At 32.3% G+C, this 72,089-nt stretch overlaps 3 protein-coding genes across 3 annotated transcripts; all 3 read left to right on the top strand.

The window, feature by feature from the left end:
- The first annotated feature begins 15,286 nt into the window (after nt 1-15,286).
- LOC125068312 (nose resistant to fluoxetine protein 6-like) lies at nt 15,287-26,790 on the top strand. Its single transcript, XM_047677418.1, has 12 exons — nt 15,287-15,423; nt 16,288-16,585; nt 16,867-17,052; nt 17,140-17,219; nt 18,421-18,620; nt 19,881-19,995; nt 22,942-23,156; nt 23,713-23,903; nt 24,369-24,504; nt 24,998-25,184; nt 25,916-26,058; nt 26,692-26,790. Exons 1-12 carry the CDS (start codon nt 15,300-15,302, stop codon nt 26,788-26,790), a joined length of 1,974 nt encoding a protein of 657 aa, XP_047533374.1. The 5' UTR covers nt 15,287-15,299.
- An 11,069-nt stretch (nt 26,791-37,859) lies between these two features.
- On the top strand, nt 37,860-50,805 carry LOC125068388 (putative inorganic phosphate cotransporter). Its single transcript, XM_047677486.1, has 11 exons — nt 37,860-37,979; nt 41,968-42,107; nt 42,256-42,435; nt 43,214-43,352; nt 46,866-47,083; nt 47,250-47,399; nt 48,102-48,234; nt 48,895-49,019; nt 49,685-49,807; nt 49,988-50,132; nt 50,668-50,805. The coding sequence occupies exons 1-11, from the start codon at nt 37,949-37,951 to the stop codon at nt 50,727-50,729; spliced, it is 1,446 nt and encodes a 481-aa protein (XP_047533442.1). The 5' UTR covers nt 37,860-37,948; the 3' UTR covers nt 50,730-50,805.
- A 3,133-nt stretch (nt 50,806-53,938) lies between these two features.
- LOC125068387 (putative inorganic phosphate cotransporter) lies at nt 53,939-67,475 on the top strand. Its single transcript, XM_047677485.1, has 11 exons — nt 53,939-54,088; nt 54,963-55,102; nt 55,316-55,495; nt 55,867-56,005; nt 56,236-56,450; nt 57,230-57,379; nt 58,289-58,433; nt 59,051-59,175; nt 59,561-59,683; nt 65,516-65,657; nt 67,339-67,475. The coding sequence occupies exons 1-11, from the start codon at nt 54,025-54,027 to the stop codon at nt 67,416-67,418; spliced, it is 1,503 nt and encodes a 500-aa protein (XP_047533441.1). The 5' UTR covers nt 53,939-54,024; the 3' UTR covers nt 67,419-67,475.
- The last annotated feature ends 4,614 nt before the right edge of the window (nt 67,476-72,089 follow it).

The following is a 72,089-nucleotide window of genomic DNA, read 5'->3' as shown; positions in this document are numbered from 1 at the left end:
ATTCATTATTCTTTATAAATAGCTCTTGTTATGTCTGCTACTAAAATATATAATGTTTATGCGTCTTAATTGACAAAATAAATATATATTGTGAATTTCTCCTCAATTACTGTTGACCAAGTTATGCAGTTACAAGATAACTTTCAAACTCAACACAATGAATGATACGAGATACTTAAGAAGTGTCCAGTTGCTATATTTCGTGATGTATATGTTACTGTAAAAGCTCGAACTACGGTAAATCTTAAGATTTTCCAGTAAAACCTAAGATTTACCGATTATGAATGGTAAATGTCCATATAACTTTGGGATTCGAACTTTTACCATCATTCACTTGGTAAATCTTAGAATTTACATGTTAGGTTAGGTTGGAATGGTAACAGTCCGAAAAACTCGTCCCTTTATAATAAATTTACCAACTCATGTCGGTAAATCTTAGGTTTTACTGGAAATCTTAAGATTTACCTTTGTCGAGCTTTTACAGTAACATATATACTTAACTGAGTTATTTGATTAATTAATGCCCTATTACATATACCCACATTCAACCGTCAGTAATCTGGATAACCAAACCTCACATACAAAATGTATGAGCTTCGAATGCCACCAATAATGAACAGCTGATTATGTACATAACTTATACCGATGGATACGTTTCATGAGGAGTATTATTACAGCAATTACCTGGTTTCTTTCAATTACGACATTTCTTAAAATACTTTAAATAGATGTGCCTCGATTAAACGAATATAAATAATTTTACTTACGGTTTAGTAACATGAACCTCTCAAACATGGAAATACAAGTCGACATAGGTATATAATTTGATATAATGGATAACAAATGATTTTATCGTTTTTAACTGACAAGTGTCAGTGGATGATCGGCGACGCAGTGCTGCCATCCCACAAAACGAACAGATAATAAATACTAAGGCAACGATTCAAAAATCGAAGTTTTTTTTAATAAAGCGATAAGTGCTCATAACGATAAATACAATATTTTTATTAAAATCTAAATATTGCAAAAAATTAATTTATAGTGTTACAACATCAGACATAAGGCTTACCGAGGCACGGGAGTATTGTTATAGTCAACTTTTATCTCCGGACTGCTCCTAAAAATTCTCAGTTAACGGAACAACCTATTACCTCTAACCAAGTCCAAAATGGGATTTGAACCCAGTATAGCTAGCAGCTAGATCATCTAGTCAGCGAATGAAACCAAAAATAATACTTAGCACATACAAAACTTTTACCGGAATTTAATATTATCTTCCAGATTATAAATAATATCGTAAATGAAAGAATACTTTATCCGCAACGGATGCTTAAATGTGAATATCCAATCGAGGGATTATTGATAAGATCACAGATAAAGGAATCTTGTTTCCCTAGAGTTTTAAGGGACGAATACACGAATTAATCTATTTTAAAATATTATATTTTTATTAAATGATTTTATTTTAACTTTTTATTTATTAATTTTGTAAATGTGAAGTAATAGATCAAATAATTAATCTTGAACACAGTACAGCTATTTGATAGTATAAAAACCGTCGAGTCTTCACAACCTGCAACAGTGCGAAGGTTTTCGCTTAAATGGTAAATAAACCAAAATTATCATGAGCAATTTACAGAGTTTATATTACGCAATATCCTGGAGTTTTTGATTTAAAAAAAAAAAATGCATACCTGTTTAAGAGTTTTAGTAATTAATCTATCACTACAATTATTTATGGTATAGGTAGGCGGACGGCTAAATGAGTCACATTTTTTTAGAATTCATCAAGAATAAAAATTAGTGCTTTGAGAAATGTATCATTCCTGACATCGTCAATGTCACGAACCTCACCAACTTCGGGAACGATAACGATAACTATGAAATAGAAACTATCATACTTCAAATTTTTACTCATCTAAGTTAGCGCATATAATATGTATGTATGTATATGTTTTACAACTTTCTTCAAGTCATGCAGATGTTCGCTCACATTTCGCTTTTCAGTTCAACAAGACGAATTGCAATCACAGATGTTTGAACAGATCTGAGACTGTAAGATTTGGTGACATTTATGCCATCTGTATATTTTGGGTCAACCTCAAACGAAATGAGTTAAATAGTAACATTTTTTTCTCTAAAATGTTACTCTTATGATAGTTGGAGTATTTTTGAAAATCTTCGTCTCCTTTTGACTGAAGTGTGAATTTAATTAACCAAGTTGACATTGTTTAAGCAGCATTTCATTTAATTGGTTTGATTAACAAAATTTAACCACTCTTTTTTAAATATATTAACGAACATGTAAGAAAAATTTACGCTTACCTTGCCAAATACTCAACTAAATCCTTAAACCTAAAAACACTTGAAGTTCGTGTACTTTATATAATCGTCATTACTAAACGTATGTACTGAAAGTACCTTCAAAATGTCTACTTACTTATAAAATATGCTTGCCTCTAAGTTTGATATACAAAAAAAAAAGTCTGTATTTGTACTCTTAATTCCATAACAGAAATTATTGAAAAATAATTGTAAATAACATAATTGTAAATCTGTTTATTTTAGTAGAGCAACTATGCTATAAATAAATCGTATCACCGTCTTCTCTCGCTAGAGGCTTCTTTCCGAAACGCTGGCAGTGTTTAAATATTGACGATTCAAAAAGGCTTTATTGTAAAGTTTATTTGATTTTAATAGTCACAACCTAAAGGTTAGAAATTTGCAATGAAATACAGAAGCAAGTGATGTATTAAAACTATGAAGACAGCAGTAATAACAAGTTGTATGCTACTAGATATTGTGGTTGTCAAACATTAACTAAATCCACATAACGAACATATCTACCCTAAAAAACAATTCACTAAGCCGGCCTTCAACAGCACCTATTAAAACCTATTAAATGTTGCAGCTTGATTACTTTCCTTACGAAAAGGCACTAAATTCAAGTTTAGCTTCACTGAAGCAACCAGAAATGTGTCCAAGGGCTTAGCGTCGTTTCAGTAATTTGACGACAGACCCACTCGGCTGGCGTTTGATTAGAATTTTATGAGAGTTCACTGCGTTCCTTGATATTCTAATCGACCGAGATGATTGTATTAACTATATTTATGATGCTCTAAAACTGATGTACTTACTAGGAAATAATTCAAATATTACTAAAGGTCAGGCTAATATTTGTTTTAATTGAAATCAAAAACATTTACGTATATCTAGGTTTTTAGGATATATTAAAGTGTCAATAGCGCAATCGTTTAAGGGCCACCTAGCGGTGTACAAAGTCGCAGGATCGAACCCAACCATTTTGGCTATTTTCATCCCCACTCCTAACACTTTAAAGTTAATTTTAGGGGTAAAAAGGAATATTAGTAATTCCTTAATCCAATGAAATCTACTTTCCAAGGCAGTGGTAGTATATTTAATACACTGGTGCATGCCGATTCAAAAGTGCTTTAATGAGCCTACTTTAATATAGAATATTTTGATTTTGATTTTTGAAGTAAACACAATCAAATTCTTAAAATAATCTTCTTCATCTAATAACTAGATCTAAATACAATATTCCAGTACATTGGCAGAATCAAGACTCAATTAGCAATAATTTTATTAACATTAGATGATTTTGTTCTTGATATTCAGATTCCCAATTTCAACTTTGACAAAAATAAATTCTTCTAAATCAACAATATTCATGTAAAGATTGGTGCGAAATAGATTATCCAAACAATAGCCTTTGGAAAACGAAAACAAAAAAAAAATCGTAAAATGGACATGAAAATGGAACAAACAAAGAACGACTCGTCAATATGAGTCCGTACAAAATTGATGAAGAGCGGCGATTGATGACGTCACGAGAATAACTGGCAGCTACCAAATACTGTTCCATCAATCGTCGGAGGAATTTTTTTTTCATTTACTCGAGGATTATATTTAAAGTGAAGTTTATGAAAAATGTTTAAAATAAAGTTAAATGATAGTCTGCTTCTGTTACACTGTTGGACAGATGACGTTTTAAATAGATTTTAGCCTTATTCCACCAGGCCACTCCAATGCTGTTGAAGGCGGATTTCCTTACGGTATATGCTTCAAGCTGGATAGTAGAAAAACTACGTGTAAACAAACATCAAGCACATGACAACTCAGTCGTGTTTGTCGGAATTTTCTTTTTAATGTTACATTTATAGTTTTTTCTTTCTTCAGACTTCTATCTAATATTCCTTTTCGTTTGATTGTTTAATTGATCTTTTATTGCTTCGATACATTTTCATTGGCAATCAATTTTTTTTTTCTGTAAAGACGTTTATTAACATAAAAATTATTAGCATTAAGTCTGAGCTTGTGGAATTAGTCGTGATGATGGTAAGAGACCGATGAGACCGGGAGCCGAGATGGCCCAGTGGATAGAACGCGTGCATCTTAACCGATGATTTCGGGTTCAAACCCAGGCAAGCACCACTGAATTTTCATGTGCTTAATGTGTGTTTATATTTCATCTCGTGCTCAGCGGTGAAGGAAAACATTGTGAGGAAACCTGCATGTGTCTAATTTCAACGAAATTCTGCCACATATGTATTCCACCAACCCGCATTGGAGCAGCGTGGAGCAATATTAGATAGAGGATGCCTTAGCCCAGCAGTGGGAAATTTACAGGCTGCTAATGTAATGTAATGATGGTAAGAGACCTGAGGACTGACATTGGTTCCCTGGGAACGAGGACGGGCTCTTGCGTGGGACGCTACATGCGTTGACACGTTGGCCGGCCTATGCGAGAAACAATGTTAAGAGCCGGTGCCCCTGTGGAAAAAGCTGATGCAAAAAAACGGTCTCAATATTCGATTCTTATGTTTACTTTGTCCCATTTGCTGTCGAAGCACATGATCTTAGAAGTAGTGGTACAAAAGGGTTTATTAAAAGTATAACACCTCGCCTTATTGCCTCCACTGGTGACAGGAGCGCTGGTTCATTTTTTGCCCAGAGGATCGGAATTGCGATTCAACGGGAAAATGCTGCTAGCATTCTTGCCACCATTCCACGAGGTCAACATTTATACACTAACTATTTTTAAATCATATTTGTACATATTCAAAGACTTAATGTTAAGTAATATATATATATCCATTTATATATTTGAAAAGTCGAGTTAGAACCAATCTTTAGTTATAATCCAAGTATTTTATCCACTAGGCCACTTCGACTGTTAGTTTTATTTATAATTATTTATTTATCAAAACAATGAACTCGTCAATGTTATTTGAACTCGACAGTGCCTCTCAAGTGTTGTTCAGTTGGAAAACATGATAAGAAAGTGGAGTAAATGATTCAGTTTAAGTTGTATTATATGTAATATTCTTATTAAATTGATTTCAGTGAGATGGTCCAGTGGGTAGCACATCTACATTTTAAGGAAATAATTATTATTTAAAGCAAAGATTAACCAAAAACAAATACTCTGAATAATTACAAAAAAAATCACGCATGCAAATATTAAGAGACATCGAAATTACAGGGTATTAAAATAATTTATGATTAAAGACAATCAATGAATAATTATGAAGTATAAAATAAATAAAAACGAATGTGTATTCTAAACGAAATATATATTTCCTATTGTTATAATAATAGTATATAAAAAAGAAGTATAATTATGCGTACGCACGCAAGAGAGTAGAGAGCGGCGGCGGAGAGATTTCCCCTCTTTCTGTCATCATTGACATTTAGAAGATGGAGACAAAGCATTGTATTACTTATGATTACTAACCCCCTTTATAACATTTGTAGTTAAAGCCGATATTGTTCGATATTAAATACTAAAACTTACTATTTATTTTATATAATAAAATCTGAAGAAACATTCTACGGCTTACTCGTGTAGAATTTATAAAACTTTACCTATATCATACAAACCGTCACTCCAAGTTCACTTTAAGGGTGAATTAAAAAAAAAATCCGTGACTCAAACTATCTCCACAGCAAATTTCATCAAAATCGGTTCAATGGTTAAAGCTTGAAGAGATAACACACAGAGTCACTTTGCCATATATAATATAAGTGCATGTTATGTTACAAGCCTTAAGAAATTGAGTTCAGTTTTGAAATACAATTAATATTATTTGCTCAATATAACAGAACAATATCGGAGGACAATATTTCCAATAATATCTTGTTAGTTTTATAAACAACGGTAACGAAATTGCGTTCGCTGCATATTACGTATTAGTTTAAATGAAAAGAAATAACATGGTTATTATTATCATATTGTAAGAAGCGCAGTCTATATAAGGCGTCGACGAGATGCACTCGGGGGTATTCGGTCGTTTATTCAAAATCAAAATCAAATTATACCTCATTCAAATAGGTTTGAATCGCCATTTAACAATTAAGTGAAGCTACCACCGGTTCGGAATGTACATTCTACCGAGAAGAACCGGCGAGTAACTCAGTATTTACTCTTTTTCAACATTTAGTCGACTACTCGATAGGACTCGATTACTCGGATCGGATCACTTGATTTTCGGATTGGTAATCGTAACGATTATTATATCTACCTACACCGTTTTGTTAAAGCTATACATCTATATGTAATGAGGATCAAAGGTCTTATTGTGAATATTTTTTTAATTAATTCCTTTTCTGATCGCTTAGAATATCTAAAACCGTGGCACTATAAGGGGTCTTACCTGGGGTTTAAAGAAATTAGGCCACTGCGTTACTTAAATATATATAAAATGTAGAACTTTTGGTTTTATTTTACTAGCAGTAACGTTAAATGCTAATTTTATTAATGCTAAAATATGCAGTAAACTTAAATAAGGCGTTCCACGCAACATTTAAAGATAACTTATGCTATATCACAGCACGTTTCATACTTTGGCCTATATTTAACTGTATATCAAATATACACATAGATTTTACGGAACAGCTGATGCTTCTCACGGAATTAAATATTTAACAGCAAATAGATAGTGTTTTTGCTAATGTGATATCTTTCTGTAAACGTTTAAAACAATGTTTTCACATTTACTTACTGCCTACAATATCATTAAAATGGGATAATGCAACCATTATTTTTATTAAGAGAAAAAAAGCTATTCCGTCGCACTTAATCTATGCACTCGTGACTAACATCTAACCGGACAACATTAATTGCGTGTATAGTGTGATATTATGACATGTACATGCATTTATGAAAGGTACAAACATAATTTAAAGTTAAAATATAAGTTAAATGTATAACATACAATACCATAATAACATTTTTATTTTATTTTATTTTCGTATTAAAAAATCTCATAAAAACACTTTTGTTATGTTAGAGTGTTGAATTAAATTGAAACCGGTTACCACCGGTTCGGAATATAGGTTCGACCGAGAAGAAATTCAGTTGTTTCTCTTTTTCATCATTTAAATTACAGAGTTAGTAAAGTATATCCATGTTATTTGTTAGTTAGATGGTTAGTTATTTTGATTCTATGAGTTATATTCGACACCGACCGTTTTGGCTTCGACAAATGCTGCTCAAATTTTAAACGTTAGTAAATCACATATTTTGTTTTGTTATGTTAGTAGATTGAAGATAATATCTTGTATCTGATGATCTACTAATTACATTCTTTCGACACATCCTCTCACACTTACACGTACATACACACACATCACATCACTCACACAGAAACACACAAATATATGCTTTCATCCATTGCGCTATTTTGCTATTTCGCTTTTATAAAAATAAGTTCTGTTTTTGTTTTTTATTTCATCTTTAAATTTGTTTTTACTTCTTCAAATGACTCTGCTATGCATGTGTTTAATGTTAGTTTTAATTTTCCATTAGGGGATGGGCTACTTATACTTAACACTGGTTATGTAAATAACCCATAAAGAATATTTTTCACTCTTTGTAAAGTGCCAAACCTCATGTAAATAGAGTACTTAGCTAATTGTAATATTTAATTATAGTTAATAGTAGCTTCATTTTGTAATATTTTCTTTTGGTGCCAATAAATAATTATTATTATTTAAAAAAATGTATATTATTTTCATGAGATGAAATGACTGATTTCGGTGCTGGCATCCATTCTCAAGGGAGATTAGTTAACTGCGCAGTTCATGTTATAGTGGTCAAATGTGTACAAACACAGATGCACTCTCTCTAATCATATAAGACGGAAGATTTAACATAATCTGAACGAGTGACTAAGGCTTTTTGTACTTTCTAAGGCACATAAGCTTGCAACATCCAGATTCTAGTACCTACGCGAGCAAAAAAAAATTAATAACTTTCTATTAGATTGCTTAATAAGGTAATAAAATTAGTTCTAAGATCCCCCGTCAACAACATCAACATTAGCAGCCTGGAAAATTCACACTGCAAGGCTATGCCCTCCTTTTCCTTTTTGAGGAGAAGGTTTGGAGCATATTCCACCATTGAAAAATTTCGTTGAAATTAGACACATGCATTAGGTTTCCTCACGATGATTTCCTTCACCGCCGAGCACGAGGTGAAGGAATTCAGTGGTGCTTGCATGGGATTGAACCCGCAATCATCGGTTAAGATGCACGCGTTCTAATCACTGGGCCATCTCGGCTGTCATGTCCCATGCACCTTTAATTACACTGATTGGCGCAAATCAATGCTTCGGTTTTATATTGGATATTTTTAATAGTATATTTATTATTTTACCAGCAATTAAAAGAAAAATACTTTCTGTCACTTGATCTTAGTAATATAAGTATTTGATATATCATCAATGAAATGGCAAAAGTACTTCTGATGTAGAGAAAATGACGAGATGTACGAGAAAATGTTTCATATCTCCATAAATTATCCAAGTGTGCTAGTGGGCCATGATTTACAAATGTTTGACAATTTCCTTATCGCGTATGTGAGGGCATTAGGGCTGTAGCCTTGTCTTTGCGGATATACGGGTAATTTATTTTACTATACAAGTCTACTATCCATAAAGTTTACTTTGGAAGAAATGATAGGATTGTATGAGCAGGATCATTTATTTTGTATTGATGGTACCAATTTATACCACCCTACAATAGCTTAAATATACATTCATACATTTTTATTCAATTAAATTTAAGGGATACGTAAACAGATGTTGAGATCTCTGAAATTTCCAAAAACTGAGCTACAGAAATAAAGGTCAATTTAATCCTCTCATTAGTAAGTAGTTAGGCAAACTTTAATAGATTAACTTACATTATGGTGTCCTCTGACATTTTTCAAGTTGTTAAGTGGTCACCACTGCCCATAGATAATACCGCTGTAAGAATATTAAACATTTCTTACATTGCTAATGCGCCACCAACCTTGGGAACTAAGATGTTATGTCCCTTGTACCTGTAGTTCAGGCTCACTCACCCTTAAAACCGGAACACAACAATATTCAAGTAGTATCTGCCCAGACGGGCTTACACAAAGACCTACCACCAAGTACCAGATCGACTCTTATCGTAACCAATGTAAAGCATAATCTTTATTATTATGTGGTTGCGCCCATGCAACTAAAGTAAAAAACAAAAATGGAGTTTAGTTTGAGCTGCCATCTTCCTCATAGAAACGTTTCTTTAAGAAAAAAAGTTGATTAGTTTCCTTTCTATTTCGGTGATTGAGTCAGTGGAGTAAGCACATGGGATAAAACAACTTAGATGACATCGTTTATAGCAAAATGTATTTTATCATACGTACGTAAATGCATTTAACATACGCTAAAATCATAAATAGCTAAACTATCACTAACCCTCTGTTCGACTTTGGGTGGATCGCACGCGAAGACAGTCGTCAACCGTCCATGACATCGTATGAAAACTACGTATAAACCTCACCTCTATAAGTTTGTTGCATCTCTGCAGAAGAGCCATAATTCTTGCACCACACCGCCGTATAGCCGCCAGTATGGTGATTCAATTTACATATTTATTGTATAAGATACATACATATTATCACAATTAAGTTAATCTTCTTCACACCTTCAGCTTTACTAACGTTAAGTTGAAACAAATACAGTTAATTTAAAAATATTTTTTTCTTCTCTGAGCAATATGACCGTAATAAACATGAGAAAAATGCTTTCAGGCTTGGAAGTTAAGAAAACTTACGTAAAGGTGGAGGCAAAGACTAATGACCTAATCCGGATGACCCTAAAATACAAGCTAAGGTCTCAAATAATTTACACAAGGCAATTTTTTATAGTGACAGTTTTTTACGAATATAGTTACGAGTATAGAGAGGTATAAATCATTATGGAAAAAAAAACAAAGTAGCTTTTTAGTACATAAAATATACATAGAATTTGATTTTGGAGAGAATAGATTGACCTATTCACTTTATAGTAGGGCTTTATCTGTCCGAGTAGATACCACTCACTCATCAGATATTCAAATTAAACAGAAATACTGGGAAATATTGTGTCCCAGTTTGAAAACGAGTCAGTGTAACCACAGGCACAAGGGATATAACATCTTAGTTCCCAAGGTTGGTGGCGCATTGGTGATGTTAGGACTGGTTAATATTTCAAGGTGAACATTTTCCATCAGGTGGCCCAATTAAGCATCCGCCTACTTATGTTTAATGAAAAATATTTAAAACCATATAAGGTATTATATAAGGTATAGTTTATGAACTAAAAAAAATGAATAAATATTTAAAATAGTTTGGCGAGATAGGTTTTCTCGAGATAAAACATATAATACTAGAAAAAAGTAGGATATTGAAAAGAAAGCCAAGTTTTTTTTCGATTTGATCACGAGTAATATCGAAGGAAAGATTTCCAACGTTACGAAATTGTCTCTGAATAAATTCTTGACCCATTCGTCAGCGTCTTTCTTTATTATCTTCCTACATGAAAACCAAAAGGTAGCTCGTGGATTCAATTACACGAAATGTCTGCAGTTTGACACAAAGTCAGAAATAATATTAAATCTATAAATTGACCTCGATAGAGAATGGTCTGTGGAAGCAGACTAATAATTCAAACCGAATCAAAATATATTTTATTCAAGTAGGCCTAAGCGACCACTTCTAAGTCGTTATTTTACAAAACTGCACTAATGGTAAAGTATTTCACGTAAAGTAATCAGTAGTTACTCTTTTCTAAGATTTTAAATAGAAAGTTATGTCAGTTAAAGGTTATATAATTATAATGTATCGTTTCCGAAAGTCAACAAGTATTAATTACAAAAGTAACTGTATCTTTTCATGTATATTTTCTTTTGATATTCTTTGTTCTTCCCAAACTATTATGTTATATCACTGTCTCGAGTATTTATCTTTATTACGTACCGTTTATTGCAAATTTGTATTTTTATATAAAATAATTACGTCTTTTATTATTTATACTCTTAAATTCTGTTACAAAATTTAACGTTTTTTTTTTTTCATTTTTCTCGAAGCTCTGACTAACTGATAGGAGATAGAAAAATTAAATTTATGGGTGATGTCGAAGTGAACAGCTTGTGGTAAATTTCCTATCTTATATTAAGAGAATAGACAGTTTTCTTTTTATCTAGTCTTTTTTATTATTATTGGACACATATAAATAACATAAGCCTGATCGAAATGTCTGGAATATTTATATAAAAAAGGAAAAGTTAAAACGATTATGACTGAACTTGTACGTCCAAGAATGTACAGGTTTTTCGGTATGTTCTAAAAACTGGAAGCTAAGGCGAACGAAGGAGTTGGTTTTCGCGTAAAATCAATCTCAGAAAGTTAGATTTGTAATCTTTATTTTTTTATCCGTTTATATGAAAATAAACTATTTCTGCGACACTTAACCGATTTTTTTAACTCTTCCGTTTTATTCGATCTTCTTGAAGAAATGGCTAATAAGCTATAAGACCGTTTAAGCATTTTTGTACTATTTTCATTTGATAATTAAAAAAGGCTATTAATGTAAAGATTAGATTACAAAAATAACGTTTCCTATAAATAAATTTATAATATCACATCATGTTATGTCATATCACCTTTGTAAGCGTCCAATATACAGCAATTGAACTTTGCGTTCTCAATATTATCACTACGTATACAATTTATAGCTCGTATAAAGTGTAAAGGGGAGCGCAATATAGAAGTCAGCCCGTTATCGAGGCCAGCATGGTTACTAGTCCTCTGGGAACTTAGTCAGGCCATAACGAGCCTAATTGAGTTGAGATGTGTATTTTATCCATTAAAGATTAATGCGAGACTATAAATGTTATTAAATTGACATTATATTTTTACTCATTTATTAACTATTTAAATTCATGTATGAACCAGATTTATTTCTATAATGAAAATAAAAATGTACAATGAAATTGGAAAAAGTTACTTTTAGTTACCAAGACAAACTAAAAAATACTTAAAAATAAATAAATTCCTACTAATGTTTTAGATGTGAGTTTGTATGTTTATGATATTTGTTAATCAACCGCTAAAAATGTCTGGACAGATTTGCATGAAATTTGGAATAAAAATAGCTTATATGCTCCCTTAACATGTAGAATATCAAAAGCCTGTCGAAAACGCCGATGATAATTTAACGTGGTTTGGCACGCTTTCGTGATTTAATATATCTAAAATACACAATGAGTCCAGATAACCTAGTAGAAATTACACGTGGTTTTTATCTTTGACGGAATAGTTGAATTACCCATTTTAATTAATTGCTAATACTTCTACAATTAAGCTTAAAGCTAGAGCTAGGAGTGGGGAAAACAATAGGCGTCAGGATCAAATCTGCGAATTTTTACATTACTGGGCCGTAAACCATTTCGCTATGTATGCTTTGATATTTACCTAAGATCGCAGGTTCAATTCACCGTTTCCAAAAAAAGCTTGAGATCAGAGGAAGATTAACACACAGAAAAATCTAAACTAGACCGTAAATGAAACAAATAAAAAAAACAGTACTTTCATACAATTTTAGAACAACACGTTTACCGAAGTCAAACTTTATGTTGTATATAATGTAATTTAACATAAATTTAGGAATTTAACATAAATTTAGGAACGTTTTATCCGCAACGGACGCTTATAATATATTATATTCAAGGGATTATTGATAAGATCACAAATAAAGGAGTCCTATTTCCCAAGAGTTTTAAGGGGTGAATACATGAATAGATCTCTTCAATTCGAATTATAGAGGAACAATTAAGGATTACTCAAAAGGTTTAAATAAATGAATAAATATAGACAACATCACATACCTTTCTCTGATCCCAATGTAAGTAGCTAAAGCACTTGTGTTATGGAAATCAGAAGTAACGAACGGTACCACAAACACCCAGACCCAAGACAACATAGCAAACTAATTAACTTTTTCTACATCGACTCGGCCGGGAATCGAATCCGGGACCTCGGAGTGGAGTACCCATAAAAACCGGTGTACATACTTGTCGACCACGGGGTCGTCAATTTCCACGTAGGCTTATTAACTTTATATTATTTCGTTGCTTAATTTCAGAATCCCAATTGAAATGGGATCGGGATTCTGAAATTGACCAAAAATATTTTCAAGCCCCCAAAATTATTGTAAAGATTCGTTGCGAAATAGATTATCCAACCTTTGGAAAACGAAAAAAAAAAAAAATTCGTAAAATGGACATGAAAATGGAACAAACAAAGAACGATTCGTCAATATGAGTCCGTACAAAATTGATGAAGAGCGGCGATTGATGACGTCACGAGAATAACTGACAGCTACCAAATATTGTTCCATCAATCGTTGGAGGAATTGTTTTTCATTTACTCGAGGAAATTGTAATTTAAGTAAAGTTTATGAAAAATTGTTAAATGTTTGTGGAAATGAAAAAAGATAGAATAAAGTTTAATAATATACTATGTTGACGCAGAGGCTATAACTCTGACTATTCTTTTCTCGCTGGAAAAACGCGTTACGAGTTTCCCTCACATGGAAGTGGGGGGAATGTGGAAAACCGTCTTTTCGTCGGGCTGACCTAACCGAATGATTATTATATGCATATATCGAATTTTAATACGTTTCCAATTAAATATATAAATCTTCGATAGTTTTATCACGGCCTTATACTTTATTATTTTGTCTTTACAATTTTACAGTTACATTACTGTAAAATTGTAAAGACAAATTTAATTGTTTATTCATATTTTTATTTATTTCTCCACGAACTTCTATGTTTGCACCTTATTGCGATTTTATTATTGTATTTTTATTGACTTACTTACTTTTATGGCTTCGTTACATTTTGATGATTAATAAAATTCATCAAATGTATTTTTACCGTTATAATTTGTATAATATGACGTATTCATATAATTTAACTGACTGCAATACTAATAAATAATTTTATTGTCTGGATTAAAATACTCAATCTTTGGTTAATACCCAAGTGTTATACGACCGTCTCGACTCTTAGTTTCATTTATAATAGTTTATTCACTTATCAAATCGATGAACGCGTTATTTTTCTATGAACTAAATAGCGTCATTCAAGTTTTAGTCAAGTGTTCGATCGGAAAACACGATAAGAAAATGAATTAAATGACTCAGTTTAATCTATATTATATATAACGTATCTTAATATTATTAAAATAGATTTTAACGAGATGACCCAGCGGTTCTTATGTTTAAAAATAATAATTCCTATTATGATGGTCCTGACTCCTGATGGTGATTTTAACCATTCTTTATCTCGACAATGCGTCACCAACCTTAAGAACAAAGATGTCATGTCCTTTCGGCTACACTGGTTCAATCACCCTTTAAACAAACTGAAGTAGCAGTGGCCTGGTCACGTATGTTAAGCCGATACCGAATAGACCGATACCTGACAGCGTGTAATGCCCTTAGATAGACCTATGATGATATGGAAGATGGAAAACCTTCCGGTTCTTCGGCGGATATGTAGCGCCTTGGAATTGGTCTATGTCTCATAGTGGATGACGATAAAAATAATCTACTGAAGATGATGACATCATTGATTTGTCATTTGAAAGAAGAACACAAAGCATTGTTATCTAATCAGACCCCTCCTTTCCCCCTTAAGGACATTTATCACCTATAAGGCCGATATTGCTTAATGTGTAGTACTAAAACTTGCTATTTATCTCATAATAGAAACCTTAAGATATTCCAGAGAAATCCTTCAGTTTTTAAGTAGAAATATGTTTGCTCAAGATAACAGAACAATATCGGGGGACAATATTTCCAATAATATCTTGTTAGTTTTATTAGCACCAATAATTAGGACGTTGCGTTATTAAAATGTATTATAAAAAATATATTTTTTTCGTTTTAAATTTTCTTGCAATGGTAAATGCAAATTTTATGGACGAAACGTTAAAATACACAAGTGCATTCGACCAAGAACTCTACGAAAGTGTGTTAAATCCCAAGAAATGTGAAGAACAATTAGATATTTTGATAAATAACACATATTTGGGAATGCAATGTAAGTAGAAAAAAGTGTAGTAAGTACCTAGTTAATTTATATTCAAACGCCAGCTGAAATATACTTATGCTTAGAACATGTGAATTGCGTTGTCAGGTTAAGGATTTAAAACTAAAAAATCGAATATCAAGTGCAATCGTGTGCTCTTTTTGTATTTATAATTTATCTTGTATTCTTTGATGAAAAACAATGTATAATATTTAAGTGATATAATAAGTTTATATCATCATAGTTACCAAAATGCCAATTTATCCACGCTCAATACCTATTAAACTGTACACACACATTCATACACCTTACAATATAATATACTTTATACATTGAGATTACATTTTTGTTTAATACCAGTTTTATTTTATTCATTTATATTCTAAATAAACACTTAACTAGTATGAAATGCCTGAAGCTACTTCTAAATTAAATATAATGAAATAATAATTGTCCTTTGTCAATTCGTTTTTTTTTTTTGCTGTAAGTGATTTTTTTTATATCTCCAAAATTATTGTACAATACGTGTAGGATTTAATATGGAATATGACTTGGGAAGCTTCAATAAAAGAGCCGTGTCAACAATCGCTGCCGAATAGACATTTTTAGGAATATAAGCGTAGAGTGCAAGTGATAACCTGACATAGAGATGCAATTAATCACTTTCACTACTATTACAATTTTAATTAATTGTATCGTCTTCGATTATTGTCACTTTTTACTGTTTTAATTGTCGAACATCTGGTTTACTTCACGAAATTATAATGGATATACAATTATAGATTATAAATGGTACATCATTTTAAATTAAATCATTCCAATATGGAAGTCAACGGCGAGCGTAATCATCTTATTAATTATTTTTACTTTTTACAGTTATAGACGCTAGTGGAAAAATTCCAAGTGGAATTCTGATAGGAAATTTGGCTGATCTTGGAAGTTATCATCAATGTCTAAGCATCCAATATTTAGCAGATGAGTTAGAAATCGCAGGAAAATATTGTTTAATCCATGTACCTCTAAACCAAAACACAATTGAAAACTCACGAACACTGGATTTAGACAAAAAATGGCCAAGATTAGAAAACTATACCAGTAAACATATTGAACGAAATTTAAATCTAAAACAACTAGCTCACTTAATATCAGGGACTGAAAACTCTATGACTTCTAGGTAACGGTCAACATACTAACGCTAAAGAACATCTAAGATTCTAGCTAAAGAATGTCTTCTAGAGAAATATTAGCTGGAAGAATTATTTCAAAGATAAAGCTAAGCGTTATTCTGTGACGCAATTTTAGTTCATTTTAATAAATTCCAAGGAAATGATTAGTGTATGAATAATAAAAAAGGTGCAAGAGTATCTTGTCTTCTTTTAAGGACTTATTAATTGGCACCAAAATTTTTTTATCATCTAATGAAACTCCCTACATATTTTAAAATATTTTTTTCAGAGCAATAACGTCTAACATGCAATCTACAATGACCTTGACTTTGGCTATTTGCGTTCCAAAAGTATGCACACCGAAACAAGTTATTAATTTAATTGGTTCATTATATAACATAAATTTAACCTTTGACGAGTATATCTGTCGGCTACCAAATGACAAACCTGTGAGCATAGCAGATTATTTGAGCATGTGAGTACAAAATATAATATAACCTTAGAATAAGTTAATAGCAATGATTTTGATAAATTATATAAAGTGTCTACTCCTGTGTTTCAGTTCAATCTTCTCTTTGATATTATTGATAACGATAATAAGTACTTCATACGATTTGTATCAAACATATGTTTTAAAAAAAGGTAAGAGTGTAATTGTAAGTTCACAAAATATGTTAAGACATATTTGTAATGCTTTGGAAAAATAGGAGGTCAATTTTTTTTAAATTAAAACGATGAAATTGTTTGATACGTTTAGGTATGGGTTTTATTTATTTGAGCCGAGATGGCCCAGTGGTTAGAACGCGTGCATCTTAACCGATGATTTCGGGTTCAAACCCAGGCAGGCACCACTGAATTTTCATGTGCTTAATTTGTGTTTATAATTCATATCGTGCTCGGCGGTGAAGGAAAACATTGTGAGGAAACCTGCATGTATTGTCTAATTTCAACGAAATTCTGCCACATGTGTATTCCGCCAACCCGCATTGGAGCAGCGTGGTGGAATATGCTCCAAACCTTCTCCTCAAAGGGAGGGGAGGCCTTTAGCCCAGCAGGGGGAAAATTTACAGACTGCTAATGCTTTATTTATTTATTCGTTTAATTTTTTTAATAACTGTCGCTTATACCAAAAAAAAAACATATTCAACTTAAATGATTCAAAAAGTGGAAAACAATAAAAAATTAAAAAAAAATCAGAATCAGATAATCATTTAAATTAAAACAAGATTCTATTGACAAAATAATATCAATGGTGGCTTACCTTTCATTTATAACAGGAAAAAGTTTTTCTTACTAACTTCTTCGTGAAGGATTCGTAGGTAGGACATCAGAATGAGTGCGTAATAAGGAACCAAATGGTGTTTAAGGAAAAATAACTCTTAATGATTATTAAATATAATATACAATATAAGATTTTAAATGAACATCGTTATTTTTATCACTTTAAGCCAATTACCATGTTTTTTATTTTTATTTGGTGGAACTCGATATTTCGACATTATCTACGAATGTCTTGTTCACGAGACTGAAGTTTGCGGGTAGATGTCGACGGCGTTAGAAGTGTCCATATCGGACTACCTCCTTTCTCATACGTTTGCTGCGTAAACACTGGTCACCACTACCATTGTCACTTTCACCCCTACTACTTGTTTTATGTTTATATGTTTTATTTTTTACAAACTAAACTCACCATTTTGAATTGTGTAATTTCAATATAAAACAATAACAATAACTAATCTGCTCATTAAAATAATAGTATGAAATTATTTTTTCTTAGCAGCCTTATAATTTTTAAGCAGCATTTTACTTTCTATTGAATTTAATATTTTCTTTACTTTTTCAGAAAATTCCGAAATTGATAGACTTTATAGAAGTTTTTCCATACATACTAATACGAAGAGGTTACTTTCATTCAACTATGGTCCTGGTGCTTTGGAATGCGTTGATGGCATCCGAGCCATTTCGATGCTGTGGGTTATATTCGGTCACACATACTGCTTGACCCCTTTGAGTTTCGTTTCAAACGCTGCTCATATTTTAAACGTAAGTAAAATCTTCTTTTTATTGTTATGTTGGTAGATTTAAGACAATTTCAACTTTGCCCAAATATATTGGATGTTACCGTTGAAGTTCGAAAGAGCGAGAAGCTTAACATAATTTGTAACTTACAAAGCTACAGATATTTTAGCTATTATTAGATTTTACGCTAAATTTAAGTAAAACGTATTATACTACATGTAATTTTTATATTTACTTTTATGGCAGCTGTTCGTGTGTGTCGTTTTAAAATGTAACCTCATAAGCATGTTATACCCTGTTCAAGTTAACTTGATCTTTTTGACAGACGCTCTAGTTTTGAGAAACAGAAAATATAACATATATACAGTCGATGGAACGATGGAATGCGTAATTCAAATTAGAATTCAATTTTTTTTTACTTATTTTTCTAAAAAGAGTTGTACCAGCTAATGAGACCCCAACCACTAGCAATAGAGACCCCAACCCCGTTCGTAACAATAACTTAATAAGGATTTTTGTACGATTACAAACATGCAGACAGTAACTGCTACAAATATCGATGATATTTGTAGCAGCTACTGCCTGTTATTCGCGTCACATGTAACATTGTACAAGCGTGTATATTATATTTCAGTGTTTCTATTTAAATTTTACTTTGAAGCAATAATGAAATTTTCGGATAACACTAAATGAATCTTCGGGAACTTTTGTATATAAATTTCTTTTGTATAATATATTTTTACAATTTTTAAATTCATTAAATTAAGAAAATAATATGTTTTTATATTGCAAAGTTATGTCGATCAGAAAAAATTACATCTGTCTGTCATCTGAAAAAATATCAAGCTATCTTGTACAGGGTATTATATTATATCGTCATATACATATGTTTTTTTAGTTTTGTAATATATATACGTCATATTCAACGAATTGTTTAAAATAAAACAATTGTATCAATGCTTATTTATATCCTTACTAATCCAAATAAATATTATTATTGAGAGAGTTTGTATGTTATGAGTTTACGTATTAACCGATTATGTAATGTTGTATGGACATTTTCAGTGAAAGGGCACAGATAACCTTGCAACTAGCCTTCCCCCTTGGAAGCGATTTTTTTTTAATAAAGTTTTGAAAAAAACTAATATTCATTCAAATACTCCGAAATTTATCTATAAACTATAATTATAAAGTAGGATCCTTTCATTCAGTCATTAGCACATCTTAATGTTTTTTTTCTTTTGTATCTTAAGTGCAATGAAGTGACTTTCTTTTGTTTTTCAGTGGTTAACATCATTTAGGAGTATTTGGGTGAATTCCGCGCCAATCTCTGTTGATACATTTTTTATGCTCAGTGGTATTCTCTGTGTTTATACCGTCATCGGGAAGATAAGTAGATGTGAGTAATCGAATTTTTTAATAATGTTATAATTGTTTTAGTCTTTTTTAATAATCATAAATAATAATCCTCAGATAGGTACATAGGGTTTTGTGCAAGCCCGTCTGTGTAGGTACCACCCCTTGTCATATATTCTATCACCAAGCAGTAATATTAGTATTCTCCTGTTTTTAAGGGGAGTGAACCAGTGTGGCTGAAGGCACAAGGGACATAATATCTTGATTCCCAAGGTCAGTGGCGTAATTGCGATTTATAGAATGGTTATTTTATTTACGGCTACGGTATTGGTGACTTACCCGTCTCGGTAAATGGGCTACCGGATAACCTGACAAAAGATTACGAAACAAAAGGCAGATAGAGCGCGCTGAAGATAATAGTGAAGCGACAAAATCAAATACAAAATAAAAATAAAAAGCATTTCCCGGTAGTGCGACGCTTCTTTATGTTCACACGTCAAAAGTGCTGTCACTTTATTTACTAAAGGTTAGGTTAGATTGTGTATTCGTTTTTGCCGTTTCACTTCAATGTTCGTCGCACTCCACTTCGTTTTGTTTTATAATTTGACGTCAAACAATAATGATTAATCACAGAAATATATATTTTTGTGCTTTGCCCATAATTTTACTGGTTTACTTATTATTCAAACCAAAACACAACAATGTTATATGGCGATAGGCACAAACATAGACACATTAACAGCCCTTAAATTTCTTACTGTTGGGCTAAGGCCTATTCTTCCTTTGATGAGAAGGCTTGGAACATATTCCATCACGCTGCTCCAATGCGAGTTAGTGGATACACATGTTGTAGAATTTCGTTAGAATTAGACACATGCAGGTTTCTTCACGATGTTTTCCTTCACCGCCGAGCACGAGATGAATTATAAACACAAATTAAGGACATGAAAATTCTGTGGTGCTTGGCTGGGTTTGAATCCTCAATCATCGATTAAGATGCAAGCATTCTAACCTCTGGGCCATCTCGGCTTTCTTGGTGATAGAATATGTGCCAACAGAGAGAACCTACCGCTAAAACGCCACCAAATAATAAATTTATTTCTTTATTGTAAATCCACATGGAAATCAAATTTGTCACGTCAATAGTATAAAAAAGCGTATGAAACTGTGCAACATGCAACAAGTGCGTCTATTTATGTACTACTATTATATAATTCAAATGCTTCTTGTATATAAGTATTATAGATATTGAAGTCGGTTTTTTTGCAGGCATTATAAAATACGTCTATTGATTTATTAGTATAGATTTTATTTGTTTCTATGTAATAGTTAGGCGGGCAGGCAAATGGACCACCTGAAGGTAATATTTCACCATCGCCCTTAGAAATTGGCCAATTAATGCCAATTCCTTACATTACACCAATGCGCCACCTAAACTGAGAGCAAAGATGTTATGTCCCGTGTATCTGTAGTTACACTGGCTCACTGACCCTTTAAACTGGAACACAACAATACTGAGTGCTGTTTGGCGGTAGAATATTTGATGAGCGGTTGGTACCACCCACGATGGGCATAAAGCCCGAACAACAAGTATCAAATGGTTCCATTATACTCTGCTATATAATAGTATAAAAAGAGTCTCGTAAGGTACGCCGCGCCGTCTGTCTGACCTAAGAATAATCATAAAAGCCATTTATAAGTCTCAGGATAGGGAGTTTAATTTTTTACAAAATACATGTAAATATGGATGATATCTTATCAAATACTAACAATGACAAATATTTTTATCCTACATCGATAAAATAGCCAGGCGTGATATGATACTTTAATTGTTTCAAACAGATTATTGTGGTTATATAATTGGTCCATATAACTTTCACGTTTAATTTGGTGTACATTGTTTTGTTCATGTCATTTTGAATTAACATACTTGCCAATACTTATTAAAAGTTTAATTTTGCTACATACTACTAATATATATTTAGCGTACAGAACTGAAAAAGAATAAAAAAAAACGACAAGAAGATAAATTACTTTAAACTATTTACTAAAAAAAAAACAATAATTTCGTTCGAATTTATCTTAACATAAATAAAGCACCAATTCATACATATTTAATTAATTACTTACTCAGTTGAGCTTACAAATCCAAAAATATTCACAAATAACACTTTTAACAAATTACAAGTCGCGCCAATGTTGACCTTACTGTTCGCGCCCAAAAAGCAAAAATAATGACGGCTTGATACGGTTTCGCGCGCTTTTGTTTTTTTTATTCGTTGCAGCCAGTTGTATAGTTAAAGGAATCTCCTAAATATATAATAATTATTTTACTATTGTTATTATAATATTATTAACAAGTTTGTTAATATATCTGAAAATTGGCAAAAAGAAAAATTTAAGCCAAATTAAGCTTTCGCTGAAGATAACGTTGATATTAGTTCTATGTATCTATGTATAGATAAAAGGAACAATTAATTGTTCTTTAAACTTTATTGAAGTAACATATATGCGTCGCTTATTTAATAAGACAGGGGCCTGACTCTTCTAGATGTAAATCTTCAGTCTCACGGCCTTTTATTCCAAGGCTGTACCGGTGATCGTTCAAAACAAAATCGCACCTCAATTACATAAAATATATTAAAAAAAGTCAATTTTAAAATGTAATCAAAAAAATTGTATAAATAACCATCGATATTGAATTAACTGTGTATGGTATTTAAATAAAATAACCATTTCAATAATTCATACTTGTAATAGAAAGTCGGAAAGTTAGTTTGTATAGATCATATTTTATTAAAAAAGGTTATACTATCATCGCTCAAAAGAATGAAAGGCCAAAGCACCAAAATAGTACTTTTGGAAACTGTGATGTAAAGTAAAAACTTTAAACCTCATTTTCCAACAGCGAGAACCTTTCCACTGACAATATAAAATCACACTTCGTTAGAAGAAACTACTAGATATTTTACATTGATACTCATTATAGGGAAATTCATCAAATCTCTACACCTTTTTTATTTGTACCGTCTTCTGCGAATATTTCCACTGTTGGCTGCTGTGATTCTGCTCCAAGCTTCTTTACTCCATCGAGTATCTGATGGCCCGGTATGGACGGATGTGGGTTATTCGACGGAATCATGCAGACGGCGATGGTGGTCAGCGTTGCTGCATGTGCAGAATTATGTGAAACCTCTTAATTTGGTAAATGTTTTTGTTTAATTTAATATTTTTAATAAGAGCTAGTTCGACAATTTCATGAGCATGAAATTACGACCTTTTATATTACTAGACATCCTGAAATATTACTTTTTTTGTGGGACCGTAAATTTTTTAATCCTTAACATTTTCACTGGAAACATATAATAATCGTAACATCGGAGAAGTATACGTAAGATGGTTCTGTACAAATATAAAGATAGATCATATCGATTTGTTTGTACGTAGGGGAAAATATCGAAAACTAATCCCTAGAACCTGACTGATTTAAAAAAATATTTTTCTGAAATAAAGTAATACTAACCATGATTAATAAAACTTATATTTGAATCTATCATAATATTATAAATTCGACAAGCAATCTGTCTGTCTGTCTATTATTATTTCACGAAAAACAATTGAACCAAATTTGATGGAACTTGGTATAAGGCGAGTTGGAACCTCAAGGATAGACTCGTATAATGCGAGCGAAGCTCCAAGGGTGAACTAGTATGAAACGGCAGTTGAAATCGACAAGTCCAATATTTTTGTTTTTTTTCAGTGCTTACAACATACTTGGTACCTATCTGTAGATGTGCAACTCTATATTATCAGCCCTGTAGTCATAGTGTGGTTGTTTGGAAGTGCCATGGTCGCTTGGTGTTCGCTCGTGGCAGGCGTTATTATAACCTTAGCCATATCTAGTGTTTATAGCTTCATGTATAATTACTCCGCCGCTATTGCTAATCCAAGGTAATTTTATGCGTATTTCGAATTAACTCCTTTCAAGCGGTTTACAGTAGAGTGGAAGAACAGAAACCGTCACCTAGGAAAAACACGTTATCCTCTCTCCAGGTGATGAGAGAGAGATGAGATTCCGTCTCTTTCCTCAGCCAAAGCAACTTCGTTCCAACCAGGTGTCCTACGATATATCCGTTTTATTATAAATTTATATAACAATGACTTCATTGTTGGGACCAGTAGCTAGAAAATGTGAATCTAAGACCGAAATTTACTAAATTTTCATATTTTTAATTTTTGTTTGTGATTGACATCGTGTTAGACGGTATTGGAAAACATTGTAAGAAAATCTGTGTGTCCATTTAAATATACAGCCTCACTTATACTTATCAACTTTTTGACAAATGTTTTACCCAATTTTTCAATCACGATATTGGAATTTCTATACTCGTATCAATTGGATAATATTTGTTGTAGACGTTTAGATGAAATGAGAGATTATTTCGTGTATTATTACATGAACACATTGCCTCGAGCGTCGCCATTTTTCATCGGAATGCTGTATGGATACTTGTTACACAAATTTAAAGGAAAAAACCTTCGCATGCAAAAGGTATGTAGTTTTTTTATAACATTATACATATATATGTATAAAACTGTACTTTATTATGTAGATACCAACTTACTTGAAGTAATTAAGTATTTAGATATGATGGAATTATTTTCTTAAATAGAAGTATGTTCTTTTATGTTATAGGAGTTTTTTTTAACATATTATGCAGGTAGATTGGTAAATTGATCACGAGACAGCACTGTAAGGAATACTAACCATCCATCAATATGTAACCTATCCAGACGGGCTTAGGACTTTTTTATCTTCACCCTTACAAACAAAAATTAATATCTTCAGGACAAATGGATTAAACATAGAACTCGAATGAGTACCGTCGAATAGAAAAGTTTTCAAGTCCATGAAATATATGTGATGATTAATCTGTGAACTGCTGTACTATGGTTATACATGTATATGAAGCCTTTAACTACTCCTACCTACCTCTAACTATTTTTATCTTTTACAGATAATTTATGAAAATTATTTATTACAGAGTCTCGTAGCAACGTTTTGGACGTTATCAATTGCGTTGATGGCTTTCTGTATATTCAGTATATACCCCATTATGCAAGTGGACCACGATAAACAAATGTTCGACAATTTCCTCAACGCGTACATGAGAGGTATCTGGGCAATGACCTTGGGTTGGCTGATCTTTGCCTGTGTTCACGGTTATGGAGGTAATTAATTGTACTTTTCAAATCCATATTCAATCTTCTTGAAGCTCAAAAAAATATTTTATCGTACGATAAAGATTATTTTTTGAGCTACCCAATAGTTTGTGTTAGCTTTCAAGAACTGAATGATTTTTTTTTGTGTGAAATTTTTATGTGCGCGCCTTGTGGATAGGACCGACTAGTGCGCCGTTACGGCAAACGATATGACGCTATTTGCGTCATTGTGTGCGTGACACGTATTCTACTTTGTCTGTAAATATATAATTTTTTTTAACGTCCAACACACAAAATCGCTGAATATTTTAACATGAAATTTTACTATTAAACGAGTTTTAGACAAGATTTTTGGCTAAACATTACCATACACTGTAATTCTACGTATAATATAGGCACAGCAACACGTTACTGGGTGTTTCTTGTATTAGTATTATAATATACTTCGTAGCTATATAATATTATTAAAACATCGTATCATAATATTATGCTTATGTTAGCATTACATTAGCAGCTTATGCTGTATGTTGTTATTTATTTCACTCTATATTTATAAATCCCATCAATAACCACCAATTTATTTTATTTACATCTGCAGTGCATTCCGTAACACTATATAGATATATGTACATATATATAATTGTATGAATTTTTTTTTTTTCATAAAGATTTTTGACTTTGACTATATAATAGAAGACGTAGTGAATGTTGATAATAAATATGATTATATCATCGCACAGGACCGATTAACTGGTTCCTCTCTCTGCAAATATGGAAGCTGCCCGCTCGTCTCTCGTACGCTATGTATCTCATACACTTCCCTCTCATCATGGTCGCCAACGGCAGTGTGACCACCACGTTATACTTCAACGACGCAAACATTGTAAGTAAACGATATTCATGTATTTTCTAATTAATTTCTTGTTCCACAAAATGGCTCATTGAATATAACGCTTTGATCTTCAACGAATAATATATTTTTTATTTTGTTAAAATTTTATATTAAATCTGAAATAACATAGAGTTTTAATAAAAAAAGATCACAAGTAATATACTGAGAAAATTAATTATAACTTTCACCCGTATTTTTCTCCAAATCCAAACGGAAAGTATACCCAAACAAAGAAGAATTTACAAATCTGTTAATTACAGATATGACGGAGTTTTTATGTAACGAACAAAAAAAAAATACAATCGAATAAAACCTTCTTTTGAAGTCGGTTTTTATTCTTCAAATGACTGTTGTTTGACGATGAAGAAAAACATCGCGATTAAATCTGATGAACGACATTTAGTTACTTATTCATAAATCTGTATTTTTGTAAAGAGATAATTAGTCCAAGCCCTACTAGGAATGTTTTTTAGTTTTGTATTCTTTCTTTATACAAATAATAAAACATCGATATACGTCAGCCACCCAATAACTATTATAGATAATTAAACAAAGGCTTAAGTCTATCATTCTTTTCATAACAGTCTGTCATTTTTTAAAAACTGAAATAGGAATGTTTTCCAGATTTATCGTGGTGTGAGTAACGTAGTATTCACGATCCTCGCGGCGTTTATACTCTGTGTCATCATTGATGCTCCATTTTCCACAGTTCAGAAATTTTAGCTTACTTAAATATGTCTGATGATTTTCCGCCAAAACACATCGCAGTACAGATACTAAATAAGCTCCTAAACTCATTAAGAGTGCTGTAGCTCCACTGTATAATTAAGCTTAAAATTTATAAGAAAATATGATATCATCCATTTAATAACATAGTTTTTAACTGCATTTATTTTAGGTGCCACATTGGTGATGTAAGGATTGTTTCATATTTCTTACAGCGCCGATTTCTATGTGTAATAGGCCAGTGGTGATCACTTACCATAAGGTAACATGTAAATGGGCCACCATTAGGTACCATAAGGTAGTCCATTTACTTGTCCGCCTCATATAAAAAAGGGATACACTAAGGTGGCCGCTAAAAATCTCTATCAACAGAAAACAATACAGTGATTGATAAGAAAAAATTACAATAGTTATTAAGCAAACTAAAAATAAATTTTTGTTTGTTGCAGGCAAGAGTAAACCCAAAGAAATAAATATAACCGAATCTCAAACAAATATTATAGAAAACAATGAAAATGGAAAATAGATGATTGTTGATCTTATTCAAAAGTAATTCAGAAGTGGTTTTTAATTCGTATAAATAAAATTAAAAACTTAATATCTTAAATTGGATATTTATTTATCGTCTCCAACCTGTGTATAGACGAGGGTGTCCAGTGGTAGGAATTCGTTCATCTTAACGGGTTTTTGCGGATTAAAAACACTGAATGTTGTTTATAGGAAAACATCCTGAAAAATGTGTCTTATCTCAATGTAGTTCTACCTGCAATGGTGTAGCAACTTTAGCTCAACAATGGGACCTTTAGAGGTTTATTTATATTGCTTTAAATGTTAATTATATTGAACTACTTAAATATATTTAATTTAATATTATATTTACTTTTTTCAATCATAATTAATTCACAAGTTAAGAATAATTTCAAGTTCTTCTCATCTCACTGTTTTATTTAAAATCCAATGGAAATTCTCAGAAGCAGACTGAAGATTTGAGCAGTGTTAAATGTGTTACAGGTGCATTGGTAAATATGGCGTAATGCCGTTGATCCTGTATCGGATCCCACTCTGGTATCAGATTAGCTTTCTATCGGACTATGAGAGTAATGCTTCTGCCACACTACAGGCATAAACATTCAATTTATGTTGGATTTTGTTGCGATTCGTTGGATGTTTTCAATGGTTCCATGCAGATGAAAATGTTGCATTATTTTAAACTATTTTAGTTTGAAAATTAGATCGAACTTAATTTTAAAAATCGTGTTGTTAATTAATATTATTTTATGTGGCATGATATTGAAGACTGCCATAAATACAGATACTCCTTTTTTTTTTAAAAAAAGATGTGTTGTCACCAAAAACAATTACATTATTTCGCGGGATTGTAAAATGTAGACATTGGAGCATTAATAAAAACGTGATCTTATTTTGTCATCTTAAACTACTGAAATTACAATCGTTTTATAAATAAAAAAACATTGTTTTGAAAACATTTGCTACAATTTATGACGAAATGTTAACCAAGTTAAGAATGACTGCAGACCGGAATTCGGTCAGTCGGATTGTAAGTTACGCAAACTTGGTTTCCATTCGTTAAAATAGGACATACTGAATTTTTATTACGTGTGTCAGATATAAATATTTGCTTTGAAATTAGGAGCACACCCATTGTTGGCTAATATTAGGTGACAATGCAAATATTATAATTTTAAATGTGATATGAGGTGAGATAAAAAAACTATCTTTGACTTTCTGCGTAATCATTATTCAAGCGTTTTAAATTTATACAAAAGACGAAATGTTTGTCAATAGCTTAGGAGACTTTACATTTAATTTTTTTTTAGTAATATAATTATTTGCAAAAATGTTAATCTAATCTCAGATGTCTCAAGTAGAATACATAAATATATACACAATATGTATATACATACATACGTATACACGTATACATATACGTATTACATATACCTTTGTTTTTCTTCACTATAACGAGTCATGTTACAGTATAAATTTTAAAGTAAATTGAAAAATAGTTATCATTACATTTCTGCATATAGATGTGCGGGACTATGTACGCACACATCTAAATACAACCACGAACACATGAAAAAAACATCTTGTTGTTCAAATTATTGAAAGCATTAGACATTAAATAAATAAAAAAAAAAAATTGGTCTTTCATTATGAGATACTGTAAGTAATATCTAAGATCATTTTATAAGACAGATTTATGAGCTCTAAAACTTGTTCAAAAGTCATAAAAGTTTCGTTTGATATTTTTGTTTATGAAATTATTTAAAATTTTATATAAAAGAGAATTGTAATCTTTTAAGCAATATTAAAGCTAAGGGTTAGCAATAAATTTAGCAACGGCTCAGTGCATTAAAATGGCGTCAATTTTCTATGAGTTTACAAATGGACCTTTACCTTGCCCATATTTATGCCAGAAAATCAAAATGATCTCTGAGAATAGTCAAAAATTGCCATACTTGGTAGTATGGCAATTTTTGATTGGATTTAATGAATGGGATTTTAATCCAAAGCAATAAACTCGTTCATTATAAAAATTATAGTAAATTTTATCCTTACGATTTTGGGGCTATAAAAATCAAAACTACCCGTGGAATATGAGTCTATTCCTACGAATCTCAATTTATGCAAACAAAGTCAAGCTTCCAATGCACATTCATCGCGTACATTTTTTTTCTTAAAAAAAATGAAATCGTCCACAAATCGCGTAACATTCCAATCGACGAGGGAGTTGAACCGCAGATGAACAGACTGAATAGAAGTGGAATAACATATAGAGATTTTACATAAGTAATGTTAGAGCCAACTAGAATCACTGAATCCACTGCAACATGTATTGACAACATATTTACCAACTGTGTACCTAATCATAAATGTATTATAAATATGTTAAGTTCTGATCATTGTGTACAGTTGGCTTCATTTAATTCGCAAGTAAAAAATAATGCCAAGGATTTAAAACAGACATTGTTTCAATCAATTTGTATCGAGTATTGAGACGTGCAAAAGTAATATCATGGCAAAGCTCTCATATTTACAATTAAATGATAATTCTAATGAGCTTTATAACTTTTTTTTTTTAATTAATTAAAACAGAATTTAATGCAATATTAGTAAATATCCAAGACAGTCAATTCACAAGAGTAGGTTGTATGAACTTTATAGAGAAAGATCATACAACCGGTCTTTTTCATTTATCAGTTATGTTAGTGCCTACTCTAAACTATTCAAACGCGTATGTCATACAGCTAAATCATTGCATATAAAAAAAATATATTGACGCACCTGATAAAATTAAAATGACATGGAAAATTTTTAATTGCGAAACTAGAAGAGTCAAAAATAACATCTCCGCTTTAGCTTATCTATTGATAACAATTTATTTTCCTCAGATTGGGATGTTGCAACTGTTTTTGAAAAATTTTTGCAGACATTCCATTTTCGACTACTAACTCATTAAATTCCTCTCCTACCGTTGCTGAATCATTATTAAAAAAGAATGTAGAAGAATGTAATATTAGCTTTAAATTTAATACAGTAAGTGTAAATGATGTAATAAGTTCCTTCAGATCACTAGATATTAAGAAAATGGCCGATGCTGTGGATGATCTCTATTAAGGTAGTCAATTCAATAATTGATGTAATCGCATGCTACCTTGTCACTATATTTAATAATTGTGTCCTTAGTAACGTGTTTCCTGACCTCATGAAACATAGTAGAGTATTACCATTATTTAAGTCAGGTAGTACATCAGACCCCAACAACTATAGGCCCATCTCTGTGCTACCAACTCTTAGCAAGATCTTTGAAAAGTTATTACTAAATCAAATGCTAGTACATTTTAACAATAACAAGTTGCTACACAAGAAACAATTTGGATTTACAAGGGGTCGCTCGACAACTGACGCTGGTATTGAGCTCGTTAAAAATGTTTACAAAGCCTGGGAGGAGTCACAGGATGCCTTAGACATATTTAGTGATTTATCTAAGGCCTTTGATTGTGTGCAACACGAAACTTTTGTCAGGAAGCTACGTCATTATGGAATTAGAGACACTGCACTCAGTCTTCTGATTTCGTATCTGAGCAATCGGATTCAGCGGGTTGATGTAAATGGAAAGAGATATCCCGGGTCTCCAATACTGTGGGAGGGACCCCAACTCAAGGATCAATTCTTGGACCATTTCTCTTCCTTGTTTATATAAATGACCTGCCACATCTCCTAGGTGATAAACTCGAGATAGTATTGTTTGCTGATGATACTTCTTTAATTTTTAAAATAAAAAGACGTCTTTCAATATATGACGATGTGAACAATGCTCTCTCTGAAATAGTAAATTGGTTTAGTGTTAATAATTTAATGTTAAATAGTAAAAAGACAAAATGTATTAAATTCACTACTCCCAATGTAAGATGTGTCAAAACGAGTGTACTTTTAAACGGGGATGCATTAGATGTTTTAGTATCAACAGAGTTCCTTGGTATGATAATAGACATCAAATGTCTTATAAGACCAAAGGCTTCAAGAGTTAAGAGTTACTTACATTTTAAAAGGTATTAATAAAAAAATGAACTTAAACAAAATCCCTTATAAGTAATATAAATATTTTAAAGAGGTTCCGTCAAAAAAGTATCTCCTTGTTCCTATTTTTTGTTTAATTCAAGTAACAGTAGGATTACAGGGCAGCCAGACATTACCTATTTTCTAAGTAACAAATATAATGTCGGATATATGGTGCTACTTCAAAACATGCCTCGTTTTTCATAAAACCCGAGTGCTGATTTTAATGTATGTTTGACAGCATATCATTAAAAATTAATAATTGATATTGCTAATATACTCATGTGGCGTTTACCTCCGATAAACGCTTCAAAAGTTCGCAAAAAAATAACGATTGTTTCTTATGTTCTAAGTATTCATTTTTATATACAGTATTTGTTTCAATATTATTTGTAACCAACCCGACATATCCTAGAGTACGAAAATCCCCCAAACACATTTGAATAAATTATGACATAATTTTTGCTCTACTATATAACACAAATGTCGACTATAATCCATTAAAAATAAAATACGTGTCTTAGGACGCCCAACAGAATTGATAACTAATCTAAGATGAACTATTTAATATTAAAATTATTTAACTTGAGACATGCTTAGGTTATTAGTTATGTATATTAGTGTAATAGTTTAAGGAACGGTTATTTATTAATAAAAAAATGTATTCACTGTAAAATATATTTTATTCTTAGTTACAATTCTTGAATATGTACATTAGAACTTTGTGTACGTACATTATTGATGTCATTATTGCCCGCCTACGGCTGCGGTGTGCGTAAGAGAAAGGGAAGCCAGACTGACTGGCGCCGTAACGCGTTACGTAACAAATGTTTACAACCCACAAACTACATATAAGTTGGCAAATATTTCATTTCCAATATAGTCCTAGTTCTGAGGTTCATGCACTTTTTCGCAATCAAGATACCATTGTTCTTGCTGGAATATTTCGAAACAAAATCGCATCTGCGGTATTGATATAACGCTTGAATGTTCTTAAATTTTTGAGAACGTAACAAATATTAAAAAACTGTAAATATGGAATATAAAAGCAACATATACTACATACGAGTCAGCCTTCCCCTCGAGGTGTGCGTATAGATATTTCACTTCAATAACAATAATTAGTTTACTTGGTGGTAGGGCTTTGTGCAAGCCCGTCTGGGTAGGTACCACCCACTCATCATATATTCTACCGCCAAATAACAGTAAACTATATTGTTGTGTTCCGGTTAGAAGGGTGAGTGAGCCAGTGTAATCACATCACGCATAGGTGATGTAAGGAATGGTTAATATTTCTTACAGAGCCTTTGTTTATGGGCGGTAGTTAAAAAATAATAATAATAATAATAATCGTCTTATACTACACCTAGACAAAACAGTTATAGTAAAACAAATATAAATGAAGCTACACATTTGTAGTATCTGTGATCTTGTCGCTAAAGAGCGATTTCTTCCAGTTCTTGAGAAAAGAATAAATAATGTAAGGCGAGCACTAAAGAGTTTAGTCTTCTCATCAATTATTACGCCACCTCCAATGAATAGTCCGTGTTCTTGTTTAAAAAGTGAATAAGCCAGTTTAATCACAGATACTAACAAATTTAGTAATCCTGAAAATATAGACAGTTACTTAATTAAATATATTTTTTCTTTAAGCTTTACGCAATAATTTATATTTTTTTAGAACAGTGATAGAAACTTATGCCAAATATATCTGGTACTCCGATAATTGAAAAGGTTATTAATGTGCTGCATATTAATTTATATATTGCATGAATCTATTGAGCTGTAGAAACTTATTAAAAGTCATGTGACTTATTTAAAGCCTGCCCTAAATTACTGTGGCTTATAAGATATCTTCATTAGTTTGGTTGTTACCTGTCTACTTAAAAAAGTAATGAGGTATAGTCAACAAATACCTTTAACATAAAAAGAAAAATCATTATTTACAAAAAAAATAAATAGAAAGTGACATAAAATTGACCCCTGTGGAACGCCTATTCTTAGTACAGATCTCGAAGACAATATTCCATTCATAAACAACTGTTGAATTCTTTGAGTCAAGTTTGAAGTAAGGAAGAAGAAGAGTTTTACCGCTAACGCCGTAATGTTTCAGTTCGTATAAAATCGTTTCGTGTTCTACACGATCAAATGCTTTGGATAAATCACAGTACATACCAATAGCATTCTGTGATTTCTCTCATGCATCGTTCTTATTATGTTATTCGTGGTTATAAGGTCAAAATTGAACTAACGAGAAAATTATTCCTGAATCTCGACATCGGCAGCCATAGAAACCATATGTTTAATCAATAAGGCTGATAAAATTGATTACTCTCCGATGTAAAAATACTCTTTTTATAACTACATATTTGTTTTATACATAAACCTGAAACTTTCCTTTGTCGCAATGTTTGTTAGTAAAATGCTTGTAATGCTAAAATATATATGAATTAGATAGTTATCTTATTTAATCATTGAATCTACTCAGGCCATCTGTATAACTTATACGTATTTTTTCACATGGTGCTATTATATAAGGAAGACTAGTATATATTTATTGTATAATTTATTATAAAATTATTTCTCTTCAAGAAAGTGTTTACTTAAGTTTATATCAACCAGGCTAAGATAAATTAGTTTTTTGAATGAATAAAGTCATTCACTCACCTGTAAATAGAAAATCACCTAGAATCACCCTAGGAATTTACTGAATGAAAAACCGATTAAGACCGAGATGGATTAGCTTAGAGGGTGATTTGTACTTTTCAGTATTTCGTGGGAATCTAAAGACTTAAGAGTGTTTTGTATTTCTTGTAATTCATAGATTATTAAATTATAGACTTAGTAGTTTCCACGGATCGGAGAATATAGGTTTGTGGTTTTTTATTTAATATCCTTTGAATAATGTAGTACAAAGTTTAATCTTAACATTTCACCTGTAAAGTATTTTTATTATTTTAATTTTATCAACGAAAAAAATATTTCGAGTTAGACCGATTCGTATGCCGTGACGGCTAATGGTGTGACGCTCACAAATTGGTCATGACCCCTCTCCCTCATCGCTTTCTATTTCCTATGCCTGGCGCGTATCTTACTTATATCATATTTACAAAAGTTTTGATGGATGTTTGTTCCTCAATCACGCCAGGACGTTGTAACGGTTTTGAATGCTTAGAAGATTACAGTCTGGAACAGCATATAGGTTACTTGTAAGTCCAGAATATATCACACCCTCCGTATACATTTTGCTGCTATATAATATTTTGTTATATCGTTGCTATAATATGGGAAAAAGTATTTTTATATAATTCATCTAATCAGGACTCGTTTCTTAGTAATATATATGTATCCATGATTACTTCTCTAACTCTAGACGAGTACAAAACTGGTTCCTGTATCTAATTAATTTAACAAGACGAAATGTTTTAAGGATTTCTTAAAAGGAACCCTAAAAGTCTTTACTTTTTCAGAAAAAAAAATAAAGATCTTATCCAGATATTAATTTAGACCATTGGAAGTTTTTTTTTCAAATTCGTACTTTTAGTATTGTATTTCTTACTCCTTTGTTCAACTGATATTTAAATATAAAGAAGTGTACTGAACCTTTAGAGAATTGCTCTAGTCTTCGTGTATCGTGTGTCTGAATTGTATTTTAATATGTATATGCGCTATCTCGATGGAATATCTCTAATAGAATATAAATATTTTTAGTCATAAACAGTAGACGAATTTTGAAAAAAAAAATTTTGAAAAAAGGCGATCTTCTACAAACTTTCATCCCCAATTTCACTCTCTTAGCTGATGAATCTGCAAATAAGCATTAAGTTCTGTCTTTCACTCATAAAGTTAAATACCGATTACCATATATCAAAAATGCTGAAATACCATACAAACCTTACAAAACCTATTTAAAACTCAACACAACAAAAATGCTTTCCAGTAGAAATCAATTTAAAAAAATCAACTCAGTGTTCAAACACTTATTGTTTTTATAGGAATCACTGTACAAGAGGCATCTTGTTAGTCCCACCGGGTTAGGTAATTAGTTTTTTTACTCTACTAATATACTCTCTACCCTTGGCGCGACTCTTTGTGTGATTGTAATTATTATTTGGAGGTCCTAAATCATTCAATTAAAATATCATCATAAATAAGACATAACTCAAGAATTATTTACATTAAGGCACCGATTTAAATTTAAAATGCTTAATGTACAGATCACGACTGCATGGAATAAAAATAAATTCTCCGTTAAATTGCAATACTAATCCTTTGCAAAAATGATCCAGCCTTGTAACCAGTGGAGGCAATAAGACGAGGTGCTATTGCTAGGTGTATCTAAGTTCCCAATATTGGCGATCTTTCTTACACCAACAATTGGTGTATGAAAGATGTTCAGATTTCCTAAAGAACAATTGTTTGACAGTGGTTCTGATTAACTGTTTCTTAGCGAAATGCTGAATAAACAGTTAAATATTTAACTAGAAGTCCATGATACGAAGAACATGTATATTTCGTAACTTTTAAATAGATAAAAGAAGGAGTAACTACCGGTAAAAACTAAAATCGTGTATCACTGATGAAATGTTGAAATTCATCTACTCTGTGGATACCACCACACACTCATCATAGATTCTACCGCAAATCAGCAATATTTAGTACTGTTGTGTTTCCGTTTGATGGGACATAATATATTCGTTCCTTAAGTTGGTGGCGCATTGTTTATGTAATAAATGGTTAGAATTTCATATGGTACCAATGTAAATAGGCAGTGGTGACCACTTTCCATCGGGTAGCCCATTTGCCACAACTGTGTAACTATTTAAGTGGACATCTTATATTCGTTTTTGACATTCTACGATCGAGTTTGTCTGACAGAATAGCTCTACCGTACACAAAACATAATGTAAATGAAACTTTGTAAATAAATAAAATACAACTATGAATATGCGTTTATTATGATGTTTACATTAAAATGACGTCCGTGTTTATAGAAAGCACACATCTCCTACTCACTATATCACTTTAAATACGTAATTGTACAATGAGCGATAAATTATAATAAATTTTAAATAAAATTTCCAATATATTTAAAAAAAATGGTTTATGTTTGTAATAAAAGCAACCAATGTGCACACATATTTTCCAGTGTGGTTACACTCCAGGCTGCTTTTGAGTGACCGATATGACCCAGGGTCTCGTGATCATCAGACCTGAAAGCAGGTTAGACAAACGCAACAGTTCATTAATGTTTCAATGACCAGCTCATTAAAAGGACACTAAAGATATTCGCGAGGATAGTAAAGATGTAAGAACAAACTCAAATTTCACTTCTGAGAATGATCCAGCAATGTCAGAAATTGATACATGACAATGATATTTTAACATTTCATGCGTGAAGATCGTAGCGAGACATTTCATTATAGTATTCATGTAGAATATTAAGTGAAAGAAATATTAAAAATCAGATAAAGTAGTTTCAGACTCAATATTAAACCAATTTCAGTCATATAAAGGTGGGAAATTGATTATAACTTGTCGAATATACGTCGAAGTTTTTGTAAGTATTCTTTCAAACATTTATTATTGTGTTTCAGTTTGAAGTTGAAATTGTCCAATGTCACAACAGGCACCAGTGACATAAGATCATAGTACCCAGGTGATATAAGAAATGGTAAAGGTTTCTTACAATGTCTCCATGCATCGGTGATCACATATCATCAAATGGCTTCCTTACCACCATGCATACCCATTTAAAATTACAATAATTATAGCTAAGAAAAAGAATTAGAGAAACTTAAAGAGAACGCTTTGAACAACATAAGCCTCAATGCCAAGAACGACAATACAATTATATACCTATCACCCCCTAACGGGAATACCTCGAATTTCCAATAACCCTGTATATAGCGATTTGAGAAATCTGAAATGATAAAAAGCACTCTTCTTATTTGAAGGTGAATTTAGTGTCTAATGAATAGATTTTATTGCACTTATTAGTTTATTAAGGTGTATTTACATTTATTTTATAACCGTCTACATCTACAAATAGAATATAACACAGTCGTTATCCGTGTGTGCTATTTGATTGTACGACTAGAATTTCTAAGCACACCAAAATTTCAACTGCACTTGACACACGATATTGGCGTCTTATATATTTTTTGTATTAACACTTTTTAAAAAATTCCCAGACTTATGTTAGTGAGATTGAATAATATATGATTAGGTCTACTGGTGACATTTTAATACTAAAACAAATCTTGATATTTGTTCTTCTATTTATTTTAAGATATGAATTATTACTCGTCTAAACTGTATACCGGTATTACGTCAAAGATAACTGAAACGTAATCGTCGAAAATTGGACCTTATTACAGGAGTTTATAAGAATTATATTCCTATTTACATATCTATTATAATATTTGTTTATTTGCATACAAATTGTAAGTCTTTATTTTATCGTCGCGTACTCGTGTACCATTCGGTTAGAAGCATCGGCTGTGCATAGAAAACAAAAAAAAAAGTAAAAATAAATGTTTATTAGAAAAATTTAAATATATTCTTCAAAATGAAGATTTCTTCGAAAGATACTGAAAAAAGTGAGTATTCTTTACATACAATTTTTTTTTCTAACTTTATCGAACTCTCTGATCTACTGGGAATGATAAAAATGAGTGCTTAGATTTATGGTTCCGCACCTTACAGAATATTTACAGTGTATGGAATCTTGGTGGTAGATTGTGCAAACTTGGCTGAGTACTACCCACCCATTTAGTTTAGTGAAAGGTGATTGAGACAGTGAATATGTATGTATGTATTTCAGGAGCAGTAAATAATATCCGTTTGATGACTGGCGGTGTATTGACGCTTCTTATAATAACGAATACTACTCTCATTGACTGTTCATTTTTCCATTTATTTTGTTGAAATTTTCATTTTTTAATGCCCACTATTTATATTAAATTTGTTGGGAAATAATAATCATAAATGTAAAATTAAAAACATAAATGTAAAAATGAGAGCCAAGTCCAGTATTATGATATATACCTTGGTTGTTGTCATCAACGACAAAAGAAGTAAGATCTAATTGGGTGCCAAGTTTATAACTACATAAAATATCATTTAATGATAATATATTGTAGCTTAAGGTCAGTCTTGGCTAGTCGGGGCGGTATAACGTGCGCAGACGGTTGTACTCTACAATAGAGCTCTCTTGTGCCTTGATTTGACTTGGACCTAAATTGATAAGATGTACTCCATCTAAGGTTTTAACTCTGGAGAGGCCAACGTAAGCCTGCTCTTTACTAAATATAGACGAGCCTATGTCGAGAAGAGCACCGTCAAGTCGAAGGCCTTGTGATTTGTGTATAGTAGTAGAATATGCTAAGCAAATAGAGAATTGTTTCCTTTGAACATATATGTACATTACTTAATATCTGAAACTTGGTTTTGACTTCTAGTTTGTAAATTAAATGATGTTTAAATTGAATTGTTATTTTACGTGCGCTATTGCTGTTGTCGATGTCCCAATGTACCTTTTCTATTTTTCCATTGGACCCATTCACCAGTCCTTTGCTGACATCAGCATGCTTGCTCGATACTGTTCTTCCAAGCAATAAGGATCCCCGTTTGTAGCGCTAGAGTACAAACTAAAATAATTCCAGTTACGATATGCATACTCTACTACAGTCTCACGAAACCTATTTTATTGTTGTATACTAGTATACTCAAACAAAAAATATGCAGTCGAATAGACTAGGCAGCTTCCATCGGAAGGCATTGAAATAATTCTTATGAGCGCGATTGCCACTCGCTCAGACACGTCCGCGTTAAGGTTTTATCGCAACGCTTCTATCCCGCTGCTTCGGCGTCGCGTCGTGCGCTGTGTACCGAAATACCTATTATTATTATTTTTTAAAGTATAATGATTTTGCACTATTGATGTGCGCTTATTGCTAGTTAATAACGTAATAAATACGAAAGTTGACTATACTCATAAGTACTAAAACGAAAATATTTGGATTTAAAAAAATTAAAGGTGGTATTCAACTCGTTATATATTCACGTGAAGACCTTAAAATCCGCATTAAGACCGGCTGTCATAAGTTTTGATTGCTGGTTCTTACATAATTTTTTTTAATATATAGTTATTACATTATTACAGGAACTAAGTATATAAGTGTTCCTAATAGACCCAATGAAATGAAAAATTATAATAAAATGATAAAAAAATTCCAGTTTCAGATTTTTTCCTTTGTGTTGCCTAATTATCTATCTGCATGCCAAATTTCAACTTTCTAGGTCACAATATATTATTACACACGGTGCTGCTCGCCAGTTCTGTTATTACTAGAACTTGGCTGACACGCTCCCGCGTGTCTAGATATACACGGTGCTGCTCGCCAGTTCTGTTATTACTAGAACTTGGCTGACACGCTCCCGCGTGTCTAGATACTTGAAATCAAGTGTTGAAAGTCCTAGATTTTTTTACTTGGTAGGGCTTTGTGAAAGCCCGTCTGGGTAGATACAAGCTACTCATCTAAGGCCAATCAGAAATACTTTTTATTGTTGTATTCCAGCTCGAAGGGTGAGTAAGTCAGTATAACTATAGGCACAGGGACATAATATATCCTTTTCTAAAGTTATTGGTGCATTAATTATTTTATAAATGGTTGGAAATTTCATGCGACACACAAAGTCAACGAGCAGTGGTGACCACATACTATCAGGTACCCCATTTGTATCCACTGTACTCAATAAAATATAGTCCCCAAGTTTGGTAGCTTATTGGAGATGCAAGGAAAGGTTAAAGTTTCAAACGGCCCCAATTTCTGTGAGCGGTGGCCACTCACCATCCAATCGAACATGAACCTACCTACCTACCTAAATAGTTGAAAATTGAAGACGCCCAATAAATTCATAGACGGTAGAATTACAGGCTCACACGTAGCCTACACAAAGATCTTTTACGGGTTTAATTATATTAGTATCAATTACGATTTAATATTTGATGTCAAGTTCACCAGCTTGTTAACAGTACAGAGATATTGTTCACTTTATTGACATTAATTGTGAGGAGTTATCGCTCGCGGATTTGAAAGATCAAGCCTATGTCCTTCCTTGGAGTTTTAAAATTTTTCATACCAAATGTCATCAATTTTGGTTCAGTGGTTTGACCTTAAAGGGCAACAGACAGACAGTGAATGTTATGAGAACATATGTTTAGTATAAAATTTCATAACATGAAGTGTCAAAGCCTCAACCCTCGAAGCAAAAAACTTCTTGATTGGTTTTTGTTTTCAGTTAGAGGTTCTTTTTTTCCATTACTTTATTTTCACTGATTATTTAGCTATTTCCTATTGTAAGAACTAACAGCTACCTTAACTGACATGTGAATAATTCTTAATATCAGTAGAGAGCAGTAAAATAACACCCTGAGGTTCTAATAGGCACAAGCTTGTACTTCTCGTGTTTCGACGTAAGTTGATGAAATTCATCTACCACGCTTTCATATCATGTTAGAACATGCCAAGGATGAAATCAATCACCAGGAATCTTCGTTTAAATTTACGTATATCAATAGAAATTACCGTTAATTAATAGTTAAGTTAATTATTAATTAAGTGTTATCGCAATGCCCTTTAATTTCTAATAATAATTACTCAGCTTCCTTAAAAGTATTCAATTACGTCGTATTTTTATTTTATTTTAAGAATTAATTTTATACGTCTTTACTTAACACATGAGTCTTAAGTCTTATACCTCACGCGGTACTTGCAGTACCTGTCAGCTCCTTTGGTATATACGGTCTGTAGCTGCTTTCATACAACTTTGAGCAATATGCTCGGATGACCTCTTTTTTGCGTAAACGTTTCCTCGAATCAGTTTTTTTACAGCTGACACAAAAAGACGAAGTTTAAAGAATTTGTCTTTTTAAATTGGTACTGTCGAATAAATCAACTTATTTAAATGAGGTTTTCTCAATTGCTCTATTTGAAATTTTACTTTGATAAAAAATATAGCTTCTGAAATACTTTTCTGGGTGGAGCTTATATATTTTTGAAGTATTCTAGTTATTTTAATGTTGGAGGCAATTACCATTTCATAATATATTGGGTTGTCTGGAAGAAATGGCTACTTAGCCATAAGGCCGCCCGTTGTACTCTACAATAATATATGAATTTTTCTTGTAACATATTTTAATCTGTATCATGTGGTGTACAATAAAGTATAAATAAATAAATAAAATATATAGCGAGGACAAATAGTATATTTTATAGTATTCGTATATTCTCTCTGGTATATAGCTCTTAGAAACTTTTAAATAAAACAGTCAACACATAGTGTTATATGTGATGAGCATTTAAAACATTACCATTGAAATTATAATTTCACGTCTTTGACAAATTCTGAAATAATTTCTTTGTATGAGAACAATACTGAAATTATTATTATTATTATTTTCATATCCGTATAAATTGCGTATCAATTTTTCTCATTAATTGATAACTTTTACGAAGCGATTGTGGTCGAACTTATACTTGAAATGTTTGTGATATTTTACATTTCCTCTAATCGTGTTTTCAGGTTATGGATATGGAGTTCGCCACATTCAGATGTTATGTATGTGTCTCAACATGATCGCGTTATTCATCGCCCGCGGCAGCTTGGGGGTAGCTGTACTTGCCATGACGGATACGGGGAAACGGAATAACCCAAACATAACTGTTAGTAACAATAATATATACGAATATAGCTCCTATGTTAAAATTATAACCAACTTCAGAGAACAACATTGTCTGAATTTAATTTGGTTAAGAAACATTCAATAAAAATGATTAATTTAATGTCTAAATTGTCTATGTTTTTTTCCAGGTATATGAGTGGGATAAGAAGATCCAGGGTTTAATATTATCTTCATTTTTCTGGGGCTATACTGTGATGCAGATTCCAGCTGGTCTCCTGTCGAAGAGATACGGTGGAAAACCTATTTTACTATTTTCCTTGTTAGCCAATGCTATCATTTGCGCTCTACTACCAACACTTGTACATTATGTAAGTAAAGTAAAACTTTTTTCATTCAAATTTGACACATTCTTCTCACGATATTTTTCTTCATGAATGAACACGAAATAAATTATAAACACAAATTAAGCACATTAAAATTTATTAGTGCTTGCCTGGTTTTGAAACTGCAATTACCGGTTAAGATGACGCGTTCTAACCACTGGGCCATCTCGAATCTAAGAGCGATTTATCTTTACACTTATAAATATTGTCTAGCCGAGATGGTCCAAAGGCTTAAAATCGGAATAAAGCGGAGTTTTCATTCACCTAAGAGTTCGTATTCATGTGTTTACAGTAGTATATTTTATTATTTCAAACATTTTGATGTTCAATTTCATTTCGATCTCCAAAAAGTAAATATATTTCACCGAAACATATAAACACGTGTAGCGAGGATAGGATTTCCGACCGGCTTATCAAAAACAATGAGTTTTTTTCATGTTACATTCATGAATAAGCTTTAACCGTCAATAGCGCAGTGGTTTAAGGGCCGCCTAGCGCAGGTTCGATTCTGATTTTGGGATAATGTCTTCCCGACTCCTAGCACTAGCTAATGTTGGTAATTCCAAAAACGGGGCATTGATACTTTTTTTTTTAATAGGATCTACTTGTCTGTGGAAAGATATGTATTTTATATATGATAATTATGTCACGAAATACTTTTATTTCTATTCAATCTATAAATAGCTTTTATGACATATTAATAACTTTTGTAATAAAGGGAAATTTCTGTGTTTAGTAATATTTTTCTTTGCTTGGATTTCAGGGCGGATGGCAAATAGTATGCGTATGTCGAGTACTGATGGGTCTCACACAGGCTTGCCTTTTCCCTGCCAGTCACACGCTGCTTGGCAAATGGCTGCCAGCACAAGAAAGGACTTCGTATACTGGCATAGTGTATGGAGGTACTTATAATTATATTAAGTTGCTCAATAAGTATTTTCCCTTGTTAATAGTGATTGATTGTTGGGATAAAGCCTCGTTTACTGTTAGGGAGAATAATTCAGGCCATTCATTTCATTCATTCATCACGCTGCTCCAATGCGGGCTACTGCTCCGATATAGTTGGCAGAGAATCTTTCAACTCATGATTCCTTACAATTTTTTCACGCGCAACTAAACGATTGCCCGAATTTAAGTCCGGTAAGTTCCAAATGTTTTTTTTTCCATTGGGCTATCTCGGTTCTCTAAACATTATCACATTTATTGTTTTACGTTAGACACGATAGCTGATTTTGATCGTGACAATAGTTTTTTTGGATTCCACGTGAATAGTCCTTTGATTATTAAGTCAAATTAAAAAAGAAATAAACATCAAGTAACCTACGACATTTGAAATATTAGTTTAGAAGTGGTAGCTTAAATGAAATATTAAGCTGCCACCGATTTCATATGTAAATTCTACAACTTGGACCAGTGATACGCTTAGAAGAAGACAGAAGTCACTCTTCTTTATCAAGTACTACGCACGCTACGCACGGCTTCAATACTGATACTAAATATACTTCAGAATGTCTGTATATACAAAGTTCACAGCTTTTTTATCATTAGAAAATGCCGCTATGTCCTTATATTTTAAATCTGTAATGTTTTCGAAAATATCTATATACATTACATGCTATAAAGGGCTGTACTAATTAATATTAAATGCACAATGTATTTAAGTATTTTATATTTAAGGCACTTAATTAGATGATGATGATTGGATTAATGCTGCATTGCTTAAAATCTTATTGTCAATAAGCCATTATTTCTCGTAAAAAGTAAAGGATAAAAAATTGTTATTTTGGATTATTCGAAAGAGATAGATATATACCATCGCTTACTTTTTTGTAGACCTATTTAAGGTGTACAATTTATACTGCAGTACATTATTTTGATCTATTTAGTAGGGTTTACAATGTACGTTTGCAATGTAAGCCAAAAAATGTGTTTATTCACCACATCATTAGAAACCTCTAAAATTATCAATGTTTCTCAATCTCTATCCTCTTGAATCACTACCTATTAAAATCCGTTGCGTATTGTTAAAGATTTAAGCATACACAGGGACAGACAGACAGCGGAAGCGACTTTGTTTTATACTATGTAGTGATAGTAATATAATATATACATACTAATGACTAGCACTGGTTTTACAAGGCTGCAATTTGATTAAGAAAATGATATGATATAAATATACGGTATAGCATTCCGGAATAAGCTTTCAACTTGTAAAAATCTTAGAATTTAATCGTTCGTTTTGGACATATACAAATACTCCCTACATAGAAACAATCATGTTTTACCTATTTATAATATTACTATAGATCAATTTTAATACCATTAGCTACTTATCAAAACACGTAGAGATGTTTGTAGCCCTTTGTAGGACTACAACTTTATAGTAATAAAGAATATTTCTCTGCATTCATCTTTCAAACAAATGTACAAAAAGCCAAGACCTTTGTACAGTGATACAAGCGTACAAAGGTCTCGGCTGTGTATTTAAAGTGTACTTGTTTTATCAACGATGTTTTTACACCGTATTTTTCTACGAAATAATTATTTTCATAAAAATATTTTTCAATGCGAGGGCATCAAGTAAAAAGGCCTCGACGAGATAAAAATCGGTGGTATAACTTTTTTCATTTATGCCTTCTTTAGTAAATTTTTGTAAGTTCTTTTTAATAAGCTGTGTTCATTCTTTGCGGTCTTTGTCGTTAGAGCGGTTTTTTTGAATAACGGTTGTTTTTTCACTCGGTAAGAAAATGTTTTGCCTGCGTTGTATTTACATAATCACGGAGTAGATATAGTATTTATAATGTCATCTTTCTTTAAGGCTATATGTCATATGGATATTCTTAGGATTCTGAGTGGTAGGTGGTAGGATCAATGCTTTAGTGGGCAAGTTCGTCTGTGATACGCGGCACAAGGGACATATCTTAGCTCACAAGATTAGTGACTTATTGGTGTGATGTAAGGAATGGTTATATTATATGTCTTACAGCGCCAATGTCTAGGGGCGGTAGTGACTACTTACCATCAGTTGGCCCATTTGCCGGTCCACTTACCGGATTTAATAAAAACAAAATCTCATTTTTACTATGTATCTATAAGTAAATAAGAGTATAATTAAAGTAAAATTGATAATAACTTTGACTAATCCATTTTTACTTTTAGAAAATGTAGAAAAGTAATATAGGTTTTGAATTGTTCAACTAGTCTGCGACCTCCTTAAGAAGCTTCGGTACTTACTCGACCACGGTTTCAAATCATTTGCGATTTGAGATTTAATTATAAACTTTTGTTGGCGTTTATTTGTACAACCAGATCGGAAATCAATTATTCCGTTGCAATTTACTTTGATGGAATTGACTTTGCAATATGACATCTTACGATTGCAGATTCTTAAGAGATTGCATTTAAATGTTCCACGGAATAAAAAGGCAAATTCTATCAGAGATTTGCATTGATTGGTTCAAATCCATTTTTCAGATATATTACCTATCGGAATGAAAATAAGAATTGTAATCAAATGTCGCCGATTCAAATATGAATAACAGTTTTGAAGAACTTTATAAGTACCCATACCCATGTCGAAGGAAATATAAATCATTGCTCATAATTACCACCAATGCGCAACCAACTTTGGGAATTAAATTGTTAGGTGTGCCTGTAACTAAACTGGCTAACTCACCCTTCAAATTGGGACACCAAAATATTTACTATTGCTGGGTACCTGTCCAAAACCCTACCCGCTTGCAAAAAGTTCTATCATAACTAAATAAGACGGAAATAGTTTTCACAAGTAACAATGTAGTCGTACAAGGAGTTGTGACCAATAAGGAAAATATCGGTTTTCACACAAATAAAAAAAAAAAAATTCTGTAATCTTTAATCTTCCAATGAAACGTAAGTTAATAGGTAATCATTCTAAAGAACGATTAAATGCTAACAATATTGATATCGACACAAGAAAAGAAGATATTGAATGAGCGGTTCACTATGTTGGTACATACATATGTATTCAGGGTGTAAAATCTTTAGAAGCCGAGAATTGTGACTCCAATGGCAGCTTTAACCCTCACACAGAAAGCGTTAATAAAGGGTTGAAATGTTATAACTGACATTATAATAACTGAAACTGCAGCGTCAATAACGAAATAACCATTTACGGGCCATCTAGCAATATAAAATAGTCGCAGATTCGATCCTGACCCCTTGAGCTATTGTCGTCCCTAATCCTAGCATAAGCTTTAAACCTTATTAGAGGGGTACATGGGATGGAATGAAATTAGCATTCCATCAAACCGGACATTGTTTCTTTAAAAAAAAAATAGTTAAAAGAAACAAAACTAAGTTTCATTTCGAATTTTCATAACCATAAAAATTGTTGTTTTTTTTTGGAATATAGAAAAATCTTTGCATTTTTCTAGGTACACAAATGGGCATTATAATAGCTATGCCAGTATCAGGTGTTTTGGCAGAAACGAAAATGGGTTGGAAGCTTATTTTCTACACCGTGTCATGTATAATGTTCGTGACTGCGGCGATATGGGCGTTCTTCTCAGCCAACAGTCCAAGAGACCATCGTCTGATGACGAATGAGGAAAGAGAATATATCGAGAGAGGGTTGAACGTTGCTAACTCCAAGGTAAACATTAAATTTCTGATTTTTCTTTCCTTTGACGATACATTATTTGGTGTACGAGGATCATTTTAGAGCTTGTTCTTGAAGCTATTACTATTAAAAATATTTCCTAATTCTTTAACAAAAATATATGTTCAATGTTATAACTATCATCGTAAAATATTTATAGGTTCTTAGTACGCCATGGAAGAAAATATTTACAACGAAGGCTTTATGGGCTATAATGTTGAGTCACTTTGGCTGTGCCATCGGTTTCGTGCTCTTCTTCGTCGATATGCCCACTTACTTGGAGAGGGGCTTACAGATATCGTTGAAAAATGTAAGTAAATAATAAAATTATCTTTATCCAAGGTCTATTTGGAAGACATTAACTAACAGATATTCAACCGCCGAATAGTAATACTTAGTATTATTGAGTTTCGGTTTGAAGGCTTAGTGAGCCAGGGTAACTACGGGTATGTCGTAACATTTTAGTTCCAAAGGTTAGTTGCGAATTCGCAATGTCTATGGATGGTGGTGGCCAATCACCATCAGGATGGCCATTTGCCAGTTTGTCTACCTATACAAAAAATATCCCAGTGCTCAGATAGATCTTATCTCTTTTTGTGTAATTTAGTTGACTATTACTAACTACTTCAATACCTGCTGACCGACACATATGACGTCATTTTCAATGATTATGTGCAGATTTCCTAACGATTCTTACTAACACCATCAAGAACAAATTAACACTAAACTCAAATTTAATTATCGGTTCTACTCCTCACTATAATTCCATTTAAAATTTATTCAAGAACAGCAATATATTTAATTCCCGTGTGAAAGAACGTATTTAATCCCATCTAATTACACACGAACTCCATTATTTTGGAATTTATTTATTTATTTTACATTATTTATACATTATTATGAGCAACGACGTGACACACGAGTGAAGAATACGTGCCAACTATGTGTTCGTCACTCGTGTTCTAAAAAATAGATTTAAAAAAATCTAATTTTTAAATTTTATTACCAACAGAGTGCATCTTTGTCAGCGTTACCGTATATGGGCATGTTGTTTGGGAACGTCGTATCAACATCTATCTGTGAAAAAATATATAACAAAGGATATTTGTCACTAATAAATTGCAGAAAGCTTTTCAATTCAATTGGTAATTTACTTCGTTCTTTATTTAAATCTTTCTAATAATGAATTTTCACATGGAGTATTGGTGACTTATTTGTTGTAAGCTCACTTTGTTGACAATACTTCTGTAATTGCCTAAAGTTGGTGATATTACTGTACTTGGTGGTACGGCAAGCCCGTCTGGGTAGGTACCACCCACTCATCAGATATTCTACCGCCAAATAACAGTACTCTGTATTGTTGTGTTCCAGTTAGTTGGGTGAGTGAGCCAGTGTAATTACAGGCACAAGGGACATAACATCTTAGTTCCCAAAGTTGGTGGCGCATTATAGGTGATGTAAGGAATAGTTAATATTTCTTACAGTGCCTTTGTCTATGGGCAGTGGTTTTACCATCAGATGGCCCATATGGTCGTCCGCCAAACACTGCCATAAAAAATATATTAATAAGTTAACTCTATGGAGACGTTTTAAAGAATTGCAACCAATATTTCTTATAATATAAAAATTATCAACTATTGTATTCCTATAAGTAGAAATTCATAATCACATTAATATGAATATCAATTTGATATATAACGTGGCTAACATTAAGTATGTGAGTGATTAATATTCAATGATAAAATAGTCAACCGTTAACGGAATAGTTTAAAAAGGCTAAGTTTTTAATCATTTTCTTATTTCAGGTTTCATTGGTATGGCAGTTGGTCTGCTAGTGCTGTCGTTTATCGGCCCAGATAACAAGAATATAGCGATCGTCACTTTGGTTGTAGCTCTCACTTTGAGTGGATTCTGGTCTGCGGGTTTCATGGTTTGTCAAGATATTTAACACAAATAAATGCATAGTAATTTATTTAGGGTTCTTTCACTTTACTTAGGGATTATATATTATAGGAAAAGGTACTTTTGCAATAATTTGTCCAAGGCTTGCTAAGGCTATTTTAATAATTATTTGGGCACAATTTAAAAATATATTTCAATTATTATCTATCTATCTATCTATACTTATAAAATAACATGTCCTGACTGAATTCATCATCGCCGAGCGTAAATTGTTACAGCTAATGGTAAAGGTAAAGGTCATAAAATTTGTTGAGTAGGATCGATGAGTAGGCACCCATTAAGAACAGAATTTTGGAAATTTTACCTCTAAGGGGGTGAAATTGGGGTTGGAAGTTTGTATGGAAGTCCGTCATTTTGTAAGTTAGAAACATTAATCTTTATTTTTGGCATACTGATTAAATATGAGTAGATAAGTATTTCCGCGTTTCTGGATAACCTACCCTAAAGAGAGAAATACACACCAATGTGGTATACGAAGAGGTCTTAAATTAATGTAATATTTTAAGTTAATCTTTAAATATATTTAACTTCCACGCGAGCAAAGCCGCGGGCAACAGCTAGTATATTATATACTTTTTATTTATTTCCAACGACTTATGAGCAAAATTAATAATATGTGTTTCTCATTTTCAGATGGCCCATTTGGACCTATCACCCAACTATGGTGGTGTTATGCTCTCTTTAACAAACTTCGTGGCTAATTTTGGGAGTATCATTACGCCTATCGTCACAAGTTTGATTCTACGGAATGATCCAGTAAGAATTCCATGTTTTGTTTTTAGACTAATAATTATCATTGATGATTAAACTTGTTAGTAGTTAAAAATCCAAAGACGACTGATGTTTCGTAAAATTAAATTTCAGAAATTATAGATATCAATAAATTAAACATTTCCAGAAGATATACCTTCATAATTATGTTGCTATTTTATACAGACAGACGTAAGTCGTTGGCGCATTGTATTCATCGTGACAGCCGTGGTGACCATAATTTCCAATACTGGCTTCGTATTGTTTGGGAGTTCAGAGCGGCAGGAGTGGGATGACCCTGACTATATGGACAAAAGGAAAGCTGATATAGGTGAAGCAGAGTTTCGGTTTTCTTTATTAATAGAAAATATCATAATGAAAAGAACTAATGACCTTGGAAATGGAGGATAGACCTTAATAACTTCAGAGTCTAAGCTTGTGAGATACAATTAAGTTCATCCAGGTCTAAAATTGTTGAATGTCCTAGCGCTGTTTAATAGCTTATTTTCCACTAACCTTATTCTTATGCTTGTTTGCCTGATACACTGCCGCCCATAGGCACATTGGCATTTTAAGAAATATGAATCGTTCCTTACATCGTCAATGCCCCACCAACCTTGGGAGTTAAGATGTATTCCTTGAGACTGTAGTCACATCGGCTCATATATGTCAGAATTTCAACCAAAACGTGCAATTATTACAAATTGTTATAGCAATGCAAAACCAACTAATATGAAATAACATGACGAATCTAATCAAAAATCAATTTTTTTAATAAATCTAAATCCAAAAATGTTTTATGTTCCAATCATTTTATCAAAGACCCTTTAGTGGGTAATTAAATAACTTTTTTTTTTTTCTTACAGAGGAGATGATGCCAGCTTTAACACCTGTCAAGGATGAAAAAGACTGTAAAGAAGAAAAATGACTGCAAATAATTTAACTGAATTGACAAGACTATTTAGAAATACGATTTATTTTAATAATATAAGTTTTAAGCATGTAAATAAAAGTAATTTGAAACATTTTTAGAGTTTTTTTTTAATTTGTGACGTAAAAAAACAAACTCTGGAATCCAATATACAGGAAAAAAGTAAATTAAATGATAAAAGTTAATTTAAAATTTCTTTTATTAAATTTTAAATTAGCATTATTATACTAAACGGTCCAGTTAAAAAAAATAATGAAAGCAATATTAAGCCACAATAGTCGTTTCTCCCAGAGGATAGATATTATTTGAAGATTTCCTTCGGGAAAAAAGAAAACGGGAAATTAGTACAGTAAAAATCGTTATTATTTTGTATTAATCCTATAAATATATTTGCTAAATAAAATAGCTAAAATATATGTATTAGAAGATCAATATTAAGTTACTAACTATTACTTTTTAGAATTAGCAGTCTGTAAATTTTCCCACTGCTTGGCTAAAGGCCTCCTCTCCCTTTGAGGAGAAGGTTTGGAGCATATTCCACCACGCTGCTCCAATGCGGGTTATATGGTACGGAATCCTTCGTGCGTGTATACTACTGGCACTTGGCTGGTTTTTTTAATATGTTATCCAAACTGTTCCACATTATAATATTAAAACGAAAAATATACGCTTGATTGTTTGTTCTGGTTCCATTTGTACGCAAATTCAAAGTCGAAGGTGTAGCATAGGACATAATATGACCCTACTATATTGTTTACATATAGCTAATATTTCTCAAAAGCCTTAGAAATATTATAATAGTAATAGTTAGCCGCCGAGATGGCCCAGTGGCTAGAACGCGTGCATCTTAACCGATGATTTCGGGTTCAAACCCAGGCAGGCACCACTGAATTTTCATGTGCTTAATTTGTGTATATAATTCATCTCGTGCTCGGCGGTGAAGGAAAACATCGTGAGGAAACCTGCATGTGTCTAATTTCAACGAAATTCTGCCACATGTGTATTCCGCCAACCCGCATTGGAGCAGCGTGGTGGAATATGCTCCAAACCTTCTCCTCAAAGGAGAGGAGGCCTTTATCCCAGCAGTGGGACATTTACGGGCTGCTAATGATGATGAAAAACCGCTAAAAATAAAAAAGGCTATTTAAAAGAAAATACCAAAAATTCATATTGAGCCTGAACCTGCAACTGTTACATCGCTAGACGGCCTTTAGGCTGCACAGCTATAGTTATAGAATAGCATACGTAGACCTTTACCAAATATGGGTTTAATTTGTGTTTATAATTCATGTCGTGCCTCGCGGTTGAAGAAAACGTCGTAATAAAATCTGCACGTGTTCGACCCTTCGTTGGCCTTTATGCAATTTATTTATCCTTCATCTCTTTCTAGTAATGTCCTCAGTAACTCCTTTCTTGCCCGTTGCGATGACGATATATTATTTTTGCTTTATAAAATTCTATTAACATAGCGTGTAACAGGTTGTCTTTATATGCTGGTAATTCTTTGTGCAAGACCTTACACGTAGGTACCACTCACTCATCATTCTACCGCCAAACTGCAGTAATCAGTATTTTTGCGTTCCGGTTTAAGGGGTAAGTGAGCCAGCTTAAGAGCCTGTTCTTACTACACTACACTAGGGACATAACATCTTAGTTCGCAAAGTTAGTGGCACACTGGTGATATAAGAGGCAAGCAAGAGGCGAGCAAGAGGTTCATCTGATGGAAAGTGATTACCACCGCACATGGACATTTGCGACACCGGGGAACTTGTAGGTGCGTTGCGTTGTTGACTTTGGGCGGTGGTGACCACTTCCCATCATTTGACCTATAACATAAAAAAAAATTAGATACAGGAGCTCTCATCCTAACTCTTATATATATGCTATCAATTATAACACATGGATATGACAGACCGTTGTTTGGTGAAATGATCTTGGAATACTTAATCATGATACGAAATGTAGTTTATTATTTTTATAGTATCACGAACAAAGCCTATGTAATCTTAGGTTTTTATATTCACATGGGAAAGAATATTGGATGTATTTCTGTCTTGTTTAAAAAAAGTTTCTTTTGCCGTTTCTTTTCATGTCAGGATATCTTATAACTACTACATTGAATAAAAGATTATAATTTGGTTTGATTTGATTTGATTTGTTTTTTTTGTAATATTACTGATATCTTCACTGATTTTAAAATGATTTAACGTTATTTTTTATTGAATAAAGTCACAATTCAAACTTGGTTATTTAAGGTCAAAGGTGAAACAAAAAATAAAGTTAAGTTCTTCGTCTTGCTTTGACTAACGAACACTCAAAAGGCAACTTATTGGGTATCTATAGTAATATTATAAAGAAGTAAAATTTGTTTCATTGTATGTTAGAGGTAATTTTCGGAACTACTGACCCAATACTAAAAAAAAAAATTCACTGGTAGAACTATTACAAGGTGATACATTATTCCCGAAGGCTATGAAGTATAAATAATATTTATAATATTACATCATCTTTATTAATAAGTTGCACACGTGTGAAGCCGGGGCTGATTGCTAGTTGTGAATATTTCAATGTAATAGAGTTTTTTAACCGACTTAAAAAAAAGAGGAAATTATTCGTCGGATTTTATTCTATGTACCCCGTTACTCAAAAAATCGGGAACAATTTGGAAAAATATTTTTTCGTTTGAAAGGTTTTTCCAGTTGGTCCCATGGTCATCACGTCGGGATCTGATGATGGGATCCCATAAAAATGGAGAGAACTAATAACATTTTATAAATGAGTAAGCCAATGATTTTTTGTTTTTAATTTCTTGATGTTCTTTGAGGGCGTTTTATTTTAATTTAAAATAAGTTACTTTTTAAGAAAGTTAATTTTTTATATTAAAATTAATTTAAAGATACATACAACTAACTTAAATATAGACATTTTAATCATTATCGTGATAAATATCTCAAACGTCATTCAGATGATGTTGACATCCTCACAATACTGTAGCAGAAATAGATTAGAAGTTAATCATTTCAGACATTGACAAGTAAACATTCCTAAGCGCCTTATCACAAGGGAATAAGATTTAAAATCGAATAACATTATTATAGTGTATGATGATGATAGTAACCGTATTTACTTAACAATATGTATTCAAGAATGAATTAATGTAAATAAACTGATTGATAACGATAACAAGATTCATTAGGTGTTTTGTCTACGGGCGATTTTTAGCTTTTTTGTCAAAACTGTTACAATTATTTACAAATTTGTATAGAATGGTGCTAAATGGTTTGACAACACAATGGACGTGGAGTTTTTAAGACACAAATATGAAGATAGTCACGATGGAGTCATTACAAAAGCGAGTAAGTCCTAACTTAAATTTATTATGGAATAATTTTAGCACCAGACTCCTTTAAATAGCTAAACCTGGTTAGGTTAGTTGATTCTATAATAAAATCCCATAGTTTAATGATTATTGAAATTAAAAACATGTGTTAAAATGACGACCTCCGTTTTTATAGGTACGCCACTCCGAGGTCTAGGGTTCGATTCCCGGCCGAGTCGATGTAGAAAAAGTTCATTAGTTTTCTATGTTGTCTTGGGTCTGGGTTTTTGTAGTACCGTCGCTGCTTCTGATTTTCCATAACAAAAGTGCTTTAGCTACTTACATTGGGATTAGAGTAATGTATGTGATGTTGTCCAATATTTATTTATTTATAAAAGGCAGACGAGGTAGGTTATGTTAAACTTTTCTCAAAAATCTGCCCGAAACAATGGTAGATAACTTTCCAAAAAAAAAGATCCTCATAATTCAATTCATTGTCAATAATTGAAAGAAAATAATCTTTTTAATTGTTTTATTGTCTTTCTTTATCGTTCATTTCTTTGTAATTTTCCTGACATGGTATTTGTTTCTTTCGTTGCCAATGGCATTGAACACCTTGGTAAATGTAATGTAATGATTAATATTTCTTACGAATTCAATGTCAATGTGATAATAGTGACCACTACAGGCCTATTAAATCGTCTGCCTAATGATTGAAAAAAAAGAGACCAAATAATAAGGAAATTCATGAAAATCCTAGTAAAAACAAAAAATTTTTAAGAAAGGAGAATTTGATTATGATTTGAATAAGATTTGTATGAAATTGATTAAGTATTACTAAAAATGGTCAGTAATTAAACTATTTACAAATTACTTGTGGAACTTTTTAAAATTGAATCTTATCTATTTAGAATTCAAGATCGGAGTTCGTCATCTGCAAATGATTTACATGATCTTATGTTCTCTATCAATGGGTTTGATCAGAGGTAGCAATGGAATCGCAATCCTTGCGATCACAGACTACACACGAAGCAACAATACTATTTTTCAGGTAAAAACAGGCTATTTGAAATTTGTAAACAATAAAATACCTTACTGCAATTAATTTAAGGTTGAATTAATTAAACCGACTTTATAGTCTCTTAAGGCTGTCACTTCTTTGTTTATAATTTAAAATAAAAACAATATGTGCAAACAATTCGATTGGTAAATAAGAAATCCTTCTCCAAACAGCTGATTTAATTGCTATGACTTTTTCAAATAGATCCACAATTGGGATAGACGAATTCAAGGTACAATTTTGTCATCTTTCTTCTTCGGATATGCTTTAATCTTGGTACCGGCTGAAATTTACTTGAAACAAGTTGGAGACAAGTTTATATTGACTGCTACTCTACTCATAAACGGTGGTCTGGCTGCTGCCATGCCTACAGTTGTCAATAAGGTATTTTGAATTCACTTTATTTTGAGAAAATAATATTATATTCTTCTTACTTTTCAATTGATATCGTAAATGTATAATTGCTGGAAGAACACCTCCTTTTCTTTTAAGGATAATTATTGTTGGTTAATCTACCACTTTAATCAGTGGCGGGGCTTAAGTCAGTCTGGGTATGCACCACTTCCGCCAACAGCAATTCTTAGTATTGTTGTGTTTTAAATTTAAGGGTGAGCGAGTGAGCGTTACTACAAATAAATACTCAAGGGACTTTGTGAGATTTTATCTCAATAAAGTTAGCAAAGCTAGACTAAAAGTTATAATAATTTATTATTATAGTATTTTGAAAGGTTCTATATAAAGAATAACATTTTTAGGGTGGATGGATTGCCGTCTGTAATGCTGAATTTTTGATGGGAATGACTCAAGCTTGCCTAACTCCTATTAATCACCAACTCATTTCGAACTGGCTCCCACCCAGCGAAAGACGATTATTTGGCAGTTTTGTTCAAGGAGGTAAATTGTATATAAATAGATTTAAATATTTTTGCGTAAATATAAAGTGATCAGTAAAAATAGATAAGTTGAATTCAGTTTTATTTGATATTTGCATTTATCAAATATTTAAGAAATTATAATTAAAAAAAAAATAAAAAAAAAACAGTTCACTATAACGTATCAAGACTAACCATATACCTATTCGACTAATTAAAGTTATAATTTTTAAATTTCTCAATATTCGTCAGGTATTCTGCTTGGTACAATCATGGCGCTACCCTTATCGGGACTATTGTCTCAAGCTCAGTTGGGTTGGGAGCTTATATTTTACTCTCAAGCTATGATGACACTATCAATGGGTGCGATGTGGGCTCTTTTGACAGCCAGTACACCAGACCAACATCACGCAATCGGTGACGCTGAGAAGGAATTCATTAAGGAAGCACTTGCGTGCTACAAAAAGGTAACCCTGTTTGAAAGTTTTAGTTACGATATATATATTTTTTAATTTTAGACGTGTTGTAATCTCTTGTTGTGTATTTAAAAACCGACTTACGAGATGCGTTTCTTTGCCAGTATCCTTTACGTGTTGTAATTATTAGAGCAAATGTTCTTTATCACTTTGAGCTTCAACGGAATAGCTATTAAAATATAAATATAGAACATTGGTGAGCTAGAATATCATTAAATACGTAGAAAATTAATAACATCCAGCTGATTTTATTCGTTTTAAATTATTTTTCTATATACAAAGGTAGAGCCGAGATGGCCCAGTGGCTAGAACGCGTGCATCTTAACCGATGATTTTGGGTTCAAACCCAGGCAGGCATCACTGAAATTTCATGTGCTTAATTTGTGTTTATAATTCATCTCGTGCTCGGCGGTGAAGGAAAACATCGGGAGGGAGAGGAGGCCTTTATCCCAGCAGTGGGACATTTACGGGCTGCTAATGCTAAAAAAAATATACAAAGGTTGTAAACAGATTGTGATTATATACAATGTACATTATATTTACTAAGTCTATATACTGATATATTGTCTGTTAATTAGAAATGAGACTACGAAAACAGTATTAACGTATGTCAATGTTTAATTATCAAACTTAAATTGTTATGCCTGGTAATAAATAGATGCAGGCACAAAAAAATGTTTTAGTAAGATTTAACTTTTGAAATATTAGTAACAAATTCGTGTAGGAAATTCCAAATATCTAATAACTTACTTGTTTATTTTCCTTTGCAGAAGAAACTTCGGAAACCATGGCGGCGTATAATGGAATCGAAACAGTTTTGGGCGATAGCGTCCGCTCATTCGGCCGCCACTGCCACTTTTATTTTCTTCCTAGTCGAAATTCCAGCATTTTTATTTTCTATCAACTCGTCAATAAAAACTGTAAGCTACGTAATTTTATCTTTAAGTTTTGGACCTCACAACAAATGTGCAGCATCGTCATAGTTTCGTCATTAATTGTCGAGAAAAATATTACGTTTGTAAAATTATGAAAAAGATATATATTTTTTTTTGTAATTACAAGAGTTTTAGATGAGAAAATAACCCTAAAGCAAACAAATATCAAAGAATACGATCGACGTTTAATTCACTTAAACGAAATAATATAATAATTAATCACGATTAGGCCTTGGATTTCCATTTTAATTAACGGAATTGAATAAATCAGTATTATTGTGTTCGGTATTACATAATTTCGGTTACTCGAAATTCTGGTGTAAGAAATATAGCCCAATACAAATATTATCTGCGTTCAGACTGTTACTAAGACTTAAAATAAATTCTTTGAAATGGTCTTATACAAATTACTCGGTTTCTTTCCGGATCTTCTCGATATAATCTTCATTCGATGTTAGCTTTACCTTTAATACGATTTAGCATTACATTGAATAACTTTACATTAAATAAAAACCGAGATAGCCCAGTGATTAGAACGCATGTATCTTAACCGATGATTACAAGTTCAAATTCAGGCAAGTTTGACTGAATTTTCATGTGCTTAATTTGTGTTTATAATTCATCTCGTGCTCGCGTGTGTCTAATTTCAACGAAATTCTGCCACATGTCACAGATCCTAACCTTCTCCTCAAAGGGAAAGGAGGCCCTAGCCCAACAGTGGGAAATTTACAGGCCGTGACTGTTGAATAAAGTATATTTTTATTTGATTACAATTTAGAAAAAAATATGTAACATCAGAACTATTTAAAATTAATTTATAACTTAGAACAAATGACTCTAATTACTCGATTTAAACAGAATTCAGATGATCTCATCTATTACTGTGTATTTCAGAGCAGCTGGCAAACAGCGCTTCCGTTTGCATCTATGTGGGCTGTTTACATATTAACTGCGCCCACCATCGACATTATTTACAGAGTCGGTTACGCTGACTACTTCTTTGACATTAAATACTATCGCAAAATCATCAATTGTTTAGGTACGTCTGATCCGTCCGTAATAATAAGTATAAGGTTTTAAATAAATAATTCCATTACGAAATAATGTTTTTAACTATTTGCTAGTAAATTTCTCATTGTTGAGAATCGCTACATAGAAATTCTCGATATTGTTGTATTGTGGTATGAAAGGTGAGCCAGTATAACATTTTTTTTTTTATGATATCGGTAGGCGGACGAGCAAATGGGCCACCTGATGGTAAGTGGTCACCACCGCCCATAGACAATGGCGTTGTAAGAAATATGAACCATTTCTTACATCACCAATGCGCCACCGACCTTGGGAACCAAGACTTTACGTCCTTTGTGCCTGGTTTCACTGGTACACTAACTCTTCAAACCGGAATACAACAATACTGATTACTGCTGTTTGGCGATAGAATATCTGATGAGTGGGTTGTACCTACCCAGACGGGCTTGCACAAAGCCCTACCACCAAGTAAACATTTACATGTAATTAATAGTATCAATAATAAGTACCCATGGAGAATCGGTGACCACCAAGTGGGTTATTTCACAATAATTTTCTTACACTATAATGATTAACATTAATTGCTATAAATTTGAAATTAAATTAAAACGATTTATTTGATTGCAGGAACTTTCGGAATAGTCATAGGACTAACGATCCTACCGAATTTGGTTTCAAACTGGAATCACTTGGGTGTCATCATTTTAATGGGAACTTTGAGTTTACTTGGCCTTCAGTTTTCGGGATTCCTTGTAAGTTATCTATAACTTAGATTTACTTATATAAGTGTTTACATTCATAAACTTTGTACTATTGTTCTTCTACTCTTGTATGTAGTTTTATGTTGATTTTTTTTACAGTTGTTTTTTAATCGTTATTGCATGCTGTGTATACCTATGATATATACAAAATAATAAAAAATCACGCTGCTATGTCCAGTATCGAACGCAGCGTACGCGCAACGACTTAATATCACAAAATCTGCCTAATACAGAATTAATAAGCTATAGTAAAATTTGCAAACTGTACAAAAATTTTTTTTTGTTAAATACAAATGCGCACGAAGTCGCGGGCACAGCTAGTTGTAATATTAGTATAGATGTTTTTATATACTAACATTTATTATTTTTATTTCAGAGAAATCTCAATGATATGACTCAAAACCACGCTGGTACTTTGATTACCATTTCTTCGGCTGTGTCCAGTCTAGTCGGAGCGCTAATACCACTGGTTTCCGGTTTAATTGTCGGTAATGACTCAGTAAGTATACCTCCACGTACTTAGGATTGTGTTAGTATTGACGTGAAATAAAGACAGAAAAGTAAGGAATGAAATCAAGTCAAAATATTCTTTACAAAAGTACGCTCTCATTAGCAGCCTGTTAATTTTCCCAATGCTGGGCTAAAGGCCTCCTCTCCCTTTGAGGAGAAGGTTTGGAGGATATTCGGCCACGCTGCTCCAATGCGGGTTGGCAGAATACACATGTGGCAGAATTTCGTTGAAATTAGACACATGCAGGTTTCCTCGCGATGTTTTCCTTCACCGCCGAGCACGAGATGAATTATAAACAAAAATTAAGCACATGAAAATTCAGTGGTTGAACAGGTGGTTGATTGAAAGTGGTTGATGGGTTTGAACCCGAAATCGGTTAAGATGCACGCGTTCTAAGCTCTCGGTACGCTCTCAGCATTTTTCAATTATTATCACCTTATATTTTGTTTATATGATATATGTATATGTATGATATGCTTATTAGAAGACTTGATACCATAAATTTCAGTTAATTAAAAAAGTCGCCATTGAATTCGACTTGTTTTTAATTAACTTCTACATCAAAATTTTCCTTATTTACAGACAGAAACAGACATTTTATTTAATTAAAAAATGTCGTTTGAATTCTCGGCGGCTTCGTGAATTTATTGATTCTTTGTTTTTGATTAAGTATATGTTTTAAAGAAGATTATTCACCGACTTTACGAAGAACTTATATTTCTTACACTGACTGCTTCGTTGGTCTAGTCTATTAGGCCATAGATTCCGAGGGTTCAATCGCCAGGTCGGGCTGATAAAAAAAATGGTTTATTTCTATGCACAATGATAAGGCAACATCCAGTAGACTGGACGTTAGAATTGTGTACACTCTCGTAACTCGGAAAGTACGTAAAGCCGTTGGTTGCTTCAACTCTTCTCAGTCGTATCGAATTTTTCGTCACCTCAGATTCTAAGAGCGATGGAAAAGAAGAATTATAATATATCCAGCGTACTGGGCTGATCTCCTATCAGATTGCCTGCCATTGAAAACAATCTGGACGGCATCATCAAAGTTTACACCATCCTCGTCTTGATCAAGTTTCATTATATATTAATAAGATGTAAACAGGTCGTCGTGGAAAGATAAAAACGTGTAAGCACCAACATGATTATTAGAAAATGAGATATATAATCTAAAATTTAAACCATATTTCCCAAACGAATGATTTTGTCGCTTAAGCTTTTAATACAAAAAATACATCGCACTCTGGGCGGTAAAGGACCAAGGTAGTTGTTAAGAAACCTACATCTGTTGGATGAAATCCTGCCAGATATATATCCAAAAACTTTTAGAGCAGCGTGATGAATATGCTGCTCTCTTGAGAAGAGAGGAAAGTTTTGCTTAGAAATGGAACATTTGCAGACTGTTACCTATTGCAAATATTTAAATAGTACTTTATATATCTTCTAATGTATCTATACATACATATACATTTACAAGTTTCTAGTTAGTTAGTTTCTAGTAGTTTTAGAAACATATCATCACCAAATTATTTTATGACGGTCCAGCAAAAGCATTTGATTTAGAATTTCGGACACACTTTTGGTGTAAGTTTTTACTCACTCAATTTTATTTATTTTATAGAATAAAACTGAGTCTTTGTTTTTAATAATGTTAGCCTAATAATATAACTAATTTATATTATCTATAGGTATTTTGGATTTGTGTATGAATGGATTAGGGATCAAATATAATTTTAAGCAAATTTAAATATTCAATTTGCTTGAACATGTAGCTGTTTAATTAGTGTCTCGTCTAATTTACAAAATATGTCAATAAGACGATCAAATGAAATTATGTTCAAGTATTTACGAGGATTTCTGAATTGCTATAATTATATTTACTTGTTGGTAGCGCTTTGTGCAATCCCACCCGGGTATGTACCACCCACTCGTCAGATATTCTACCGTAAACCAATAATTCTTAGTATGTAGGTTTTAAGTTTGATTAAGCATAAATATACAACAAGGGATATACTCGTAACTAATCTTAGTTTTCAATGTTGATGGCGCAGTGGTGATATTAGGTGATATAAGTAGGTATGGTTAACATTTCTTACAGCGACATTTCTTTTCATGTATATGTGGCGATGACCACTTACACACACGCACAACAAGCACGACAAGCCCAAGGTCCTTGAGCTTGTCTGCCTTACTATTTCATAATATACATATATTAAATCAAGCCCGCCCTTAGAACTAAGTAACTCTTTTTTTACAATTGTATTTTTCTTGTCAACTTTGATTATTATAGAATATTTATTGTTTATTATTGATTTGGAAGAATAATCTGTAAAAATATCCTATTGAATATATAAATAATAATATTTATATTGGCCCAGTGGTTAGAACGCGTGCATCTTAACCGATGATTTCAAGTTTAAAACCTGGCAATCACCACTGAAATTTCATGTGCTTAATTTGTGTTTATAATTCATCTCGTGCTCGGCGGTGAAGGAAAACATCGTGAGGAAACCTGCATGTGTCTAAATTCAAAGAAATCCGCCAACCCGCATTGTAGCAGTGTGGTGGAATGCTCCAAACCTTCTCCTCAAAGGGAGAGGAGGCCTTCATCCCAGCAGTGGGACATTTACGGGCTGCTAATGCTAATATTTATAGACAATATATTGACAATATCAGGATTATTCGAGATAAGTGGGCGTATATTCAAACGATTTTATATAAACGACCCACAAATTTAGTTAGTTAATTCAGATCAATTACACAGATATATTCACAACAGTCATCAATAGCGATACGTTAATAAATCATTTGCAAAATTGTCACTGAATCTATTACAAAGATAATGTTGGAAATTAGCGATTCGTCGTAAACGTGGTGCGCGGGAAATCTTGAATGTAACTGTTGGTCCAAGAGGGCCGCCTCGCTACCATCGACGCGACGCTTCACTAGAGCTCCGTTCAACTCCCATTGACACTCTTTTCCAACCAGTACGAATAAACAAGATGGCGCATCATGCGTCATATTTATTTTCTAATTCTATATAAATAGAATAGGTTAAAAACGTATTGAACCTGAATTGTAGAACATAAATGAAGCAACAAAAAAGTATCTAGACACGCGGTAGCGTGTCAGCCAAGTTCTAGTAGCAGAACTGGCGTGCAGCACCGTGTGTAATATTACACGAACCATTTGGAGCCACTTTTGACCTCCTCATAACTCAAAAACTATTTGACATAAACGAGTCAAAATTGGCTCATATATTGAGATTCGCGAGATACATATGTGTTCCTAATTTCATAAACGCATCTCAAACGGTTATTTAGATATTAACGTCTAAAAATCGTCATTTTTATCACTGACTGACCTATAGATCAAAACTATATCCTACTTCCAGGTGACCTAGAAAGTTCAAATTTGGCATGCAGATAGATAATTAGGCTAATATAAAGGAAAAAATCTGAAACTGGTAATTTTTTATCTTTTATTATAATTTTTCAATTATTGGGTCTATTAGGAACACTTATATACTTAGTTCCTGTAATAACTGTAATAAAAAAAATAATGTAAGAACCAGCAATCAAAACTTATGACAGCCGGTCTTAATGTGGATTTTAAGGTCTTCACGTGAATATATAACAAGTTGAATACCACCCTAAAGTTTTTTAAATCCAAATATTTCCGTTTTAGTACTTATGAGTATAGCCGACTTTCGTATTTATTACGTTATTAACTAGCATTTAGCGCACATCAATGGTGCAAAATAATTATACTTAAAAAAAAAATAATAATAGGCATTTCGGTACATTGGGGACGTCGACAACAGCAATAGCACACGTAAAATAACGATTCAATTTAAACATATTTTAATTTGCTAACTAGAAGTCAAAACTAAGTTACAGATATGAAGTAATGTACATATATGTTCAAAGGAAACAATTCTCTATTTGCTTAGCATATTCTACTACTATACACAAATTACAAGGCCTTCGCTTTGACGGTGCTCTTTTCGACATAGGCTCCTCTATATTAAGTAAAGAGCAGGCTTACGTTGGCCTCTCCAGAGTTAAAACCTTAGATGGAGTACATCTTATCAATTTAGGTCCAAGTCAAATCAAGACACAAGAGAGCTCTATTGTATTGTACAACCGTCTGCGCACGTTATACCACCCCTACTTGGCCAAATTAAGTATAAACAGAAAACGCGTAAAAAAATCAGGACACTGAATAGGCAATTCACTCGAACATTTCAGAGGTACCTACAAGGAAAATAAGAAAGTATCAAAAAAAGACAATTATACCCCGTAAACGTAGTAAAATAGAATAGCTTAACAAAAACCATTTGGAAATAATTTTGTTATTAATAAGTACCTACTAATAATTTATATACAAAAAGTAGTGATATCCCATCAAAAACATAAATGTAAAAATGAGAGCCAAGTTAAATATTATGATATATACCTTGGTTGTTGACTTCAACGACAAAAGAAGTGAGATCTAAATTTGTGCCAAGTTAAATAGTCCTTTCTGAAATTTATTTATAACTACATAAAATATCATTTCTTCTTATAACTTGGGATAATATATTGTTGCCTAAGGTCTGACTTGGCTAGTTCTCATATACGAATTATATTGTAGCCTTCGTAAGTTCTAAGCCTTTACAAATGAATTATAAACACAAATTAAGCATGCAAATATTCAATGGTACTTGTCTAGATATGAACTCGCAATATCTGGTTAAGATTCATGTTTCCTAGTGACTGGACCATCGCAGCTCTTAATGTACGTTAACACTAACTAAGCAATACTGAGCTGTCCTCCATTCTTCTTAGATGTTCTGAGTTATAATTTGTTATTCTAAACACAAACTACAATTTGTGTTTATAAACATATAAGAACTAGCCAAGTCAGACCTTAGGCAACAATATATTATCCCAAGTTATAAGAAGAAATGATATTTTATGTAGTTATAAATAAATTTCAGAAAGGACTATTTAACTTGGCACAAATTTAGATCTCACTTCTTTTGTCGTTGAAGTCAACAACCAAGGTATATATCATAATATTTAACTTGGCTCTCATTTTTACATTTATGTTTTTGATGGGATATTATAATAATTCTCGTATCACGACACATAGCCGAATTATCGGAAGAAAACGATATTCAACCCTTTTTTAAAAATGGCGCCGAACGCATGTAGGAAATGGAGGTCAACAATTACAAATTAAGCTTTTCTAAGTTTTCCTATAACATCTCAAATCAGCCTTATCGGTTCATGTGCATTTTTCGGTCTGTTTTTTGTATATAAAGGCGGTATCAATAAAAGTTCCTTAATATTGACTTAATTTTAGTATTAGACATTTCTGAATCTTTTTAGATCTACATTGCTCGATAAAAGAGCTGTGTGAGCTGTTACCACTGAGCTCAATTGTAATATCGGGTTTAGGTATACGTTGAAAATTTCTACTTCATTACCGAAGCTAATATATATTTTCATAAGACAAAAGTTTTTTTCATAAAGAATCATTCACACTTGGATGGCCGTAAAAACTTTGTATCGACATCTGTACAATAAAATTATTATCAAAAAAATCATTAAAAATTAATGAAGTCAAACTTTGGTCTAAGAGTTTCGTAAAAAAGTTGCCATATTTAAATGTTTCATATATAGTATATATTTAAATAATATATATCGTTTCTATATTATTTCACAAGCGGTTATTTGAATATTACAAACAGACACACCAATTTGATTATATGTATAGATTTCTGCACGCGTCAAGTAAAACCTTGCTGTTAATATAATTTGTTAATCCTAGACAGATGTAAATCGGTGGAGGATCCTTTTCTTTACCCTGGCGGCGTTCTACTTCGTCTGCAACATCATCTACACCGCATTTGCCAGCAGCGATCGGCAAGATTGGGACGATGATGGAAAACAAAAGTTTGGCTACAGTAACGGTATGACTGTTTCCCACGGTATTTAGTACAATCATATAAACACGAAATCTTAGACTACATGACAAAATTAGATCCTTGATTAAAATATGTGTACTAATATTATAAATTTTAAAATAACAGTCTGTCCGTCTGTTGCTGTTTCACGGCCAAGCCACTGAACCAAATTTGGTATAAAAAGTTCTTGCTGAACTTTAGATTCGAAGAATACTTTTTTATGCGAAAAACCGCAGGCGACAACAGAAATATACGTATATCTTGCAAGATACAAATATAAAAAAAAAAACACAAACAAAAGTAAAATTATTATGCGAATAGTATTTGAGACACGTCTAATTGTTAATCGTCTTCGTAAATTCTCTCGCGTAGAAACTGCTATACGACACTACCCACAATACTTGTTTTTCTGAGTTTTATTTTTTCATTTTACTTGTACTAAAATCAAAGACTTCAAAATGTAAAAATTGGGTGCCTAAGGATTTAAATTAGTCTTTATTTTTTTATTTGTTAGGTTTTGAATAAACATTTTTTTTCACTAATATATACATATATAATTGAAATTTACAAATATGATCTTTCATTTTGTGTGCTTCACAGCACATATAAAAAAAAAAAACAACCTAAAGGGCACCCTATTAAATTAACTTACCACTAAAGGATGCTCAAGACGCTTCTAACGATACCTCATTTGTTGAATTGTAATAAACCGTTTAGAAATTGTACTGAAAAATAATATACCGCACGTAACAACTGAATTCATATACCTTCTATATACTACAGAGGTCTTGGCTTAGCATTGAAAATAATTCATACATACATTTTTCGTACATTTTGTTAAACGTCAGTATGTTCACGTGTGAACGAACCATTAGCAATGTATTCATTGTATGGACTACCTCTGCTCTTTAGAGTTTATTGTTACTTCGGTAGATTAGAGCAAACAAATACTCCATCTTTTTTATATAAATAATTTCTTATTCATTATATGATAATTACTATTCAGACAGTAATATTTCACTCAGTTGAGTTGATTTGGTGGTAGGGCTTTGTACAGCACTACCTGCCTAGGAACTACCCACTTATTAAATAGCCACCGCCAAATAAAAGAATTAAGGATTTGTTTTATTCGGATTTTAAGGGTTAGTAATCCAGTGTAACCATAGGCACATGGGGCATAACATCTGAGCTTCCAAGGTTGTTAACATATTGGCGATGTAAAGAATGACTGACAATTTTTAGAGCACCAATGTCTATGGCGATAGTGACCACTGTCAATTTTCCCGTCTGTCTACCTATTTGAATAAATTTAAATTAATTATAAAAATATACCTCTCTTCTTACTAATATGATAAATACTTACTTATTGTTCTGGAAAAATGTTCATAATACCAACCAACTCCACCTCCCCAAACACACACAAACAAACACATACACGCAGGCGAAGCCACGGTCTTAAACTATATATATATTTTAATATAGATTATATGTTTATTTTTATTATGATAGTTTTATTTTATAACGGTGTTTAACTTGAAACAGTAATTTATCTCTTTTTGTCATCGTTCATTTGACATTTCGAAGAAAAAGACACATTTACTAATCACGTATGAATGTTTCATAAGTATGACTGTAGGCAAGCGAGTAATATTTTTTTCTTTTCATCTTATCTTTGTTATTTTTTCAGACGTAACCAACTTAGAACTCGAAGAATTGAGTGACAGGAAGGTAATGAAAAACGAAACGGAAGATATTACTGAATTTTGATGATTGTAACTTGTTTTTAATATTATGTAAATAAATGATTCAAAAAGACTAATAAACTAAATTAACTATTCTTCTAAAAATATTCTTCAAATGTTTTCATTGCTCATAATTAATACTTAATAAGTAATGCGTTTACTTGCTGGATGGTTTTTGTGTGAACTTGTAAATATCATTCATTTATCATTAATTCAACATCCAAGCATCAATACCTAGTATCGTTATATTCTGCTTTGAAGGATGATTGAGCCAATGTAACTATAGGTACAAGGGACTTAACTCAGTTCCCAAGGTTGGTGACGCGTGACTTGTCTCAGAAATAGCTAAAAACTTCATACAGTGTTAATATCTATACTTCTATAGGCATTGATAACCTATTCGCCCGCATCCAGGTATTATATATATATATATATATAATATAGAATATAAAAATACTTAATTGGTTACTTACTATATAAAATGGGAAAATATAAGGTAAAGTCGTCCTTTGCCCCCTTCGCCAATATACGTAAGTGTTATTATTTATGGCTGAGTGTAAAATGAAAATATTGTTCATTCGAGTAGGCTCTTAGAAGTACTTTTGAATCGTCATATTACAGTGCTGAATTATAAGTAATACTACCAACGGTTCTGAAGAACTGTCTAGCAACTCGGTTAGAGTTAGTCTTTTCGACCATTTTAATAACAAGGTATGTCAAGGAACACCAACATTTTCCCTCCCCGTCAGCGGAATCAATGTACTTAACTCCCGGTGGTAGTCACTTTCCATTAAGTGTACCTCCTACTCGTTTGAGAACTTGTCCCTAAAAAGAAGATTTTATTATTGTAAACCCCTGTTTTGCTACTTTTGTTGTTATAATATTTCTTATACAAAACGTACCATTATTAATCAGCCGTTTATCAAATTACTAGCGACCCTCCCAGGTTCGCACGCATGCAATGCAGATATTAAATAAACTAAAAAATGTCTTAGAACGTTCACAGCTTTTTGTCATTAGACAATACCGCTACGTCCCTGCGTTTTAAGTCTGTCATATCTTCGAAAATATTTATTTAAATTACATACTGTAAAGTTGATCTATATTAAATGCACAACGTATTTAAGGTACTTAAGTGGATAAGGATTAATGTTCTATTTCTTAAAATCGCTTCGAAAATAAGCCATTTTTTCTTGTAAAAAGTAAAGGAAAAAGGAAAGAAGACCGGAAGACCCTTTTTAAGGTGTACAATACTGTAGTACATTATTTTGATCTATCTCGTAGGGTTCAGCCAGCGTTTGCAATGTAAGCATAAGAATTGTGTTTATTTAAGACATCACTTCAGTAACCTCTAAAATTATCAGTGTTTATCTACTATATTGTGCATGTATTATACATATAAACATTCCTCTGGAATCAATCTATCTATTAAAAAAACCGCATCAAAATCCGTTGTGTAATTTAAAGATCTAAGCATACATAGGGACAGACAGCGGTAAGCGACTTTGTTTTATAGTATGTAATAATTATTATACACGTCCGCTCGATAACTTAATTAAAACTTGATAATCTGAAGTTCCTCGGTCTTAATTAGGAGCTAATAATCGCTTATATTTATCAGATTTATTTCTAGTACAATCTTCGGGTTAATATTTTGTGAACAACCCTCGCGAATTAAATATATTTGGTTTTGAAAAACAAACTTTGTATCTATCATGCACAAGGTTCATGGCATTTTCTTACTTATGTCGCTTGTATTTTGATCCTTATACTCTGAGCGATAAGGTTCATCCCGACTTTATTTTATAATTATAATCCTCCCGAATTTGACACAATAGCTGGTGCCAAAGGAATTTACACTTAATGTGTGGACTATAAAGTTCATAATGTAATAATTACAAGACATTTTTATCGTAATGAAAGCGCATCTTTCCATATCGAAACAGGTATTAATTATAAAAAAAAAACTTATGATTCAATACACGACAATTATCTCACCCTACTTATATTTATGTAAATTTGTATGTTTGTTACTTAGTCACGAAAAATTAGCTTAAGGGTTTTGAATGAAATTTGTAATAGAAATTGGAATCTTGCGTTTAAAAAAAATATAGTTTGAAGTATATTATTCACGATATATTCTACAAAAACGCGTCGACAATTCAGCAATGTACAACACGATAGCAAATAGTCAATGGTAGCAGACTCTGCGCTACTGTTCTAACCCCTAGAAACCCTTGAAAGCCCTTGTAACCCCTTGAAAGTATAATGCACATAACACGATGATGAATTATTCAAAATAAATTAATGAATAGCCTCCTGTATGAGATTATGGGCCACCTGATAGTAACTGTCGTAAAGTAAGACACTTTAGACGTTCCTTACATTACAATGAGCCTTTAAGAATGGGAACTAAATTTTAACTCATGCCTTTAGTCGACTGGCTCACCCTTCAAACTGGAACACAATAATACTATGCATTGGTGCTTAAAAATGCATTGTGATATTATGTACGTGCTTCTCTGCAAACACAGAAGCTCTCAGCATGTTATGTGGTTTCTGAGTCACGGAAACCATTCCAGAAAAATATATTGGTAGAAAAAAAAACTAAACGTCTTATTTTTTGTCAAGAGTTTTTTTCCGATAAATAATTATAAAAATAATTTAATTTAAAACCTAAACGTCTATATAAATAGACAGACTGAATGTTATCTCACATGTGTTAGGGCTAATTTAAATGTCATTTCCTTTTATCAAATCGTTTTGCAAATCTGTTCTCAATTTCAGCTCCATTATCGGGTCATTAGCATAATTATCTAAATTAGTATTCAACAAATAAGCCCACAATGATGAATTACATTTTGCCTCAATACAACTAGCTGTTTTGCTTTGAAGTAAATCTCGTGTAATATTATTAAAATGGCAATTAATTGGTCTGTTTGGATATTCTATAACTTCAATACGTGTTTCGTAGTTATGACAATTCAAATTAATACAGGAAATTAGCAAATATTGTAATTTTAATCAGGCAGAAATTCTATAAATTTATGAATATTTTGTCCTTGTTTGGAAAAAGGAGACCAGTCGACATAGGTGTAAGTAATATTAACTTTGTATATAGGTTGGAAAGTAACCTACGCCTTTGCTTATGACAAAGTTATGTATGAAGGCAAATATAATTTGATTGATTTAAAGACGAGAATAAAAATAATACTTATTATTTATTTCTATATAAGTTCTGGAAGAAACATTAGAGTCCGGGTTATTTTTTATGATAAAAAAATACTTAATTTTATAAAATTAGACAATACGTAAGGAATAATTGGTTTCTTGTCTAACTGACTCTAAGGTTCAGAGATGAAACCCGGTCAATAAAAAATAATGGGTTTTCTTTTAAGAATTTTTGTCAGTAGCAAGAAAAATATTTTGAAGGAGACAGTGTTTACATTTCCGTACTTTGAAAAACACGAAAAGTCATTCAATTTTCCGACGGCGTCGGAAAGTTATGAGGGGGAGGCATTATTATATTTCCCACGCAGGCTGGTCGAATTTAGTCTGTGGAGTAAAATTAGAACAAAAAATTAGGAAGGTACCTAATTAAGAAAAAAGTTACATTAACAGTAATTATTAAAAATGTTGTCATGTTCAGTACTCCGACAACGATTTTCATTGATCTTCATTTTCTCCAATAACACGAATGATAGAATATTATTTATACAGATGCGTACCTAACTTCATAGTAACTTGATTTAAAAGGGCTATTCAAAGAGCTTTTAAGTTGATCTACAAAGTAATCTACCTAACCTAGATTAAATTTATATTGGGTCGTTTATCCTCAAAGGTCTAACTTGTTCAGTCTTTAAATATGATAAAATGAAGTGTGCGTCATCATGAACAGTATGTTTTCTTAGTTTTAACAAAGTTTACTTTATTTTGGGCTTTAGTATTTATTTTGATTCGTTATATTAGACGCGAAAGACACCACGTGGATATTACAGGATACATTTATGAATACCTGGTAGAAAACATTAATTTAGAAACTGGGAAGTTTGTTTGTAGTCTCATCGGGATAGAGTAATATGAGATATTGTTTGGTTTCTGTATTGTAGTTTTATAGTAAGTCAGTTATTACAGAAATATAATCTTAGCTCTCAAGGCTGACGATGCAGTGGTGGTGTATGCAGTAGCTAATTTTTCAAGCCATACCAATAATCCAAATCAAAATATACTTTATTCAAGTAGGTAGTGAAGCTACCACCGGTTCGGAATATAGATTCTACTGAGAAGAACCAGCAAGAATCTCAGTAGTTACTCTTTTTCAATATTTAAACATACAAAGTCATGTTAGTTAAATATGTATCATAATATTATGTATAAATATAATACGTTCTGCCTGGAAGTCAACGTGTATTAGCTCCACGCCCACGCACGCCAAAAAACAGCCGAAGAGAGTCTCTAGCTCCAAGATTATACAAATGTCTATATTTGAAGGTGATATTGATTAATTGATTCGTTTGTGCCTTACATATAAAAAAGACATATTTTTATCTCAAAATTTTTGGAGTCGAATACATATCAATGTACAAATCATTAAATCGTCGAATAAACCAAATAAAATTATGCAATATTACTAAAAAAAAATAAGTAGTAAACCTATCACGAATTTGAGGCATTAAAGTATGGAATATTCGGCAAT

This window comes from Vanessa atalanta, chromosome 13 (assembly GCF_905147765.1).
Source record: "Vanessa atalanta chromosome 13, ilVanAtal1.2, whole genome shotgun sequence".
Classification (NCBI taxonomy): domain Eukaryota; kingdom Metazoa; phylum Arthropoda; class Insecta; order Lepidoptera; family Nymphalidae; genus Vanessa; species Vanessa atalanta.
The sequence above is the reverse complement of the archived record's forward strand: the minus strand, read 5'-3'. Positions and strand labels throughout refer to the sequence as shown.

Coding starts and splice junctions, on each gene's coding strand:
- LOC125068387 (XM_047677485.1), top strand. CDS start 54,025: ATGGACGTGGAGTTTTTAAGACACAAATATGAAGATAGTCACGATGGA. Junction 54,089..54,962: donor TGGAGTCATTACAAAAGCGA/GTAAGTCCTAAC, acceptor TTATCTATTTAG/AATTCAAGATCGGAGTTCGT. Junction 59,684..65,515: donor TAATTGTCGGTAATGACTCA/GTAAGTATACCT, acceptor TGTTAATCCTAG/ACAGATGTAAATCGGTGGAG.
- LOC125068388 (XM_047677486.1), top strand. CDS start 37,949: ATGAAGATTTCTTCGAAAGATACTGAAAAAA. Junction 49,020..49,684: donor TCTGGTCTGCGGGTTTCATG/GTTTGTCAAGAT, acceptor TCTCATTTTCAG/ATGGCCCATTTGGACCTATC. Junction 49,808..49,987: donor TGATTCTACGGAATGATCCA/GTAAGAATTCCA, acceptor TATTTTATACAG/ACAGACGTAAGTCGTTGGCG.
- LOC125068312 (XM_047677418.1), top strand. CDS start 15,300: ATGGACGAAACGTTAAAATACACAAGTGCATTCGACCAAGAACTCTAC. Junction 16,586..16,866: donor GAAAACTCTATGACTTCTAG/GTAACGGTCAAC, acceptor TATTTTTTTCAG/AGCAATAACGTCTAACATGC. Junction 23,904..24,368: donor GCCGCTATTGCTAATCCAAG/GTAATTTTATGC, acceptor TATTTGTTGTAG/ACGTTTAGATGAAATGAGAG.